The sequence below is a fragment of the Miscanthus floridulus genome, chromosome 8 (genome assembly GCF_019320115.1).
Source record: "Miscanthus floridulus cultivar M001 chromosome 8, ASM1932011v1, whole genome shotgun sequence".
Lineage (NCBI taxonomy): Eukaryota > Viridiplantae > Streptophyta > Magnoliopsida > Poales > Poaceae > Miscanthus > Miscanthus floridulus.
In genome coordinates this window covers 106,552,157-106,622,744 of record NC_089587.1, presented here as the reverse complement: position 1 = coordinate 106,622,744, position 70,588 = coordinate 106,552,157, and the positions used below count along the sequence as shown (strand labels likewise).

The window sequence follows — 70,588 nt, the reverse complement described above, 5'->3', positions numbered from 1 at the left end:
GCCAGTCGGGGAACCCGGGCCCCGACGGGAGGCCCGCGGCGAGGACGGCGCGGAGGTCGGGCGGGAACGCGAACCCGAGCTCGGCCTCGGCGCGCGCCAGCTCCAGCTCCGTGAGGCCCGGGAGCACGGCGGCCACCCCGGGGCAGGCCCGGAGGTGCTCCAGCACCGCGGCGGCCAGCGGAGCGAAGGAGTGCAGCCCGTGCTGCCGCGGGGAGGCCGCCGACGCCGAGGAGGAAGGACGCGCCGCGGCGCGCGTGGACAGGCGGCGCAGCCCCGCCGCGTGCGCCGCCGGGGTGAGGCTGAGGCCGGCCATCCGTCGGTCCACGTCCACCATTGCAGCAGCCGCCGCTGCCCAACGCCGCCGCCGCCAAGCTTCCTCCTGCCTTGGACAGAGGAGGAGGCGCGGAGATGAGCCGAGGTGGTCTGCTTGGGTAACGACGACAGCCGGAGGAGGAGCGAGTGAATGCGCTGCTGTAGCTAGAGGCCGGTTGGGAAACGGGGAGGCGGGATTATATAGTGGGGAGGCGGCCATTGCCCGTCGGCGTCCGGAAGGGGGCGGGCGGGCCCCGCGGCAGAGATCTCTGGCTGGGTCACCGAGTAGGGCTGGGGAGGTGGGGAGCAACGGCAACACGAGGGAGGTGTACTGGTAACTGGTGTGTGGCGGTCCATTCGTCGTCGCCCTTGAGTTGGCGTCTCTCGCTTCATCTTTTGTTCTCTCCGCCCTCGCACGCAGGTCGTATCGAAGGATGTGTGAGCAAAATTTGTCTGCGGACGGGTCACTTTCCGCGTACTTGCTCTCATCCTGAATCGGATCCAATGTGTACGAATGTAACTTACACTGATTTTATTTTCATTTTTTTTTATAAATCGGAATAAGATATGAATAATATAGGATACCAAAACGAATATGAATTTGTCTCGGTTAAAAACACGAATAAATGTGTATCGAATGTAGGTTGAGCCGGATTTGAACAATGTCAATCACAAATATTTCTTCAAATATTGAGTAAAGGCAACATTCATGTATATATCGCATGTTTTAAATTCTTAAAGACACTTATTAAAATACCAAAAAACTGTAAATTCACTATAACACATTTTAGTCAATAGGCTCAAATTGTGGTTAAATTTAAAAATCTCTGGCAAAGAAAAAAATACATTAACTAGACATGTGTATTTCCCGAATTTACTTTAAGTAATATTTTACAACATGTTTGGTACGCATCACGAGGCCATGCGGAATCATCCTATCCTGGTATGGAAGCTAGCCCAGGCGTTTGGATATGCCTACCGAGACGGACCATGAGGTTCCACCAAAAATCACCGGATGAATCCATGCTAGACCATTCCATGCTGCATGACTTGGGTCTCTCTCCAAACCAAACACGCCGTGTGAAGCTCATACTTCTTTAGGGGAAAAATCAGCTTGTTGGTTTCAGGCAGGGTTTATCAGTCATGGTACAATATTTTTCTCTCATAACAAATTAGCATCAGTCGGACTTATCAGCCTAGAAATCAACCAACGAACATGCTGAAAAACTATACTTCGTTTATTCCCTTTAGACTGAAATTGTTTTAGCTTGCTGTCCATTCCAAAAGATATCTGATAGAACTATCCAAATTTAATAACCTGACTTACCAATCCGGATTATCCGTCCGATTGGTTATCCGATGCATATATATATCCATATTCGATATCTGAGAAAAATGTTTATAGGCATAAAAAAGTTTAGAATTGCTATCTCATCCTAACGGTCAAGAAAGATCCATACCGTTTACGCCCTCCCAAACAAATTTGCATGTGGTTCCGTTGAAGTTCGTTCTTCGTTGAGCATATTTGCATGTGGTTGGCGCGCCTACGGCAGAGGAGAGCCTCGTGCAGATAGAACAGAACCGCTTGAATGTGCCTGGGCGGCTGCAAGATGCAACATGCAACATCATTGTTATTCTAATTTATTCATGCTTAGCCGTTGTTGAGTTGCCTGCGATGGTCTTCTCTCTTCTGCAGCACAACTTGAACAGTTCAGGAAATTGGCAGGAAAATCGTTTTGCATCGACGAGAAGACGACGCCTTTTCTTCAGTCAGTGGCTCAGTGCACACTGTACGGCCATGTGTGCAGTGGCCAATTTTCAAAGGAGATCTAAGCCATGTTTGTTCGAGCTTGTTTGGGTGATAAGCCATGGCTGAAAATATTGTTGGCTGATAAGCTATGGTTGAAAATATTGTTGGCTGATTTGGTGTGAGAGAAAAATATTGTTCGTTGACTGAAAAAATACGGCTTATAAGTCAAACAAGTCCAATCGAACATGGCGCTAATGTCGGCGGAAAAAAGATGAGGTCTGGTATTAATTAATTTTAGACCTGTGGAGCCTTTAAAACTTGACCGACGTTAAATATAGTGGCCCCGTTCGGTTTGCTGAATCTTAGCTGAAAGCACTGTTTCGACTGAAATGTTGTGAAAGAAAAATACTGTTCTAACTAAAAAAAACTGAACAAACTGAATATAGGGTAAACCGAACGAAACAGTATAGGACGGGAGTGGCCTACAACGCTCGCCAAAGAAACGCATGAATCCTAACTAAGGTGATGGAAAGCTAGCATGAGTTCTGTCGGTGTTTCGGGACCGGGGGTCCCTCAACCAACGAGTGAATTTGTGCTGCGTGCCCCTAATCCCGGATGGTGATGCAAAGAGACACAAGGTTTATACTGGTTCGGGCAATCGAGGCCCTACGTCCAGTCTGAGAGATCGATCTTGTATTCCTTGCACCGGAGTGCTCGTAGTAGGGGGTTACAAGCTAGGTGAGAGAGGGGGTTAGCCCCAGGTCTCGGCGAGGGTGGTGCGGGCTGTTTGAGACGTTGTTCTCAAACAGCGTAGAAGTGTGTAGTTCTATCGGTGTGTTCGTCTTTTCTGCCCGTTCCCCCCTAGAAATGGCCCCAATCCCTCACTTTTATACTCTAAGGGAGAAACTGGGACGTACACATATTGCTACCTAACGCTTTATTAATAGAGGTGGCGTGTTCGAGCCCTGTAGCCGGCCACTGTTCGTGGCATGGTCGATGGAGTGCCCCCGTCCTTGTCATGCAGAAGTGATGCGCCTGTCGTACTTGGTTTTGGGCATAGTGAGGCTCCCGTACAGCTTGACGCAGGGCATGGCGGACGACGTGCTGGTCATCGCGTGACGGCGTCGTGGGGGGCCGTGGCTCTGCAGATGCCGAGGCCGAGCCATCGCGGGGGGGGGGGGGGGGGGGGGCGACGGGCATGGATCCTCAGGCTGCCGAGCCCCTGAGGCTGACTGCCGGGGCTCTGAAGAGAATTATTGGTCCTGGGTACTGGTTCCGAGGCCACAGTAGCCCAGACGTGGCTCCCCATGCTGCGTTGTTCTCGGAGCAGGAGTTGGCAGCACAGTGAGGCATGGGCGTCACCCACGCGCATAGTGGTTGGCACAGTGGCGGGTAACCCCTGCCCAGTCCTGCCTCCTGTCCCGTCAGTCGTTCTGCTGTACTGTGCCGAGCATGCGGCTGATGTCAGGGGCAGCAGTTGGCTGAGTTAATGCGACACGACGTTTTGTCAGAGGGACGGGAGGAGGAAGAGGCAGCGGAGTGCTCCCGTGCCCGCCTCGCGCGAGACGGAGGATCGGTGGCCCAGCCGAGGCCTGTGACGAGAGAAGGGGTCGGCCGAGGCCTTCGGTGGGGGGTCGCCCGAGGCCAGCGGCAAGGGGGCCTCGGGCGAGTCGGAGAATTGCAGACCTCGGCGAGGAGGCCTCGGGCGAATCGGAGATTTTTGGCTGAGACCCCGTTTGTCTTGCTAGTTTTTGTTTAGGGTCTGAGCCATTTTCTTTGGTTTCTGCTTAGGGTACCCCTTTTTACGGTATCCGACAGTAGCCCCCGAGCCGAGGGGGGAGTGGAGGCACTCCCCCTGAGGTTCTGACGAGAATCGGCCCTTGATAGTTCCTGTCGGGATGGTGTTTTCGTACTCGAGGTTTCGGTGGGTGCGCGCGAGCGCACCCGTCGGGTGTAGCCCCCGAGGCCCTGGAGGAGTGATTTCACTTCTCCAGGGGCTTTTTTCTCTTTCGAGTGAGGAGTTTACATTGTGTTTGCCGGGCCCGTGGGTGCGAGTTCGGATCGCAGGGCCTCGACGACGCTGCGGGAAGAGCCCCTTAGCCTCCGCCTGGACCGAGAGGGCCGTCAGGGGTCCACCCGGCTTTTTGTACGACCCTCGCGCTTCCTTTTCGCTCGGAAGGAGGTTTTGTATTGCCGAGCCCCCTCGTGTGCGAGCCCAAGTCGCTGGGCCTCGGCAATGTTTTGCAGGAAGAGTCCCTTAGCCTCTGCGCGGAGCAAGAGGGCCGTCAGGGATTCTCCTGACTTTTTGTTCGACCCTCGCGCTTCCTTTTCGCTCGGAAGGAGGGGTGGAAGATGCCACGCTACCCTCGGTGGGCGCGAGCGACGGCATTTCCGGTGAGCTGTTATCGGGTAAGTCCGAGTGGAGGCCCGTACCCCGTTCGCTGGGAGTCGGCTAGCGGTCCGGAGACGCGCTCCAAGAGTACCGGAGGGTTTCTCTAGTGGGTGCCGAGGCCGTTCGCTGGGCCTCGGTGGCTCGGTGCCTCCCTACGGTGGGATCCCATTCAGAGACCTCTCTGCCGGTCTCGGACACGACACAGGGCGTCCCAAGCGTTTCGCTTGCTTGGGCCTCGGCCTCGTATAGGCTCGCCCGTAGTCGTCCCTGACTCTTGAATTGGGCATATTGGCCCTTGAAAACTTTGAGTTGAGCATAAAGCGTCAAGGAAGGTATCCCTCGCTCCACCTCCCTAGTTTTTTTTCGCATCGATTCGGTATACATTAGTCATTTTTCAACCTAAGAAACTCATTACTTAGGGTTTCATGCAATTTTTTATTTGTATTATCAACCGTTGGATGATGCCAAGGCGTGGAAAAGCTAGCAAACCTAGATAACCACAGCGCATGTGTTATGTTATGGGTTCATTATTGTGCATCAAATGGGAACCCTAGGTTTAGGGTTTAATGTTAATTGCTTTTGGATCTTAAAATGAAATTAGCATTTAATTGTATTTGGTTCTTATTGACATTAATTTATTGTTTTGATTTTTGTTTGTTAAATAACAACCGTTTGTTAGATGCAAGAAATGTATCGGTAGGAGTTTTGGCAAAAACGGGGTCATCCTTGAGAATTATACCCCGATGCGTCTAGCAAAATGCACCCGTCCCTCCTGACCTCCATGTCCATAACTGACTAACTGTGACTATGATTTCCCCGGTCGACGTAATTCAATCGAGACATCCAGACACAGCGGCGCGTTGCTTCTACGCATGCATGTGTTTTAATGTAAGTAATGTTTCCACTATCTTTTTTCATCATTTGTGTAAGTAGCCTACTAATATTTTGTTGGAATATTGTTGTGTAGGACCATAAGAGGTGCTTTTTCTTTTAGTGGATCGACGATGCAGACAAGTTGACCCTAGGTACCTCTTTTAGAGATTGATGTAGAGGGAGACATCCACGTGAGCACTTCAAGCGATGGGTTTCCACCCCATAACCCCCTGCCAATGACGGCTAAGGAGAAGCACCTAGCTGCGTTAGACGACTTGAGGAACCTCCTCTGTGCGAATGCGGAGATCGAGCTATGATAAACCCTGAGAATACTGTAACAACTCAAAAATCCACACACCAAAAATCACATCTACAAAATTTTTGTTTTGACCCCATGCAATGTTGAGTGCCATGTGTAGGAGCCAACCCTAGATACTGCATGTAAATAAACCTAAGTAGTCATTTTCATAACCATATCATGACCCATGTCATATATGAGTGCTTAAATCCCCAACACGTAAAAACCTTGCATGCATAGTAATTATTGTAACATGTGATTTGGACTTTCATTGCTTTATGTGATACGTGACTAACTCCTTTATTAATTAATAAACCTTCAAACAATTAATACTCAACTCAAAGGATAAAATAACGAAAGGAGGAGGCAGCAGCTCAGCCTAGCCTGCCTCGACCGGCCCAGCTAGCCCAGCCAAGCCTCGCCTGCCCTTTCATGCGCGTAGCCCACGAAGTTGGCCTGGCGTCGCCGCCCGCACGCGCATAGCCGCTAACGAGTCGGGCCCCGCTCGACAGCCATCACGCGCCGCACGCAGCGCACAACACGCCAAGCGCCTGACGACCCGACCCCGCTTGTCAGCACAGTAGCGTCTTCTTCCCCTCGCCCACGCATTCCTCCCCGCGACCGGGGGCCGACCGCGGAGCAGACGTGGGCCCGGGGTCACGCACGTCGCATGACCCTGTTTCCCCTTGCGCCGCGCCTACGCTACCGCACGTGGACCGTCGGATGCGCCTCACGGATCACCACCGCCCGATCGTCGTCCACCATTGGAGCCCTTGGAGCTCGGCTATAAAAAGCCAACATCTATGAGCCCTAACCCTCAGCCCGTTCGCCGCCGCCGCTGGTGTCACAGCACCACCAACGTCAAGCCGAGAGAGAGGGAGGAGGGAGAAGCAAGGTGGAGAAGGAAGCCGTTGCGGGGAGGACCTCGTCGGAGCCAGGAGCGCCGCCCCGATCAGCTACAGCGATGTTGACCACATTCCGAGCAGCTCCGCCGAGCACCGACCACGACCGCGTCGACCACATCCCGAGCAGCCTCACCGAGCATCGACCACGACCGCGTCGACCCATCCCGAGCAGCCTCGCTGAGCACTGACCACCACCCACACCCAACCACGTCCCGAGCAGCTCCGCCGAGCACCGACCACGACCGCGTCGACCACATCCGAGCAGCTCTCGCCAAGCTCCGACCACGACCACGTCGTGCACGTGAACCAAACCCTGGGAAAGAGTAAGTGGACCAAGTCCTTCATAGACCGGCTCTGTGGTCTATGGACCAATGCAGGCGGGTTCACCATGAACCGCGCCTCACCTGCGCTGCAGACCACGGCCCGTTAATGGCCCACTAAGGCGACATGGCCGCACCAGTGCGGGCCACGTGGCGGGCCAAAGCCTAGCCCATATCCAGGCCCAACCAGCCCAGTCGAGGCCCAGCCTATATTGACCGTTGACCGGTCAACATTGACCGATTGATCGGACCCAGATGTCAGTGACCCAAAAGCCCCTGGTCCCACCTGTCAGTAGCTAATGACGTAGATGACGTCATGCTGGCGTCATGATGACGTCAGCGGAACCCCACCTGTCAGTACAGAACCGAGACGATGACGTCATGTTGACGTCACACTAACGTCAGCATGCCATGTGGATCAGTCACAGCGTGACACGTGTCAGCCCTGAATTAACCAGCCTTTACTATTTTTAGAAATGGATTTAAACTTCGGGAATTCATAACTAATTCATACGAACTCAAAAAAATACAAGACTAGGACCAAAATTTATCTAAAATCGAGCTCTATGCAATGAACCCATGTTTGAGTGCATTTGGCTCTTTTGAATCATCATTGCTTTTTGTGCTATTCTATAGGCGTCGCTGACGCGACTATAATGCGATCGTTTGCAGACTCGGAGGACAACCAGACGGACGAGGACCGAGAGTACCATAAGGAGTACGAAGACGACTTCACTGAAGGTGCCACATCCCACCCAACCTCGTAGCACCTATTACGCATGGCTAATATAGAGCTGCTATTGCTTTACTTTATTGTTGTAATCACACTATGATAGGACTTGCATGGTAATATGCTTTCTTGATGGCCTTTACCTTGACGCAACCTTACCCCTGCTCACCCTGCTATTAGGCTAGACCCACGCTTGCTGCTATATTTCATTGCTTATTACTCTCTACTACGCTTGTACTACATTGATGCGTGGTGGAAACTGGTGTATCTGGACTATGGGGAGAGTGCTACGTGTGTGACTTGGGTGCGTGGAGGGTAAGGGTTGTGTCGACCAAGTTGGAGTATACAATGAGCCTGGGGCAAGTCTTGCCATGTGGTGCTACCTGGGCACCCCTGGAATGGATACCTGTGGTGGGTAAATGGTATATGAGGTGGCCCTGGGTGTGAACCTGTGATGGGAGGAGCCCAGGGTAGGTGTGTGTGTGGCACGGTAAATGGAAACCCTGATGAAGACATTCTGGCTTGGTCATCCCTAAGGACTTACTAGTACTCAGATTCACCGGGAAGCCTTACGTACCACTCGCCCTATATGGTGCGGGACGGCCGGACTACTTGGTAGGATATTGCCACTACTACTAGGTTGATAGCGGACAGTGTAAGGAGGTACGGGGCGCGGAGGATTTCCCCCACACCCTTCTGAGACTTTATGGAGACCTTGTGGACCCGGCTCATGACTCACAGTTTCAGCCACCCCAGACTAGACTTGGGGTGTACTAGGGCTGAATGGTAGAGTGGCATTATCCTAGGCTAGCAAGCGGCCAGAATCAGCCCAGTTGACGATGGTCAGCGAAGAAGGTAGATATTGTGGTTATGTAAAACCTCTGTAGAGTGTATGGTTAATCGATCGATACATGTGACGACTTGTCGGCTATGGACCTTTCCTGGGTTTCGCTTAAACTAGATAGTGAGATGAGTTCTTCTCTTCTTCCCCTGTGAGAGAGTGTCGGTCGTAGCTAGGGGCTACGGGCCTTGAGACAGTGCCGAGAGGGAGTTGGCCTATAGACTGAGCGATGGTATGGTATGGTGATGATGTGGAGATGGTGGTATGTCGATCCCAGGATCGAAACCTGGCTCTGGATGGAAATGGGGTGGAATGTGTGTGGGAATGGTGTTAAAACTTGACCAACTATTCTTATGTACTTGATATGATAAAACATAGGAAACCCCAGCCTTATAGGTTCCTTTTTTATTATATCTCACTTGCATCCAATTTTCGCAAAGCAATGCTCATAGGGTGGGAGTGGCCAGTACAAATCGTACTGATAAATTTTGGCACACAGGTTCTGCTGAGGATTATAGCTCTGAGGAGTTTGATGGTTGAGGGTTCGTTCCTACGCTCGAGTTTGGCGATCTTATCTTCAAGCTGTTCTGAATGAATGCTACTTTTGATTCCGCCAATGCGGCGATGTAATAATTTATGTAATTCCGCACTTTATGTACTCTGGTATTATCATTGTATGGATGTGGTATTCGATTGGAATTTGGGTAATATGATCTACAACGGTCATAATACACTTTGACTCTGTGGATTTCCCTTCGTAGAAATCTGGTCGTTTCAAATACATTGGAGTTTGTGTGTCCGAACAAACACGAAGTAAGTGGAAAAGTGTATATGTTTAAATGTTTGTCTCTATAGGTGCGCGTGTACTAATGTATTCCCTTGTAGCGTTATGGATTTGCGAAGTGTTCGTTTCAATGAGTGGCTCTACGGTCTTAAGAATCAATGACCGGAGCCACCAAAGACAAAGAAAAAGAAAAAAGAAAGGTTAATTTACAAAGCACCTCCAGTCAAGTGCGAATATGGTGTTAAATCCAACTACGGTCTAGTCCCTTCGGAGCTTGGAATAGGTCATTATTGGGGCCATATAGTTGATTATGATGAGGTTGATTATTTTTGTGGTAAACATGAAATTGTATTTTGTTTCTTTTGCTAAGACATATATGATATTATTTTTCGTTTGAACAGAGCACTAGGAAATGTAGGTGGGAATGTTATGATGGTCAAGTTAAGTTCTTGGATGAACTGAATGGAAGGCAAGTAATTGCATAGAAGAGGGGATATGGACCTAACTACGGCCAACCTATTCGTTAAACATCACAAAACACAAGATGCGTGAGTTTACTAGACAACGCGGTATTCGTAACCCGATCGATGTTGGGCTTGACAAATGAGGATTAGAGAGACGAAGGACGTTAGAGGAGGAGAGGGCGAGGAAGGAGGCAAGGGGGGAGACAAGAGTACAGATGCAGGTCTTGAACGAGCATGTTGTTGTTTTATGTGCCAGTAAGTGCTTGAAAGTCTTTTTCGTTCCCTGGTTTTAAATGTACGCCATGAGCATGTCTAGCTCGTTCATGAACTCAATGTACGCCCACTGTAACCTCACGTGCGGAACCCTAACCTAGTCCCAAAGGTACGTCCACGTCGGCTACCGACATGGAGGCCGACCTAGGAACCACTCACGACGAGTCAAAACCTCGGGATGGCCAACTGGTAGACAAGCCCACATCCACAACTCAAGAAGGTACACACATCCACCAAGTGACGATGTGGATGAAGTCTGACGACACCCCTCGCATAACTATCGGTAAAGAAAACCCAAGACTACAGAGCCTCAGCTGTACTAACCCGCCTGGTCCTAGTCACTGAGACAGTGGACCCACATCCACAACGCGATGTCACCCATGGCGTCGGGGAAGAGAACGCAGGCAAACATGTGTAGGATTCACACCGTGTAGTAGTACCCAACTGTCTGCTCATCTGCCTCCTCGTGGCACTGTGTGAACTCTTGCTGGAGCTAGGAGATTAGAACTCTAGAAGTGTGAGCCCCTTGCTCGCCAACCTCACGCCTAAGGAAGACCTTACTCGTGCTCTCCAGCCTTCTGACCTACACTGTCCGATGACTGCGTTGCCATGAATCGTCAGGCCTAGCATCTTTTGATAGTCCTGGAGCATGACTGTCATCTCCTCAAATGGTAGGTGGAAGCTGTGAGTCTCCAGCCACCACCTATATTTTAGACAAAGCAAGATTACATGTCAAAAAGGCAAGCGCATGAACAAATGGCCATGAATAGAGGCAATGATTGAAGATAACACCTGTCAACCAACGCAATTATGGCCGCAAAGTTGAACTTAGGCAACCCACGATGAACCTAAAAAGAGATGTCGTCCAGACCATCTCTTTGCAGGAAAGGTGTGTACCTATCGTCGTACTGCATGTCCAAGAACCCATTGTGGGTTCTAGGACAAAGGAGCGGAAGGTCCTAAATGGAATAAAACATAGACTCCTGTTACTTCACGAACACATGTAGCGCTCACAAAAATTTGAATAAAACATATAGATTATTACCTGCCCACCGCTATGAGATGTCCTTGGTGGGTTGCCTCGTACGTCAGGGTCGAGCAGGTGGAATTTTGCCATCCTACAAAAAAAGTCAATAAATTACAAATTCAATATACAATGAAACATGAACTTAGAAATGTACAAGTAGTTGACACAATTACATGCATAAATTGAGACATGCATAATTAATAAAATGAATACGACAAATATAAAATAATGAAAACAATCCAATAGTCGCACCTCACTAATCTGTCAATGGCAACTGCGTGAATTATGGCCAAGTCTACCACACTTGCCGCACTCATACTGCTCGGGGTCAGTAAGAAACTGGGGTTCCTCTCCCACAGCTCGTTCTTCTAGGGTATCTGATCCATAACCATCCTATGCCTCGTCCTCTTCCTTGATCCACACTTGTTGCAATGGTAAGCTGGATCCAGTAATGTACTTTGGTCCATCATATGGAGGCCACTCTCCAGGGTCCCGAAAAGGCACAAAGCGGGGGCTCCATGTGTGCACAAGCGTGTCGACACTGAACCCGTGAGGTATCCTGCTCTCGATATTATAGTTGTGGTGCCTAGCTGCTGCCACCAAATAGGGAACATAGAAAGTGGTACTGCCTTGGTTTACCACAAGTGCATGTGAAATTTTGGAGGATAACCACATGCATCCTCGACTCTCGAACCTCACCGTCGGATGTTGTACCGCCCCTATGCTCAACCTAATAAGTCCCTGTGGCGTGATCAAAGCATGTAACCTCATGTGTGCTAGCCCTTTCATTTGCCTTCTCTAGGTGTGCCTTTGGTTTCGGAGCCCATATCTCTCTATCACTCCGCAACTTCAATGCATGGGCGTGTCTATCGTTGAACCAGGCAACAAGCTTGTAGAAGGTGAATTGAACGACTGCATTCATGGGCATACCACGTATCACCAATAGCAACATATTGAATGACTCCACCATGTTGCTGCACTAAAAGTCGTACCTCCGTCCACCGGCATGTAACCTGTAAGCCATTGCCTACCTTCAGCATTTGATGAGGTTCTGACCTGCTCCAATTTTTTTCTAAAAGTACTTGTCCTCAAACTGTCGAGCATCCTCCTAGAACAGATCAAAATTATCCTTCACACCATCATTTCGGAGTAGATTCTCGGCAATGAGCCGAGTACACCAACAAAGGTGCAAAGGTGCATACCCCTCTATCTGCTCTCGCACAGCATTAAGTATGCCCTAGTGCCTATCAGATATGACGCCAACCTCCCTACCAGGCCCAACCACATGTATCCAGAGTAGCCTCAAGAACCATCCCCATCTGTCATTGTTCTCCTTCTCAACTAAAGCAAATGCCAAAGGAACCAACTTGTTGTTTACATCACAGGATATGGCTATAAGAAGTGTGTCATGGTATTTATGAATCAAGAATGTACCATCAATAGAGAAGACGGGACAACAGTGTCTAAAGGCCTCGACACACTGAGGGAAGCACCAGAAAGCACGGAAGAATATCTGCCTCCCATCCTTCTATGCATTTGGTTTTAGGATATACTCATAATGTATGCCTAGATTCACCACTTTGATTGCATTGAAAAGTGCTGGCAGCTGCTCATACCCATCCTCCAAGTCCCCATATATCATCTTCTACGCTCGCTGCTTAGCCCTCCAAGCTTTACCATAAGTTATCACATAACCTCCATACAACGCCTCAACGGTCCTGATAATTGTCCTAACCTTCATGTTGGGTTCTCCCTGTAATATTCTCATCAACCGCTTGACAATGAAGATAGATATCAACTGTCGATGCTTCAGTGTTACCACATGGTCAGCACAATTATGTGGCCTGACAACTTTTGTGATCTTCCACTTTCGGTGACCTTTTGCTTCCTTGCACAAACCCTCCATGGGCAGCGTTCCTTGTCATACACAACTATGTAATGGTGCTCCGCATATGAATGCAAGACCTTGTAAGGTCTCTTTCGTATCATTGCAAACGCCTGCAATCACTTCTTCAATGCAGGGAGGGTCCTTAAATACCCTCCCATTCTCAACTACCATGTTAGGACCAGCCTCAGGAGCTTCTAGGAGCTCATCATCACGTCCTTCTGCACACGCCTGATCGGAATGAGCAAGATCACTGAACTCATGAACTCTTGGATCACGGCGGCCGAGAAAGATACGCCTCAGCATCTCAACATCACTCTCTGTCAGCTCTCCAACAGGGCGATCATCATCAGAATCAAGAGCCCTTGCCATCTCATATGGCTCCGAATTATTCATAATTTCAACACTATTGGAGCCACGGAATCCATCTTCATAGTGCACTTGCGCAGCAACAGGGGGCACATCCATATTATCAGGAATGTCTTCTACAACATAAGTAGAGAAATGAGGAAAGAATGGAAGAAATGGATGTAAGGAACGGGGTAAGCTCCCAATAACCATGTGGATAAGACACTTACTCAGATAATTCTGTATCAAAGGGATCTCATGAGGAGGATCTGCCACAACATCATGAGTATGACAAGCATCTCCAATTAGCATATTGGGGGCAGATTGAGCATTGAGAACCGTAGGTGCAACCTCTACATCTATATCAGGTTCCGAGACAGGAGGGTCAAAGTGTGTCTGCTGATCTATTGGTGGAGAAAACCCACAAGGGATGAGAACAACTAACACCCGACGCACAACCATATCCAAACTTTTGAACTGACACTTCATAGCCGATCTAACATAGTTATCCCACTAGTCTGCACACTCAATTGTGATCATCTTCCTAAGGATGTTGGGAGAACCTAGGTGAAGTACTCCCTCCACTGCGATACCATCATCATCATCAGCTCTATGGCAATGTAGCTCCTCCTGAGCCCTTGCAACCAACTCACTAAACGATGGCTTCTCATTGAATAACACGTGTACGCTTTGCATCTCAACAAACTCAACATATCCATAGCAATCTCTTTCCACGGTGCCTCCATGATATATGCTCACTAGATTATTCATCTAGTAGTTCAAACAAAAATTAAAATACAGTCTGTTTAGTTCCAAGTAGCTGTTATATAGTACCTCTATAATAAATACTAACCAACTACACCTTAAATAACTATGTCTATGTACCTAACTATATTTATCTCACTAACAAAATCAACTAGCTATCTAATAATTATATCTATGTACCTATGTCACTAGCTATCTAACTATATTTATCTAACTATACCTATCTCACTAACTAAATCAACTACCTACATCATGTCATTTACTAGAAACTATCAAATAATCTAAGTAGCACTACAATTCAAGCTAACTAAGTACCTACATTGCATATTCAAAAATTTTACCTGTCCAAGTCAAGGCAACGATGCGACGCGGACGTGGAGGACGGGATCGACGGCGAGGTCGCGGCACGCTGGGATCCGGGCCGTGTCGCGGCCGGGGTCACCAGAGGGATCGCCTATGCGCGCGGCGGACCTCGCGAGCCGGGACGGACGAGACGGCGCGGGGTTGGAGGGGCGGTGCGCGGCGGGCGCGGGACGACCGGCGCTCCTCGCGACGAAGCGGCACGGCCGCATGTGTGGGCGCGGTGGCGCGGGCGAGGGCACGCGTGGACGCGGTGGCGCGGGTGGGCGACGGCGGCGGGGCGGCAGCGGTGGTTCGGGGAGCGTTAGAGAGAGAGAGGAAGAGAGAAATGAAGGGTGGGCCCATACGTAATACAGAGCTTGGCGCCAGAGACCACGGCGCCGAGCTGACTGCCAAGTCAGCGCCACGTCTGCGTCGAGGCCAAGACCTCGGCGCCAGCAACGATGGCGTCGAGCTAAGGATTCAGATTTTGAAATCGTACATGTGTATTTGTGAAAAAAATTCAAAAAAAATGGCTGATAAATAAAAAATTCGGCCGCGGGGGTGCTTGGGGCTGCGCTGGCGGGCGTTTCACCTCGGATTCGAAACACGGCGAGCGCGGGCAGGCAGGCACCGCACTGGGGAGATGCACGGGGACCCTCTCCAGTCTGCCCCTCCCTCCCGAGCGCGCGCGCAGCGGCCAACGAGTATGTAGGAGGCGGCTTGTTTACGGCTTCCCATGGATCGATTATTGTACACTACTCGAGGTCGTCGAGGGTGCTGTCGTCCTGAACGCCGATGGTTCGTACGTCCCAACAAACGGAGAGTGGCTATCCCGATGTATTCCATCGCTAGCTCTACGTCTAGCGTGCGTGGCGTGTGCGCCGCCGACAAAGAAAACCACTGCCACCTGCCAAACCATGCTTTGGCCGTATCTTGTAGCATTGCTCCAACTAATCCCAATCATAGTTGCGTTTCGATCACATGGATGGCTGGATGATGGATTACTACTACTTCGAAGGCGTGATCAGTAGCTCGTCGCTCCAAAACAAGAAGGAACGATGTGTAACATGGACGACCATCACACCGGCTGGCCTCCAAACCCCGTGCGGCGCTGAGCTGGGGACCTGGGAGCGCCGGAGGGCGCTGCGGCCGACCACGAGGACGCCAGAAACCGCGCGCTCGTCCCCAAGCCCAGCACGTGGGGATCGATCATCATCATCATCAAACCACGCTAAAACTGCTGCGAGCTCGTGCGCCGCGGTACGAAAACGGACCAGAGCCCATAGCCATGCAGTCATGCACCGATGCGCGCACCACCTCGGCCTCGGAGAGCGATGGGCGTGCCTTTCCGCTCAGGTCGTGCCCGTCCTCGCGAAAGAAGAAGCTTTGGTCGTCACACGGACGTACGGTGGATTTGCCAAGGGATCCGATCTGTATGGTTCAGCTATCGACGGCCCCGTGTACTGTAGGACCATGTGATAAAGTCCTAAGAGTTAGGTTTTCGGTGTCCACCTTGGAATAAATACTCAGTGGTGCTAAGCGTCCGGATATTTGGACGGACACCCGCGCTGCACTCTGTTTTCCGAGCGCGCCGCACTCCACACCCACGCTTACGCTAGCATGCCTCTGCCCGCACACCCGCACCGCCTGACTGCGCTTGGGGACCACTCGCGCCCCGTCCTGTTTCCCACGCATATCCCATATGCAACACCCGATCTACTTTTCAAACATCTACATGCAACATATGTCTGAAGACAAATGAAACACTTAAAACATGTTTCTGAAACACTTACAAAACACTTAAAAACCATTGCAAACATACGCAACAACCAGATAAAACAATTGCAACATATGTGTAAAAACATATGCAACATCTAGATAAATGCACTTGCAACATATGTCTAAAACACAGATAAAATGTTGAAAACAAACGCTTGCAACATATGTGTACAACCATTGCAACATATGAAACATCTCGATCTACTTTTGCAACATCCGTTTAAAATACTTGCAACATAACTCTGAAACATTTGAAACGCTTAAAACATATACTTGCAACATGCATTTTTTAACATTCTTCTTGCGTACGACACATAACGGAGCGGGGAACGGCCGGTTCCGGCCAGCCAACGGGCGAGGATGGTGGCGCGGCCTGGTAGCGGCCAACTGCGCCTGCGCTTGGCCTGGGCCTGGCCAGCGGCGGCCCCCTCTCCTAGTCGCTGGACACACGCTGCGTTGGGTGCCTACGCGGTTGTTGCTAGGTTGGCCTGGCTAGTCAGCGGCACCGGCGAGCGACCAAACCCCGGCGGCAGCATGGAGGCTCGCCCGCTCGTTGGAGGTGGCCGTGGCAAGCGGGCAGCACAGGTGCAGCGGTGGAGAACACAGCGAGGCGGAGTGGGAAAGTCGTCGAAACGTCCAGTTTTTGTAGAAGCCGTAGAAGTCGTCCAGCAGCCAGCAGGCTTGTCCGCAGGCCCAGGTAGCAAGCATCCAGGCGGACGGACGCTTTGACTGCAGCATTAGCGATAATTATTCTTTCAGCAGCGGCTAAAAGTGTTCTCGGTATGATTTTTGAAAGAAAAAAAAAGTGATCTTGGTGTACGGTGTGTTCGTGTGTATATAGGGTGAGTTTACTTATGTGTAGTGTAGTGCCTGCGTATCTATCTCTTTTTTCTAACAAAAAATGGATCAACAACGCAGGTTCCAGTAACCGTGGCACCGCGAATTCGCGAGCTCTTATATATCTGGTCTGGATTCGACATTGGAGTGTGTCTGATCGGCGTTGCATTGGTCACTACAGCAATGAATGAGCCATGTGCGTGCATGGGTTTGCGGCAAACGTTTCTTGGTGTGACATGCCAGGGTCCATGGACTCCAAGTCGCACCCCAACCTCTAGCACGAGCGAGCGGTATTCTTTCACCAGAGAAATGCGACGGGACATGAGCCAGATTTTGTCTTCGGAAAGGTAGCGTGCAAGTTCTTTGTTTATACTACCTCTGTACGCGCAAAAAAAGAAAAAATAATAATGTATTTTTAGTTAAAGTGTTTGAAGTCTGACCAAATATATTTGTAAAATGTTAATATTGACAACACCAAATGAGTATTATGAAAGTGCGTATATCTTATGAAAAATCTAATAATATTACTTTGACATTATAAATATTGATGTTCTTATATATAGTTAGTTAAATTTAATTAGAAGATACTTAAGTTGATACTATATTAGAATTATATTTTTTTTGGATGGAGAGGTTATAACAGAACCCTGTTTCGATCCGTCGTACAATCATCGTGATGCATCATGCGTGCATGATACTGCCAATAACACGATGATTCGCACATCCTTGCGAACGGCAAGGATTAGGTCCGGTGCATATTTACCTCGTATAGGCATGGCTTTAGTTGTTATTTGAGGAACTCATAGAGTTGAACAACTATGTCGTCTCCAATAGGATCTCTAATATACTTTTTGGTGCTTGAGAAAAAAAAAACTAACAGAGCTAAAACTCTACTATCTACTTTATGAAGGTCCCTAAATTGTTCCTTACCTCCATCTTACAAGAGTGTATGGGGAGCTCTCTACTTTTTTCACGGAATATTTTCCCACAACCGCAACAACTCACTCTGGCGCCTCAGCACGTCTTCTTTTTTTGTCCCCACTATTTCTTGGGTTGTTGTCCTCTTCCCCTCCTCATGCGCGACTCCCCCAATGAAGATGTGCCCCTCGTCCAGGCGTGGCTCCCCTCCCCGGCACCCGTTCCTAGTTCATCGGCGCTCGTCCTGTCCCAACGAGGCCTAGCAGCTCCTCTCATCCTGCCGAGGCACTTGACCCGCCGCAACCCCCTTCCCTGTGTCATCGATTGGACCTCCCCGTGCTCTGTCCGATGCTCCTCCGCCTCTCCCACGCCTCCATAGCTCAATCGATTGGAACGATGGTGGCTATGGCCGAATCACAAGTGAGTTCCATATATCAGTGTCCACTAGAACGAATTTGAGGGCCCTATTTGAAGTTTCCTGTTAAGTACATGCAAAAAAAAAATTTGATCCTTAAAAGTAGAGAAAGCCTAATTTGAGGGTTGCTGTTGGAGATGCTCATATTTTCTCCCCAAATCAAAACTAGGGTCTTTAATTTGAGGGTTCTTGTCGGAGATGCTCATATTTTCTCCTCAAATCAAAAGTAGGGTCTTTAATTTGAGGGCTCCTACTGGAAATTCTCATATTTTCTATACTAGATGATCAAATCGTAGCATGGTCAAAAGTCTTACTAGCATTAATAGCTAGCATTTTTCTATTGTGACATTTTATTTTATTTTCTTTTTTACTTAAATTAATTTTTACAGATAGTTTTGTTTCTGTCTGGTTGTATCAGCCCTTTATCTATGCGCGCCAATTGCATCTGACACAAATCTATAGCTATCGTCGATTGTTTTCTTGGCTTAAAGGTATTGTCGTCTTGCTCTCTTCTTTTTTTCTCCTACTCCTATACAATGGCTGGGTGCAATTTCTGTCGATGGCAAATCAATCTAACATTTAGTTTCCTTTTGGTGAGCTTCATTCCTCATCAAAACCACTATCTAACTCTCTCACAAATTGTTCAATTCTTTAGCCCTCTTATAAATCTAAATTTTAAATCACCTTGTACAATCTATTGTGGATTCATGTTATCTTTTTTTGCCCTAAAACACCATTTAGATACTCTTTAATCTCTATTAAGTCATGATTAATTGACCAATTACTCCTGTTTGTTTAATCCTTTGCATTGCGCCTCTTGGATCTTTAATAAGTTATATCACCTCTTCTTCCATTCTTCTTGTGACATTATGGATCTTTATTTTGGCTTTCAATTTCAAGACTACCCAAGCGGCCACCATGATGCCGAATAGGAGCCACAATCAAGGAAGCCAAGCCAGGCCGCTCAGTCACCACTCACCACATGCCGTCTCCCACGTAGTCACGACCATCGAACGGGTTCATTGGACCTCCCCCCTCTTCTTTGGGAGCAGCGCGAGCATCTGGCGGCTCCCTCTAGTGACAGCGAGGGCCGTGGGAGTGGGAGGAGGGGACAGTGGCAGCTAGGGTTGTAGTCGCCGGCACGGGGAGCTACAAGGTGCCTTTTGTCGACTATGTTGTTAGTTGTTACAAAATGTGTATATAGTGTATATCATTATTCCTTGGATCTTCTTTTCTGGTATCTTCCTCGATCCTTTTTTAACCACTCTGGTATCCTTTTCTTTGTTTCACCGTTTTGCTGCGCATGCAGCACGCTCGCCCTTGCTCTTGTTCTTTCACCATGGTAATTGTTTACTTGAAAATTAGCAGCACCGTTTGCATAAAGGATAGTGTGCAAGAGTAAGAAACTCCCGTTGTGGCGGACAGTACGAAGTGGGACGCTGGACACGATGTTGAAGCCACAAGAGTAGCTGTAATATACTTTGAAGGAACGGCTGTAAGCTTTGAAGGCGTTCGGCTGTAAGTTTGTTTCAGCTTATTTTCTCTCATAGAATACTGTTCAACCATCCGAAATAATCTAAAATTCACTATTCCACCTACCAGCCGAACAGCCTCTTTGTCGAGCATCGGCACGGTAAAAAGGGACAGATTAAAAGATTACTACTACGCTGCTTTTACTTTTAATCCCAAGTTGCGGCGTAAACCAAGCTGGGTTAATTTAGGTGTCGTTTGGATTCGGATTCGACGGAGATTCTATGAATTCAGCGTCCACTATTGTCTAGGCTCATCTAGATTCTGAGATCTTTAAAATTCGTGTGTTGGAATTTTTTTTTTTTGTATCAGTCACTCCGTAAAAAATAAAAAAGACAGTAATAATAAAATCTAAAACAATCCAAACGGGCCAGTCTAACGCTAGTGAAAGCTGCGCCTCCGCACCGCACCTCTGCTTTACCGCACCGCACCTCCCGAGTTCAAAATTCATAGAACCTCTCCCAGGTTCGACCAATGCTCACAGCGAAGTACTGTACCTGTACTACTGGGAACCCCAGCCAGCGTGCTGCGTGCATGTCACCGTCCCCCCCTGCTTCCATCAAAGTTGGCAGCTTTAGTCTTTTGGCAACCATTTCAAATCAACGGTCGCGACACGACGACGAGCAGCCACGGCCGGCGCAGGAGGACGCCAGGACCACCGGCACGCCGGACACACGCGTGAGAGGCTGAGAGGAGAGCGCGCGGGGGCTCGGTCACGCGTCGCTGTTCCGCCACAGGCCGTGGCTCCGCTTTCCGCGACGCCGCGCGGCACAGGGCACAGGGCACAGGGCACAGGGCAGCGCGCACGCCGCCGCATTGAATCGAGGGGGCGCGCCGGCCGCAGACCCGCAGTCCGTATTCCCCAACGCCGCCCAAACCTGTCGCTCTCAGCGCTCACAGGACATGGAGGCTAGCGCAGTGCGCAGGGCGAGCGCAGTGGGAACGCGCTGCGCCCTAGCGCCCTGCACGCGCGCAGCCGCCAGCCGCCAGCCGCCGCACAGGCACATGCGGCGGCGGCGGCGGCAGCGGCAGTGAAGGAGCAGGGCGGGCGCCGGGCAGGGATACGACCGCGTGGCGTGGCTCCCGAGGCCGGCCGGCCGGCCGCGCGCGTGTGCGTTCGCTCGCTTTGCCTCCGCGGCCCGCACGGCATTGGAACAAGGCTGCTCTTTTCCGAAGTGCATGCATGACTGCACGAGCATTACCCCACCAACAATTTCACTCATGGCTTCAAAAGCGAAGGGTTGAAAAGAAGACGGTAAAATCATGAGATGAGCACAAATCGTGACGGGTGAAATGGTGAATAGACTCTGAACAGAATACGTCCGGGGTACGTGCAAGAGCGGAGACTTGTACTAGATCTCACACAAAATTATACTGGTACGGCAGCACGATACCTGGAAGGCTGGAATCTGACCGTTTGCTACTGGAAATGAGTCGGCAGATGAGATCTAGATTGGCGGGAGACATCGGCATCCACCTTGGCACCCAAAGAATGGACAAAAAGTACAGTTTGCTGATCAAAAGATTGAAAAAACAAAACCACTACTTCTGCGAGTAGCCGAGTACGGTCCCGGCACACGGGTTTCTTCCTCGTCCCATAGAACGCGAATATCTGGTGTAAATTTCCTGCTAATTACTGTGACATTGCTGTATTTTTACCTCTTTTTTCCGGTACCGTTGGCTCTGAATCACGAAGATACTCCTACGACGAGGATACATGACATTTCTTGCAACGTCAATCAATGTAGGTAGCCGTTAGTAGTACTCCTACTACTCACTTCCAAGCATTTAATTACATCCTCGCATGGACATGATCGTGGGGTTAACTTTTCGTACAGTTTTTTACTACTTGATTAAAGTACAAGTATTCTTTTTCTTGTATAGTGAAAAAGTAAAGAAAAAGAGCAACTTTTCTCTAATCTAAGAAAAGAAAATGGCAGCCACCGGTCCGGTGGCAAGTGCCTCCCAGCGGCGGCTGGGCTGATGTGACCATGCTGCCACGGCTGCGGTGACGGCGGCGGGAGGTAGGTCAGTCCGTCAGTCAGTCAGGGGCGCGCCCCCACCGACTGCGCGAGCCGCTCGACCTTGACGGCGATCTCCGGCGGCACCCGCACGGCGGGGCGCGGCCGCTCCTTGCAACGGCGGAGGTCCAGCCCCAGCGCGTCCGACACGTCCTCGGAGCTCCACCCGGCCCGCCGGAGCGAGTCGGAGCACCGGTCGGCCTTGAGCAGGAGCGCGTCGAGCACCGCGTCTGAGTCCACCGCGGCGGGGGCGGCCTCCTCGCCGTCGAACACACCCCCGGAGGCCGCCACCTCGACCATCTCCGTCACCTCCGTGTCCCTCCACCCGCCCTTCCTCAGCACGTGGCCCAGCCGGTCAAGGTAGCTGTCCACCCAGTGCGGGTTCCTGGACCGCCTGGCCGGCGGCGGCGGCGACGCGCACCCGGAGGACCGCGACGACGCGGTGGACGCCTCCGACGAGGACGAGTCGCGGCGGCGGCGGTCGGACGCCGCGTCGCTCCAGAAGTCGATCCAGCGCGGCGCCTTGCCGCCGCACGCCGCGTCGAGGCTGCGGCGCGTGCACGGCGTTGTCGCGGCAGCCTCGCCGGCGTGCTGCTGCTGCGGCGCCACCGGTGTCGGCGCCGCCCGCGGGTCCAGCGGCTGGAAGCAGGCGTCGCGGGTGAAGAAGTGGAGGACGTCGAGGCCGACGCAGAGGACGCGGTCGTCAGTGACGAAGAACACCGGGTTGCCCGCGAGGCAGGGGCGGCAGGGCAGGAAGCAGCGGTCGAAGAGCGGCACGAGCAGCGGCGCGCGTCGGATGGCGGAGCGCGCGAGCCGCAGCGCGCGGTCCGGGTCGGCGGGGCGCGCGCCCCAGCACCGGGGCCACAGCGCTCCGCGAGCGATCTGCAGCGACGCCGCCGCGATGGGGAGGTCGAACGCTGAGCGGAGCCCGGAGCGGGAGCGCCAGTCGGGGAACCCGGGCCCCGACGGGAGGCCCGCGGCGAGGACGGCGCGGAGGTCGGGCGGGAACGCGAACCCGAGCTCGGCCTCGGCGCGCGCCAGCTCCAGCTCCGTGAGGCCCGGGAGCACGGCGGCCACCCCGGGGCAGGCCCGGAGGTGCTCCAGCACCGCGGCGGCCAGCGGAGCGAAGGAGTGCAGCCCGTGCTGCCGCGGGGAGGCCGCCGACGCCGAGGAGGAAGGACGCGCCGCGGCGCGCGTGGACAGGCGGCGCAGCCCCGCCGCGTGCGCCGCCGGGGTGAGGCTGAGGCCGGCCATCCGTCGGTCCACGTCCACCATTGCAGCAGCCGCCGCTGCCCAACGCCGCCGCCGCCAAGCTTCCTCCTGCCTTGGACAGAGGAGGAGGCGCGGAGATGAGCCGAGGTGGTCTGCTTGGGTAACGACGACAGCCGGAGGAGGAGCGAGTGAATGCGCTGCTGTAGCTAGAGGCCGGTTGGGAAACGGGGAGGCGGGATTATATAGTGGGGAGGCGGCCATTGCCCGTCGGCGTCCGGAAGGGGGCGGGCGGGCCCCGCGGCAGAGATCTCTGGCTGGGTCACCGAGTAGGGCTGGGGAGGTGGGGAGCAACGGCAACACGAGGGAGGTGTACTGGTAACTGGTGTGTGGCGGTCCATTCGTCGTCGCCCTTGAGTTGGCGTCTCTCGCTTCATCTTTTGTTCTCTCCGCCCTCGCACGCAGGTCGTATCGAAGGATGTGTGAGCAAAATTTGTCTGCGGACGGGTCACTTTCCGCGTACTTGCTCTCATCCTGAATCGGATCCAATGTGTACGAATGTAACTTACACTGATTTTATTTTCATTTTTTTTTATAAATCGGAATAAGATATGAATAATATAGGATACCAAAACGAATATGAATTTGTCTCGGTTAAAAACACGAATAAATGTGTATCGAATGTAGGTTGAGCCGGATTTGAACAATGTCAATCACAAATATTTCTTCAAATATTGAGTAAAGGCAACATTCATGTATATATCGCATGTTTTAAATTCTTAAAGACACTTATTAAAATACCAAAAAACTGTAAATTCACTATAACACATTTTAGTCAATAGGCTCAAATTGTGGTTAAATTTAAAAATCTCTGGCAAAGAAAAAAATACATTAACTAGACATGTGTATTTCCCGAATTTACTTTAAGTAATATTTTACAACATGTTTGGTACGCATCACGAGGCCATGCGGAATCATCCTATCCTGGTATGGAAGCTAGCCCAGGCGTTTGGATATGCCTACCGAGACGGACCATGAGGTTCCACCAAAAATCACCGGATGAATCCATGCTAGACCATTCCATGCTGCATGACTTGGGTCTCTCTCCAAACCAAACACGCCGTGTGAAGCTCATACTTCTTTAGGGGAAAAATCAGCTTGTTGGTTTCAGGCAGGGTTTATCAGTCATGGTACAATATTTTTCTCTCATAACAAATTAGCATCAGTCGGACTTATCAGCCTAGAAATCAACCAACGAACATGCTGAAAAACTATACTTCGTTTATTCCCTTTAGACTGAAATTGTTTTAGCTTGCTGTCCATTCCAAAAGATATCTGATAGAACTATCCAAATTTAATAACCTGACTTACCAATCCGGATTATCCGTCCGATTGGTTATCCGATGCATATATATATCCATATTCGATATCTGAGAAAAATGTTTATAGGCATAAAAAAGTTTAGAATTGCTATCTCATCCTAACGGTCAAGAAAGATCCATACCGTTTACGCCCTCCCAAACAAATTTGCATGTGGTTCCGTTGAAGTTCGTTCTTCGTTGAGCATATTTGCATGTGGTTGGCGCGCCTACGGCAGAGGAGAGCCTCGTGCAGATAGAACAGAACCGCTTGAATGTGCCTGGGCGGCTGCAAGATGCAACATGCAACATCATTGTTATTCTAATTTATTCATGCTTAGCCGTTGTTGAGTTGCCTGCGATGGTCTTCTCTCTTCTGCAGCACAACTTGAACAGTTCAGGAAATTGGCAGGAAAATCGTTTTGCATCGACGAGAAGACGACGCCTTTTCTTCAGTCAGTGGCTCAGTGCACACTGTACGGCCATGTGTGCAGTGGCCAATTTTCAAAGGAGATCTAAGCCATGTTTGTTCGAGCTTGTTTGGGTGATAAGCCATGGCTGAAAATATTGTTGGCTGATAAGCTATGGTTGAAAATATTGTTGGCTGATTTGGTGTGAGAGAAAAATATTGTTCGTTGACTGAAAAAATACGGCTTATAAGTCAAACAAGTCCAATCGAACATGGCGCTAATGTCGGCGGAAAAAAGATGAGGTCTGGTATTAATTAATTTTAGACCTGTGGAGCCTTTAAAACTTGACCGACGTTAAATATAGTGGCCCCGTTCGGTTTGCTGAATCTTAGCTGAAAGCACTGTTTCGACTGAAATGTTGTGAAAGAAAAATACTGTTCTAACTAAAAAAAACTGAACAAACTGAATATAGGGTAAACCGAACGAAACAGTATAGGACGGGAGTGGCCTACAACGCTCGCCAAAGAAACGCATGAATCCTAACTAAGGTGATGGAAAGCTAGCATGAGTTCTGTCGGTGTTTCGGGACCGGGGGTCCCTCAACCAACGAGTGAATTTGTGCTGCGTGCCCCTAATCCCGGATGGTGATGCAAAGAGACACAAGGTTTATACTGGTTCGGGCAATCGAGGCCCTACGTCCAGTCTGAGAGATCGATCTTGTATTCCTTGCACCGGAGTGCTCGTAGTAGGGGGTTACAAGCTAGGTGAGAGAGGGGGTTAGCCCCAGGTCTCGGCGAGGGTGGTGCGGGCTGTTTGAGACGTTGTTCTCAAACAGCGTAGAAGTGTGTAGTTCTATCGGTGTGTTCGTCTTTTCTGCCCGTTCCCCCCTAGAAATGGCCCCAATCCCTCACTTTTATACTCTAAGGGAGAAACTGGGACGTACACATATTGCTACCTAACGCTTTATTAATAGAGGTGGCGTGTTCGAGCCCTGTAGCCGGCCACTGTTCGTGGCATGGTCGATGGAGTGCCCCCGTCCTTGTCATGCAGAAGTGATGCGCCTGTCGTACTTGGTTTTGGGCATAGTGAGGCTCCCGTACAGCTTGACGCAGGGCATGGCGGACGACGTGCTGGTCATCGCGTGACGGCGTCGTGGGGGGCCGTGGCTCTGCAGATGCCGAGGCCGAGCCATCGCGGGGGGGGGGGGGGGGGGGGGCGACGGGCATGGATCCTCAGGCTGCCGAGCCCCTGAGGCTGACTGCCGGGGCTCTGAAGAGAATTATTGGTCCTGGGTACTGGTTCCGAGGCCACAGTAGCCCAGACGTGGCTCCCCATGCTGCGTTGTTCTCGGAGCAGGAGTTGGCAGCACAGTGAGGCATGGGCGTCACCCACGCGCATAGTGGTTGGCACAGTGGCGGGTAACCCCTGCCCAGTCCTGCCTCCTGTCCCGTCAGTCGTTCTGCTGTACTGTGCCGAGCATGCGGCTGATGTCAGGGGCAGCAGTTGGCTGAGTTAATGCGACACGACGTTTTGTCAGAGGGACGGGAGGAGGAAGAGGCAGCGGAGTGCTCCCGTGCCCGCCTCGCGCGAGACGGAGGATCGGTGGCCCAGCCGAGGCCTGTGACGAGAGAAGGGGTCGGCCGAGGCCTTCGGTGGGGGGTCGCCCGAGGCCAGCGGCAAGGGGGCCTCGGGCGAGTCGGAGAATTGCAGACCTCGGCGAGGAGGCCTCGGGCGAATCGGAGATTTTTGGCTGAGACCCCGTTTGTCTTGCTAGTTTTTGTTTAGGGTCTGAGCCATTTTCTTTGGTTTCTGCTTAGGGTACCCCTTTTTACGGTATCCGACAGTAGCCCCCGAGCCGAGGGGGAGTGGAGGCACTCCCCCTGAGGTTCTGACGAGAATCGGCCCTTGATAGTTCCTGTCGGGATGGTGTTTTCGTACTCGAGGTTTCGGTGGGTGCGCGCGAGCGCACCCGTCGGGTGTAGCCCCCGAGGCCCTGGAGGAGTGATTTCACTTCTCCAGGGGCTTTTTTCTCTTTCGAGTGAGGAGTTTACATTGTGTTTGCCGGGCCCGTGGGTGCGAGTTCGGATCGCAGGGCCTCGACGACGCTGCGGGAAGAGCCCCTTAGCCTCCGCCTGGACCGAGAGGGCCGTCAGGGGTCCACCCGGCTTTTTGTACGACCCTCGCGCTTCCTTTTCGCTCGGAAGGAGGTTTTGTATTGCCGAGCCCCCTCGTGTGCGAGCCCAAGTCGCTGGGCCTCGGCAATGTTTTGCAGGAAGAGTCCCTTAGCCTCTGCGCGGAGCAAGAGGGCCGTCAGGGATTCTCCTGACTTTTTGTTCGACCCTCGCGCTTCCTTTTCGCTCGGAAGGAGGGGTGGAAGATGCCACGCTACCCTCGGTGGGCGCGAGCGACGGCATTTCCGGTGAGCTGTTATCGGGTAAGTCCGAGTGGAGGCCCGTACCCCGTTCGCTGGGAGTCGGCTAGCGGTCCGGAGACGCGCTCCAAGAGTACCGGAGGGTTTCTCTAGTGGGTGCCGAGGCCGTTCGCTGGGCCTCGGTGGCTCGGTGCCTCCCTACGGTGGGATCCCATTCAGAGACCTCTCTGCCGGTCTCGGACACGACACAGGGCGTCCCAAGCGTTTCGCTTGCTTGGGCCTCGGCCTCGTATAGGCTCGCCCGTAGTCGTCCCTGACTCTTTTGCCCTGGGGCGGCTGTCGAAACCCCTGGGGGCCCAGCCTTCGAACCCCTGGACCGTAACGGGCTTGGTTCGCTTGTCTTTATCTCGGGTGCAGGAAGAGCTCCCGAGCCTCCGCACGGAGCGAGAGGGCGGTCAGGGGTCTTCCCGGCTTTTTTGTCCGTCTCCCTCACGTCCTTTTCGTTCGGACGGGGGCTGTTTGCCGAGCCCATTCGTGTGCGAGCCTGAGCCGCTGGGTCTCGGCAAAGTTGCAGGAGGAGCCCCCGAGTCTCTCGCACGGAGCGAGAGAGCGGTCAGAGGTCCCCCTGGCTTTTGGTTCGCCCCTTGCGCGTGAGGGTCTGTCGGCCGAGGCCCCCTCGGGTGCGATCCTAGGTCGCGGGGTCTCGGCGTCTTTTGCGGAAGGAGCTCCCTATCCTCTGCACGGAGCGAGAGGACCGTCAGGAGTTCTTCCGGCTTTTTGAACGACCCTCGCGCTTCCTTTTCGCTCGGAAGGAGGGTTTGTATTGCCGAGCCCCCTCGTGTGCGAGCCCAAGTCGCTGGGCCTCGGCAATGTTTTGCAGGAAGAGTCCCTTAGCCTCTGCGCGGAGCAAGAGGGCCGTCAGGGATTCTCCTGACTTTTTGTTCGACCCTCGCGCTTCCTTTTCGCTCGGAAGGAGGGGTGGAAGATGCCACGCTACCCTCGGTGGGCGCGAGCGACGGCATTTCCGGTGAGCTGTTATCGGGTAAGTCCGAGTGGAGGCCCGTACCCCGTTCGCTGGGGGTCGGCTAGCGGTCCGGAGACGCGCTCCAAGAGTACCGGAGGGTTTCTCTAGTGGGTGCCGAGGCCGTTCGCTGGGCCTCGGTGGCTCGGTGCCTCCCTACGGTGGGATCCCATTCAGAGACCTCCCCGCCGGTCTCGGACACGACACAGGGCGTCCCAAGCGTTTCGCTTGCTTGGGCCTCGGCCTCGTATAGGCTCGCCCGTAGTCGTCCCTGACTCTTTTGCCCTGGGGCGGCTGTCGAAACCCCTGGGGGCCCAGCCTTCGAACCCCTGGACCGCAACGGGCTTGGTTCGCTTGTCTTTATCTCGGGTGCAGGAAGAGCCCCCGAGCCTCCGCACGGAGCGAGAGGGCGGTCAGGGGTCTTCCCGGCTTTTTTGTCCGTCTCCCTCACGTCCTTTTCGCTTCGGACGGGGGCTGTTTGCCGAGCCCACTCGTGTGCGAGCCTGAGCCGCTGGGTCTCGGCAAAGTTGCAGGAGGAGCCCCCGAGTCTCTCGCACGGAGCGAGAGAGCGGTCAGAGGTCCCCCTGGCTTTTGGTTCGCCCCTCGCGCGTGAGGGTCTGTCGGCCGAGGCCCCCTCGGGTGCGATCCTAGGTCGCGGGGTCTCGGCGTCTTTTGCGGAAGGAGCTCCCTATCCTCTGCACGGAGCGAGAGGACCGTCAGGAGTTCTTCCGGCTTTTTGAACGACCCTCGCGCTTCCTTTTCGCTCGGAAGGAGGGTTTGTATTGCCGAGCCCCCTCGTGTGCGAGCCCAAGTCGCTGGGCCTCGGCAATGTTTAGCAGGAAGAGTCCCTTAGCCTCTGCGCGGAGCAAGAGGGCCGTCAGGGATTCTCCTGACTTTTTGTTCGACCCTCGCGCTTCCTTTTCGCTCGGAAGGAGGGGTGGAAGATGCCACGCTACCCTCGGTGGGCGCGAGCGACGGCATTTCCGGTGAGCTGTTATCGGGTAAGTCCGAGTGGAGGCCCGTACCCCGTTCGCTGGGGGTCGGCTAGCGGTCCGGAGACGCGCTCCAAGAGTACCGGAGGGTTTCTCTAGTGGGTGCCGAGGCCAGTTCGCTGGGCCTCGGTGGCTCGGTGCCTCCCTACGGTGGGATCCCATTCAGAGACCTCCCCTGCCGGTCTCGGACACGACACAGGGCGTCCCAAGCGTTTCGCTTGCTTGGGCCTCGGCCTCGTATAGGCTCGCCCGTAGTCGTCCCTGACTCTTTTGCCCTGGGGCGGCTGTCGAAACCCCTGGGGGCCCAGCCTTCGAACCCCTGGACCGTAGTACGGGCTCGGTGCCCAGTTCCTTTGCCTGAAAGGAATCGGGTGGAGGTTACCTCTCTCCCTGCGGTTAGCAACGGCAGGCGCGCCTTTTGAGGCAGCTTTTTCGAGGAGGTGAAACGGCGCCTGCTGCTGCTGCGGTTGGGCGCGACGTGGCGTCAGTCGACGGGACGTAACTGCATGCGCAATTAATGAGGAGGGAGTGGGCGGTAAGACCGGATCTGGATAACCGCGCCGGATTTTCTGGGGGAAACTTCCCCGATTTCGTCGCCCGGCGGTTTCGACTCGTCCCTGCATAAATACGCAAATAGCCTCGCCCTCTCCCTCCTTACCTTTTCCGCGTTCGCTTTTGCTGCCTCCGTGCCGTTGCTGAGAGCATAGAGCGCCGGGGAAGAGAACGGCGAGGGCGAGAGATCGAAAGAGAGAGGGAGAGAGATTACCGCCGTAGCAGCGTCCTCCGCCGCGCAATGGCTGGTGGTCCCGTCATCCTCCCGGCGGATCCCTGGGAGCGGTCCGACGTCACCGAGGAGAAGCTGCAGTCGCTCGTGGAGGCCGGTCTTCTTCGCCCGATCACCGACCCTGACGAGCCGGAGTGGATTGCTCCGGGGGACGAGTCGGAGCCGAGGCCACGCGACGGTTACGTGGTGAGCTTCGTCGTCTTCCATGAGCGAGGCTTCGGGTCGCCGGCGGATAGCTTCATGCGGGCACTCCCGCACTACTATGGCGTGGAGCTGCACAATTTCAGCCCCAACTCCATCGCGCAGGCGGCCATCTTCGTCGCCGTCTGTGAGGGGTACCTGGGGATCGCTCCCCACTGGGAGTTGTGGCTCCATTTGTTCCGAGCGACGTTCACCTCCAAGCCGGGGGGGACGAGGGGGGCTCGGAAGGCGCAGAGGGCCGGCGGCTGCACCCTTCACGTGCGCCAAGACCGGCAGTCCCTCTACATCCCGGCCCAGCTGTCAACGTCCAACCGTCGTTGGTATGACGGCTGGTTCTACCTCCGCAACGACGGCGGAGGACTTCCCCCTTATACCGGGCGGGTTGTAGAGAGTCAACCGGAAAAATGGGGATACGGCGTCGTCAAGGCCGATCAGCCTAGGCTGGAACCGCTCTTGAGGGCCTTGGGGAAGCTGCGTGACCACTGGCCTTTCGGCGGCCGTGGTTGTGGCGGCTTTTCACCGCCGGAGGGTGTTGCCTCTGATGGCCCGGCGGCGGCGGCTGTTCGAGATGACCCCGGGTGATTCGATCGCCGGTGTCAAGATGTCCGCCTTCGCTCTTACCGACGACGAGACCCTGCGTCGGGTGAGAGAGGCGGTAGACGGGAAGCCGAGGCTCGATGACTTGACGCCGTTCCCGATGCGCCCGTCGCGGGGGTATGTCTCGCTGGTAAGTTGGATGTTGTCGAGGCTTTCGCGGCCTTCTTGTTTTTCGCCTTTTTGGTCTGTTGTCTTACTTCGTCGTTCTCACAGGGGATAAGAGACGTGCGAGGCTCCCCGCCGCCCGTTCCCGAGGACGCCCGGCGGCGATCCGTGAACAGGGCGCGTGCCGAGGAGGAGAAGAAGAAGAAAGATGCCCAGGAGGCGAAGCGCACGAAGAAGATCCTCGCGCGCGAAAAGCTGGACGCCCGTCGCCGGCGCCAGAGGCTCGACGGTCTCCCTTTGGAGCCGTCTCCCTCGTCGTCGGTGTCGGATTCTTCGAGCGACGGCGGCGGGCGCGAGGTGGGGACGGCCTGCCTGGAACACCTCCCCGACATCAGGGAGATGGTTCCCGGGGCGCCGGCAAGGAGCCTGACGCCCCTAGGAGGAGGAGGAGGTGTCCCGGGGCCAGTGGCGGCCCGTCCCGGGGCCGAGGCCGACACACCCGAGGTGCGGGTGTCGGAGGAGCGTGCCGTCAGCCCGATGGGTTCGACGGTGGAGGTGGAGCGGGTGACGGTGGGGGCGACCCCATTATCTCCGCGAAGGGTCGAGGAGGTGCCGGGGTCCGACGGAGGCCAGCTGGCACTGGTGGACACTGAGGCCGCGCTGCTGCCACCACCGCCGCCGTTGCAGAGGAGGCTGGCGGTGTCGAAGCGGCTGCATCCCCGTTCGCGGTAAGCGTCTTCCGTAGTACTTCTTGTTCGCCCCTTGGTTGCATGCTGACCTTGGGAGTGTCTTTTCTTCCAGCCAGACGCTTCTGGTGGAAGATCCTCCCTTGGCGCCCCGTAAGGCGCTCAAGGTGAACGTTAGCTCCTCCGCCCATCAGGCAGCGGAGGCGCAGGCTGGCGTGCGACGCGGCGCGGCGTCGGGCGAGGCCGTTTCGGAGGAGGCGGCTGCCCAGGAAAAGGAGGCTGGGGCGTCTGCTATTGCCGAGGCCATTGAGGGCGAGGCCGGAGCCCCCGAGACCTCCGACGTCAGGGCGGTGGACGCCGGGGCCATCGAGGTAGAGATGGTGGAGGCCAGAGCCCCCGGGTCCGTCGAGACCGAGGCGATGGAGGTGGAGATGGGGCAAATTTTGGCGCCGCCCCTGGTTCAGACGATCTCATCTGATGATTCCTCCCGAGGGAAGGAGGCGGCGGACGTCGAGGTGGCCAGTACCGCGGAGCAACCAGTCCCAGATCCCACCGAGGGGAGTTCGGCTCTTGTCCGGCTACAGCCCGAGCCTCGCGGGTGGAACTTCCCGTGTGTTTTCTAGCGGAACCGGGCTGACCCCGAGGGGGAGCCCGTGTTCGCCCTTGAAGATACCGCAGAGGGGGGGCATTGGGGTACCCTCGAGCAGTACCGCCAACTGGCAGTGCGGTCGCTGCAGACAGCGATGACTATTATGGGTCAGGACTTGCCCGGTGTCACGCGGGTAAGTACTTTCCCCTCTCGTGCCGCGTTGTTTTCTCTCCGAGCCCCCATCGCAGTGTTTGACGTGTGTTTTTTGTTTTGCCTCCTTAGGAGCTCGAGACCCGATCCCTTGGGAAGTCGGTGTTCCTGCGAAATGAGAGGGATATCTGGGACCAGCTCCGGCGCCAAAAGGGCCTGCTTGCCGATGCCCAGGGGCTATTGTCGGCACGGAGTGCGGAAGTGGAGGACCTCCGCCTTCGTTGTGCTGATATTCAGGCGGAGTTGGCCGCGGCTAAGGAGCAGTCCGCCCCTCTGGTGGCCAAGATCAAGGAACTGGAGGAGGAGCGAGACTCCTTCAGGCTTTGGGCCCAAGAAGCGACGGCCTCTGCTAAGGTCACAGCCGGGCAGCTGGGTGCGGAGCAGAGCGAGCATCAGGCGACGAAAGTCGCCCTTGGCAGAGGCTACCAAGGCGGCCGAGGCCTCTCGGGTCGAGGTCTCAGCCTGGAAGAGCAAGGCCGAGGGTAAGTTCCGCTGAACCATGTTCCTCGCTCCATTTGCTCTTTTTGTCCTGGTTCGCGCTTGACTCCTGACCCCTTGTTGCGGACGTAGATCTGGAGAAAGAAGCCTCCCAGGCGGCTGAGGCCTCCGTCGCGGCGCAAGCGGCGCTGGATGTCGAGGTCCGGGAGCACGAGGCGCTGCGCAGCGCTGTCCGGATCCGCCTGCGAGGCTCTGGACGTCGAGGAGGTCCAATCAGCTAGCTCCCTTGGGAGCCGCCTGATTGCGTTGAGCGGCTACGTCCGCGAGAGACTCCGAGGGGCGTTGCACACGGGTGTCAAGCGCGCCCTGGCCGTCGTCTCCTCGCACTACGCCATCAACCTCGAGGCCTGTCAGCGACGGCTATGTGTTGCCAGAAGATGACGAGGAGGCTGATGCAGAGGTCGTGAGGCTGTTGGAGGCGGCCGAGGCGCCTGGCACTGCGTTGGCCAAGCTGTTCGAAGAAGAGGTGGTCCCTCCCGCGCCAGCCGCCGATCCTTGAGCTTTGACCTGGGCCAAAAGGGGCCATGTAACCGGATTGAGTTAGTTGCCGAATCGTGACGTTTTTTTGTGGCCGTCGAGGCCCTTAAAGTATTTGCGTATGTGTGTTTCTTAACCGTTTTCCATTCTATTTCTAAGTCTGTGCCCTCTGTCTCGATCGCGAAGAAATCCCTCGGAACCTAAGCCGTCCTTCGGCGAAGGGTGGTGAGGGAGCTGCCGTAGCCCAGAGGCGTAGGCCGTTCTCACGACTCGGCCGGCCCTTTGGCCTCCAGACAAGCTTTTGGTCTCTGGGTTTCTTGCGAAGGTCCCGTCGGAGCGCGAGAGAGTTTGGCGTGGAAATTTTCGGAAAACGGTTGAGAAATGGTGTCCGGGACTTAGGGGGGTTCCCCCTTTTTAGCCCCCGAGGGAGGCTCGACTTTGCAGAGGCAGAGCCGAGTCTCCCTTATTGTGTTATAGTGACGTCGAGCCCCTATCGATAGACAACCTCTCTGCAAAGAACTTCCTCGGAGCCTAAGCTGTCCTTTGGGCGAAACGGTGGTGAGGGAGCTGCCGTAGCCCAGAGGCATAGGCCGTTCTCACGGCTCGGCCGGCCTTTTCGCCTTTGAGACGATCTTTCGGTCCTTAGGTTCTATACAATCGATTTGTCTATAAGGGGGTTCCTCGAAAGATTATAACAACTAAAGAACGCTTCTTTATTGTATTTCGAGAAACAATGTAAACAACGTTTGGAAATTTAAGGGTAGAAACGACGTAGCTGTTCTATGTTCCAAGCGTTGGTGAAGATTTCGCCCTTCTCGTTGGCTAACTTGTAGGTCCCGGGCTTCAGCACTTGAGCGACGATATACGGCCCTTCCCAGGGTGGGGTCAGCTTGTGGCGGCCCTTGTTGCTCTGCCTCAGTCTCAGCACCAGGTCGCCCACCTTTCAGGTCCCGGCTTTGGACGCGCCGGGCTTGGTAGCGTCGTAGGGCTTGCTTGGTACCTGGCTGAGTGTAGCAGCGCGACGTCTCGGGCTTCCTCCAGTTGGTCGAGGGCGTCTTCGCGGGCAGTGCGGTTGCTTTGTTCGTTGTACGCCTGTAGCCTCGGGGAGCCGTATTCTAAGTCAGTGGGGAGGATGGCCTCGGCTCCATAGACCAGGAAGAACGGTGTGAATCCCGTGGCTCGGCTTGGGGTATTTCTTAGGCTCCAGATGACTGACGGGAGTTCGGCAAGCCATTTCTTGCCAAACTTCTTCAACTGGTTGAATATTCTTGGCTTAAGGCCTTGTAGGATCATGCCGTTGGCACGTTCTACTTGGCCATTCGTCCTTGGGTGCCCTACGGCCGACCAGGCCACCCGGATGTGGTGGTCGTCGCAGAACGTTAGGAACTTGCGACCGGTGAATTGTGTCCCATTGTCAGTGATGATGGTGTTAGGAACCCCGAACCTGTGGATGATATCCGTAAAGAACAGCACCGCTTGCTCGGATTTGATCTGAGCGATCGGACGAGCCTCGATCCATTTGGAGAATTTGTCGATAGCTACCAGCAGATGGGTATAGCCCCCGGGTGCCTTCTGCAGAGGCCCAACCATGTCCAGTCCCCCACACAGCGAATGGCCATGTGATGGGGATGGTTTGGAGGGCTTGGGCCGGGAGGTGCGTCTGTCGAGCATAGTACTGGCATCCCTCGCAGGTGCGTACTAGCTTTGTGGCGTCGGCCACCGCTGTTGGCCAATAGAAACCTTGGCGGAAGGCGTTACCCACGAGCGTCCGAGGCGCCGCGTGGTGCCCGCAGACTCCCGCGTGTAAGTCCCGAAGTAAGGATTGGCCAGCCTCGGTGGTGATGCATCGTTGGAGAATACCAGATGGGCTGCGCCTATATAACTCGCCGTCGCAGAGGACGTAAGTCTTGGCGCGTCGCGCAAGCCGTCGGGCTTCGGTTCTGTCAGCAGGAAGCTCTCCTCGGACGAGGCGATCAAGGAGAGGGACTCGCCAGTCCGTTCCTTGGTCGGCCTTGGGAGGCTCTGCGTCAATCGCCATGGCCTCGGGCTCGGCTGACGGGGTCTCGGCGGCAGAGGGGGCCTCGGGCCCTGCGGTGGGCTCGGCCGATGGGTCCTCTTCCGTCGCCGAGGCGTAGTCGACGGATGGCTTGTGGATGTCTCTGGCGAAGACGTTCGGAGGGGCCGGGGTTCGTGCCGACGCCATCTTTGCCAGTTCGTCCGCGGCCTCGTTGAACTTTCGTGCAACGTGGTTGAGTTCGAGACCGTCGAACTTGTTCTCCAGACGACGTACCATCGCGCAGTATGCCTGCATTTTGGGGTCATGGCAGCTTGACTCTTTCATCACCTGATCGACGACGAGTTGCGAATCACCACGTACGTCGAGACGTCGTACTCCAAGTTCGATGGCGATTTGCAGGCCGTTGACGAGGGCCTCGTATTCGGCGACGTTGTTGGAGGCGGCGAAGTGAAGCCGGATCATGTAGCGCATGTGTATTCCGAGAGGCGAGACTAGGAGCAGGCCCGCGCCGGCCCCAGTCTTCATCAGAGACCCGTCGAAGTACATGGTCCAGCATTCTGATGGGATTTGAACGGGTGGCAGCTGTGTGTCGGTCCACTCGGCTACAAAGTCGGCCAGGACCTGCGATTTGATCGCTTTCCGAGGCGCGAAAGACAAGGTCTCCCCCATGAGTTCGACAGCCCATTTGGCTATTCTACCCGAGGCCTCCCGGTTTTGGATTATCTCTCCCAGGGGAAAAGACGACACCACAGTCACCGGGTGGGACTCGAAGTAGTGACGCAGCTTGCGTCGGGCCAAGACTATGGCGTAAACCAACTTCTGGATGTGGGGGTAACGTGTCTTAGTCTCGGAGAGCACTTCGCTGATGAAGTAGACAGGTCGCTGGACGGGCAGAGCGTGTCCCTTCTCCTGCCTCTCGACGACTACGGCCGTGCTGACCACTTGGGTCGTCGCGGCGACGTAGAGTAAGAGGTGTTCACCCTCGGTGGGCGGAACCAGGACGGGGGGGTTGGCGAGCAGCGCTTTAAGCCTGGCGAGGGCTTCTTCGGCCTCGGCGGTCCAAGAAAAGCGCTCGGACTTTCTCAAGAGGCGCTACAGGGGCAGGCCTTTTTCGCCGAGGCGCGAGATGAAACGGCTCAGGGCCGCAAGGCATCCCATGACCCTCTGCACGCCTTTGAGGTCTCGGATCGGGCCCATGTTGGTCACGGCCGAGACCTTCTCCGGGTTGGCCTCGATCCCACGTTCCGAGACTATGAATCCCAAGAGCATGCCTCGGGGAACCCCGAAGACACACTTCTCGGGGTTGAGCTTGATGCCCTTCTTTCTGAGACATGTGAAGGCAACCTCCAGGTCGCCGACGAGATCGCCGGCCTTACTGGACTTGACCACGATGTCATCCACGTAGGCCTCAACGGTTCGTCCGATATGTTCGCCAAAGACTTGGATCATGCACCGTTGGTAAGTAGCCCCTGCGTTTCTGAGGCCGAACGGCATGGTTATGTAGCAGTACATGCCGAATGGGGTGATGAAAGAAGTCGCGAGCTGGTCGGACTCTTTCATCTTGATTTGGTGGTAACCGGAATACGCATCAAGGAAGGAGAGGGTTTCGCATCCTGCAGTGGAGTCGACGATTTGGTCAATTCGTGGTAGTGGGAACGGGACTTTTGGGCATGCTTTATTTAGACCAGTGTAGTCCACGCACATCCTCCACTTGCCACTTTTCTTCCTGACTAGTACAGGGTTAGCCAACCACTCTGGATGGGATACTTCCTTGATGAACCCGGCTGCCACGAGCTTCTGTACTTCTTCGCCGATGGCCCTGCGCTTCTCCTCGTCAAACCGACGCAGGCGCTGCTTTGCCGGCCTGGAGCCTGGCCGGATATCTAAGGCGTGCTCGGCGACCTCCCTTGGTATGCCTGGCATGTCCGAGGGACTCCATGCGAACATGTCGACGTTCGCACGGAGAAAGTCGACGAGCACGGCCTCCTATTTGCTGTCGAGGGTGGCGCTGATCTTCAGTCCCCGACCGTCGGGGACGGTGGGATCGACTGGGACGAACTTGACGGCCTCCGCGGGTTCGAAGGTCCCTGGTGCGCCGCTTGGCGTCGGGAACCTTGCTACCAAGCTGGTCGAGATCGGCGATGAGGGTCTCGGCCTCCACGATGGCCTCGGCGTACTCGATGCACTCGACGTCGCAGTCGTATGCATGTTCGTACGTGGACTCGACGGTGATGACGCCGTTGGGGCCTGGCATCTTGAGCTTGAGGTAGGTGTAGTTGGGGATCGCCATGAACTTGGCGTAGCACGGGCGCCCCAAGATGGCGTGGTAAGCCCCCTTGAATTCAACTACCTCGAAGGTGAGGACCTCCTTACGGTAGTTGGATTGAGTGCCAAAGCAGACGGGCAAGTCAATGCGTCCGAGGGGTCGTGTGCGCTTCCCTGGCACGACGCCGTGGAAGGGCGCGGAACCACCTCGAAGCCGTGATTGGTCGAGCTCCAGGAGCTCCAGAGTGTTGGCGTAGAGGATGTTGAGGCCGCTGCCTCCGTCCATGAGTACTTTGGTGAGCCGGGTGTTGCCGACGATCGGGTCGACGACAAGCGGGTACTGCCCGGGGTTTGGAACGTAATCGGGGTGGTCATCCCGGTCAAAGGTGATTGCTTCCCGAGACCAATCGAGGTACCGGGGGGTGGCTACCCTAACCGAGAAGACCTCCCGGCGTTCCCTCTTTCGCTGGCGCGCCGTGAGGCATGCCGAGGGTCCGCTAAAGATCATGAAGGCGTTGCGTACCTCGGGAAACCCATCATCTTTATCACCGTTCCTTTCGCCGGCGCCCCTTTTCCTGGCCTCATCGTCGTCGGGGAGCCCAAGCCTGGCGTAGTAACGCCGGAGCATGGTGCACTCCTCGAGGGCATGCTTCACCGGGCCTTGATGGTAAGGACAGGGCTTCTTTAGCATGTCGTCAAATAGCCCGAGGCCGCGGGGGCCTCGGGGATTCCTGCGATCTGTTGTGGCGACGTGAACGGCCTCGAGGACCTCCTGCTTCCCCGGGCGACCCTTCTTCTTTCTCTTAGGGACGCGGGTGGGCGAGGCCTCGGGGGCCTCGTCCTTCTGCTTCCCCTTGGCGTTGTTGTTGTTGGGGAAGATGGCCCCCACCACCTCTTCGCCCGAGGCGAAGTTGGTGGCGATGTCGAGGAGCGCGGCGGCAGAGCGCGGGATGTTGCGTCCTAACTCTCGGACCAAGTCCCGACAAGTGGTGCCGGAGAGGAAAGCCTGGACGATCTCCGAGTCACCGACGCTGGGTAGCTCGGTGCACTGTTTGGAGAAGCGCCGGATGAAGTCTCGGAGAGACTCGTCCGGCTTCTGGCGGCAGCTCTTAAGATCCCAGGAATTCCCAGGGCGCACGTAAGTGCCCTGGAAGTTCCCGACGAAGATCCTAACCAAGTCGCGCCAGTCGTGGATTTGCGAGGGGGGGAGATGCTCAAGCCAGGCTCGCGCCGAGTCCGTCAAGAGCAAAGGGAGATTGCGGATGATGAGCAGATCATCGTCCGCGCCACCCAGTTGGCAGGCCAGGCGATAATCGGCGAGCCAAAGTTCCGGGTTGGTCTCGCTGCTGTACTTTGCGAGGTTGGCCGGCTGTCGGAACCGGGCGGGGAAAGGAGCAACGCGGATGGCCCTGCTGAAGACACGAGGTCCTGGCGGCTCAGGGGAAGGACTGCGGTCCTCTCCACTGTCGTAGCGACCGCCTCGGTGTGGGTGGTAGCCTCGGGCGGCTCCGTCGTCGTGGCGCCGTCGCCTGCCAACTACTTCGTGGTTGCCCTGTGCCTCGCGTTGGTCCCTAAGTCGGTCGCGCACCGAGGGGGCCCTGTCGACCGTCGGTGCGCGAGCGGCCTCGGGACGGACCGAGGCATCCTGACCCCCTCGAGGTTGCGCTGTGGGTTGCTCCGAAGTGCCTCCGCGTCGGCGGGAGGCGGAACTCTCGGCCTGCTGCACTGCTGCGGTCTCGAGGAGGTCGCGGAGCTCTCCGCGGACCCGTCGCCCTTCGGTGGTGGAGGGCTCGGGCATTGCTCGGACCAGCATCGCAGCAGCTACGACATTCTGGCTAGCGCGGTTAAAGATCGGGGGTGGCTCTCCCCCCTCGTTGTCGTTGATGCGGTGATGGACATCGCGGGCCCTCCCTCGGGCTCCTCCGCCCTCACCGCGCCCTCGCTGCTCCTGCTCGAGAGTGTCCCGGAGCTGTTGCAGAAGGAGTCGGTCCTGTTCGACCTTGGCCTGAAGCTCGCGGAGCTGCTCCAGGTCTGGGCGACGATGCCCCCCGCGAACGGGATTCTCGTTCCGTGCTGCCGGGGCTACGAGACGCGGAGGTGTGGCATCGCCCGCCCCCGCCCGGGGCGGTGAATGGTTGCCTGTCCTTTCTTCCTCTTCGCCCGCCGTTGGCATCCCGAGCCCGACGTGGAAGCACTCACGGGATGGATCATAAGTCCCTTCGTCGTCGGAGTCGGAATAGCCGAGGCAGTAGTCGCTTGCGGCCAAGAACTGGCGCAAAGCCCCAGGGTTGTGGAGTTCGGAGAAATCCACCCCGGGCCACGCCTCGTCCTCGTCCGAGGGGTCGGAGTGGGTGCTCAGGTCGAGAGCGAAGCGCTGGCGGCGTTCCGAGGGGTGCTCGTGAGTGGCAGCGTAAGCGTAGGCATAAGAGGTGGCGGCATTTCTCAACCCAAAGGGGTAAGGGGACGGGGCCGTCTCCAGATTCTGCCCCGCCGGGGTCGGCTCTTCAGGGAGTGGCGGAGCGGGGCTAGACGACTGGGCATCGCCGTAAGCCCCCGGCGATTTTCCTTTGTCCAGGCTCAGGTCAGACGGGTCCCCAGCCAGGGACCCCGTACCAACAGCTGGTCGTAGGATATCGGCGGGGAGTGGCGTGCCGCCCCGGGCTCGCGTAGCGTCGGGGTGGCCTTGCTCGCGCCGTGCCTGGCGAGCGTGGCAAGAGCGGCCGCCCGGGCGCCGCCTGCGCCTGGGCTGCCGGGGCGAGACTTCGTCGTCGGACGGTGGGGTTCGAGGAGTGAGGAGCACCATGTCGTACTCATGCCCTAGAGACATGAACTCTAGGCTGCCGAACCAAACTATGGTGCCGAGACGCCATGGTCGAATGTGGTCTGCCATCCGGAACTTGCTAGGATGACGAAGCTGACACGCAGAGGCCCCTACCTGGCGCGCCAACTGTCGGTGTTTCGGGACCGGGGGTCCCTCAACCAACGAGTGAATTTGTGCTGCGTGCCCCTAATCCCGGATGGTGATGCAAAGAGACACAAGGTTTATACTGGTTCGGGCAATCGAGGCCCTACGTCCAGTCTGAGAGATCGATCTTGTATTCCTTGCACCGGAGTGCTCGTAGTAGGGGGTTACAAGCTAGGTGAGAGAGGGGGTTAGCCCCAGGTCTCGGCGAGGGTGGTGCGGGCTGTTTGAGACGTTGTTCTCAAACAGCGTAGAAGTGTGTAGTTCTATCGGTGTGTTCGTCTTTTCTGCCCGTTCCCCCCTAGAAATGGCCCCAATCCCTCCCTTTTATACTCTAAGGGAGAAACTGGGACGTACACATATTGCTACCTAACGCTTTATTAATAGAGGTGGCGTGTTCGAGCCCTGTAGCCGGCCACTGTTCATGGCATGGTCGATGGAGTGCCCCCGTCCTTGTCATGCAGAAGTGATGCGCCTGTCGTACTTGGTTTTGGGCATAGTGAGGCTCCCGTACAGCTTGATGCTGGGCATGGCGGACGACGTGCTGGTCATCGCGTGACGGCGTCGTGGGGGGCCGTGGCTCTGCAGATGCCGAGGCCGAGCCATCGCGGGGGGGGGGGGGCCGACGGGCATGGATCCTCAGGCTGCCGAGCCCCTGAGGCTGACTGCCGGGGCTCTGAAGGGAATTATTGGTCCTGGGTACTGGTTCCGAGGCCACAATAGCCCAGACGTGGCTCCCCATGCTGCGTTGTTCTCGGAGCAGGAGTTGGCAGCACAGTGAGGCATGGGCGTCACCCACGCGCATAGTGGTTGGCACAGTGGCGGGTAACCCCTGCCCAGTCCTGCCTCCTGTCCCGTCAGTCATTCTGCTGTACTGTGCCGAGCATGCGGCTGATGTCAGGGGCAGCAGTTGGCTGAGTTAATGCGACACGACGTTTTGTCAGAGGGACGGGAGGAGGAAGAGGCAGCGGAGTGCTCCCGTGCCCGCCTCGCGCGAGACGGAGGATCGGTGGCTCAGCCGAGGCCTGTGACGAGAGAAGGGGTCGGCCGAGGCCTTCGGTGGGGGGTCGCCCGAGGCCAGCGGCGAGGGGGCCTCGGGCGAGTCGGAGAATTGCAGACCTCGGCGAGGAGGCCTCGGGCGAATCGGAGATTTTTGGCTGAGACCCCGTTTGTCTTGCTAGTTTTTGTTTAGGGTCTGAGCCGTTTTCTTTGGTTTTTGCTTAGGGTACCCCTTTTTACGGTATCCGACAAGTTCTCTTCATGACGGCTGTACGTTTTATTAGTATTTACACAAGTGATGCTCCTCTCTTGTTTATTATTAAGTAGTATAAAGAGTCTCTTTTATGGCTGCTGTTTTATTTGTACACATTCCTCTTGTTTATAACGGGCACAGTTTGCTACTGTAGTTAACAGTCTCCATGAAAAAAACTATTCGGCCTGTTCGTTGGTTGGTTTCTGGGCTGGTTTGGGCTGGCTGGTGCTGGTTTTATGTGAGAGGAAAACACTGTTGGTTGGCTGGTTTGAGCTGGTTGAAACCAACAAGCGAATAGGGTGATTGCTTTAGAAATAAATCTTGACAAGCATTTATCTAAATTCATTCCTAAAACAATAATCTTTTTGATAGAGGGAATGATAATTTATAACGTGATATCCTTCGCTATCTGCGATTACTGGGTCTGGGCTCGACTGAATATACTCCCTCTCTGTCCCGTTGAGAGAGTCGTTTTAAGGTGGTCTAGTCGCTAAAATTTGAGAAGTACGTTAGAAGAATGTTGTATGGAGTGTTCGGATACTAATAAAAAAATAAATTATATAATCCGTCGGTACTACACGAGATGAATATTTTAATGCTAATTGATTCGTCATTAGCACATGTTTATTGTAGCATCACATTGTCAAATCATGGACTAATTAGGCTTAAAAGATTCGTCTCGCAAATTAGTCGCAAACTATGCAATTAGTTTCGTAATTAGTCTATATTTAATACTCCATACATATATGCAAATATTTGATAGTACAACAACTAAAATTTAGGAGAAGCAATTAAACACCACTTTAGACTGAGAGCGAGTACCAAGGAGCACAGTGGCCTGCATGTCCCTACATCTACCACCACCTAAAACTGCTGCTTTCTACCATCCAAGTATACTCTAGGGCCTGGTTTAGACTGGGGTTAGGAATCAGTATTTGGCATTATAGCATTTTCGTTTGTATTTGATAATTATTGTTTAATCATGGTCTAACTAGGCTTAAAAGATTCGTCTTGTAATTTACAATCAAACTGTGTAATTAGTTATTTTTTTATTTATATTTAATACTCTATACATGTGTCCAAAGATTTGATGTGACGGAGAGAGAGCGAAAAAACTTAGCAATTAAACAAGGCCTACCACGCCATCTCTCTACTGCCATTGGAGGAGTGGATGAGGATGACATGAGGTGAGTGGGGCGACGTGCCAGCGACTCTGTTTGCGGGACAACGAAGGCAATGCAAGTGCTTGTGTTCAGTGTTTTTTTTTTTTTGAAGGGGTTTGTGTTCAGTGCTGACGACACTCTTTTCAAACGTGCCATTGGCCTCGTTCGGATGGTACGGTTTCGGAGGAATTTGAATGGTTTGATAAATTTTAGAGGAATTTATAAAAAAAATACTATTTTAGATGAAAAAAAGAAACGAATCAAGTTGGATTTACGCGAACGCGAACGGGATCTTATCTCTGTCAGTGGCTTTCGCTCCTGGTAGAGTAGCAGAGATGGATTCATGTCAAACTCAAACACCAGTGGGAAGAACCTACCTCTACATGAACCGTTCGGCCTGGACAAGACGGGCACCTTCCCGGACTAGCTTTATCGGTCAAGATGTATCACTCGATCATCAACTCGCTGAGGCTCGGCCCGTGTTTAGTTCCAAAATAACTTCCCAAAAAGTGCTACATTATCCATCACATCGAATCTTGCGATACGTGCATAAAGCATTAAATGTAGATGAAAAAAACTAATTACACAGTTTGGTGGGAAATTACGAGACGAACGTTTTAAACCTAATTAGTTCATAATTGAACACTAATTGCTAAATAAAAACGAAAGTGCTACCGTAACCTAATTCCAAAATTCCCCCCACTAAACACGCGGTTAGGTACGCGATGGATGGATGGCTGATGGCTGATGGCTGATGGGCACGGTGCACTCCTGCCTCGAGAAAACTTGCAGCTGGGCAGGGCTGAGGATGAGACAAGGAGAAGCTGCTCCTGTGGCAGCTGTGTTATCTCGCCAGCCAGAGCTAGCTTTCACTGCTGCATTTCTCTCCCTGTGATGGCTCGAGCTGAGAGGTCACCGTCCGTCGCCGCGCGCTGTCTGACTTCCGATGCCTAGGGGGAGTTAGTTTGTCACGTTTTCTGCTCGTGTGTTATTGCTCCGTTGCTTGCGGCCGCAGCTGCCTAATTGATGAATTGCACAGTGCTTACTTGGACCTCGTTTTCAAATGGAGACTCTCTTCTTCGATATTCAGCATGTTCGTTTGTTGGTTCAGCCAGCCCAAATCAGTCAGCCAACAATGTTTTCCTCTCACAACAAACCAGCACCAACCAGCCCAAACCAGCTCAGAAACCAACCAACGAACAGACAAAAATTGTGAGCTATGATATCTACCAATAATTCCTCAAGACAGCATGCCACCACTACTAGAATAATGCCTTTTATATATAGAGAGAGAGGCGAAAAAACCCTCTTCAAAGACGACTTGCTGGCAGCGATGGAACCGGAAATTATACGTACGAGGGCAACTACAAAGATTTAACTTGTAAAAATCGAGCGCAACTCAACTGGTTAGGTTCCTCATGATGATCGTCTGGGTTAATTCAATGACTTGACACATACGGGTGCTCGCATTTTCTTATATATGTATCCTACGATTTAAAGCGCTATTCTTTCAGCGTGGCAAGTGACATGTCCATTGACAGCAAGGCTCTATGATAATTTCGTAAATCTCGAGATCTAACATCCCAGTCTTTCGGATATATTTATAGGGATGCCTTTATTATCTAGTGTCTTTTAGATGTGCTTATATAGGTGATTTTTATTATATAGCTGTGTTTTGTATGATTTTATTATCTAAAAGATATTAATAGGTAACAAAAATTATTATATTCCCTCTCTTAATATACATAAAAATTATAAAGTTATAGATATAAAAAATTGGTGTGATATATGTTTGGGGGGAGGGGGGCCATGGCCCCTGCCAAGTCCCATTGGCTCCGCCACTGGTTGTTGCTCGTCTACCGACCCTGGCAAGAGGTCTCTAATAATCAACAATAACAGAGGTGGGTGTGCATACACGCGTCTCTGCAATTAAAAAAAAAACAACTCTATCCTCTGATCCCATCTCCGAGTCCGTCTCCATGAGTCCCAAGCATAAATAGTTTTTCCCCTTCTGTTTCCCTGTTCAATTGTTTTCCAGAGGCCTCTTCCTAGAGTTGCGATTTTCTTTTAGTGAGTTTGGAGTGGTTTTGGGGGACGCTGTAGTGGTGATGGTTCCTTCCCTCAGTGGTCTCTGTAATTGTTTGTATTGTTTTTTCCCTTTTACTCATCTAATAAAAATCCTGCAAAACTCTTACCGCCTTTCTAAAAAAAAAAAGTGCCCAGGGTAGAGACCACCACTACTATATTTTTATTGCAGGTGCCTTCCCTACGGCGTCAAGGATCATCACCTCCCACTCAGGGCGGAGCCAAGAGGAGGGGCAGCAGGGGCCATGGCCCCCTGATAGTACAAACTCTTTTATATGATATATATAGTTTAATAGTCTATGTTTATATAAAAAAGTGTATGATAAATAAATCTTGTCCTATTGATATCTTCTACACAACAAAATCACAAAAAATAATTAGAATAAAATATTCTGAGAAATTATCTAGATTTGTTTGCCTACCAAATTAGGACATGTTTATTGGAGTTTTTGTTTTTTTCTAAAATACTTATTTTTATTATATTTTATATTTTACGGAACCTATTTAGCTAGCAATAACAATTTGGTGATCATTTCTTTTTATTGTGAATAGTAGCACAAACACAGACGATCACATACATGCAAAAGCACACTCACTCCTATGAACAAATACTCAGCCTACTCCACTATGAGCTCTGTCGAAATACTAACCTGAAAGATTTTTCAAGATTCGTGACTCATCATACATGCGCCCCACTGTCGAGTCGCCTGCCACGAGTATGAGCGCTTCCTAAATACTAAGCCAGTAGATTTTAAGATTCACAGGTCATCACACACGTCCCACTATCGATAGACACGGTAGTATACCACGGGAAGAATAGCAAGCATGATTAAATCGCCAACCGCAGGCTCTCCACTGTGCATAATTCCTGTCTCCACCACCGCTACCGCTCAACCTTCATTGGACCTAGGCTAGATGGAGAGAGATAGAAGCGGAAGAATAAGGGCGTGATTGGTAGGTCGAATCGGGTCGTTTCTGCACCGTTTTGATGTCTGACCTCATTCATGCGGCGTGTTTGGTTGCCCTTCTCGCATCTTTCGCCTGTATCCTTTCATTCATCTGCCCTCCTCCATCCTGCACGACTTCGTCTTCTCAATTTCCACTTCCCTCTCCATACAGGATGGCTTGATTCAAGCATGACGCAGGGGCCCATGTGTCATACACTCAAAACTCCCATCCATGCATACAACCAAACAAGATCTCATCTCATACTAGACCAACAACAAAGACAACCAAACACGACTGAGTGCACGGTTTGAGCATGTATCTCACTATTCTGGACCGACTCTTCATTCCGGCCCCCCCTCACCAAAGCAACTAATCACGCCCTAAAGGAACCAACCCAAGACCCCACCTATCTAGATGACGTGTAGAAATGTCGATGGCCGATCATTGTCATAGGAGACCGGTGGAGACCGACAGACCGTGGCAGCCATATCGAGAGAGGAGTGTGGCAAGATCCACCCGCAACCACCAGATACCGCTCCCTCCTGGATGGATCTAGCCATGGCCACTGGATCCCGCATCCTGTGAGCGCTGAATCCCGCGTCCTCCTCGATGGATCCGGCTTTTGAGTTTTATTTTAGAGGTTGATAGGAAACCACCTAAGTGAATTAAGATTTCCATAGGGACGATTTAATGCTCATCTCTATAAATGAAATTCAAGAAATAAAAAAAGAACCAGCTGAGCCCGCGTGGAGGTCGCCACAGAGCTCCAGCCTGTTCGCTTGTCATGTTTGGCTTATAAGCCATGACTTATCAACCAACGAATAGTATTTTTCTCACACTAAATCAATCAACAGTACTTTTAACCATGATTTATCAGCCAAACAAGCTCAAACGAACAGGGCGCTCATTGTTGCCCTCGACTAGGCAGCCGCCGCCTGGCTTCCAGTCAGTGGCGTGGCTAAGAGTTGGTCAGCAAGGGCTATGTGCCACTCTAAAATTTTAGGCAGTAAATTATTTTAAGTAACCTTTAGAGTTTATTGGTCATTTAAAAAATGTTTATAAGACTTTTAAAAGTGTTAGTTTTAGTAAATTATGTATTTGTACGATGACATGTTATATTATATTTTAACAAAAAAATTATTTTAAATTGGATCACCCTAGCTTAAAATCATGGCTACGCCACTGATCCCAACGAGCGTGGGAGACGGCTGCCGTATCGCACACGCTCTTGCCTCCACACAAGTTGTATTTCCAACGACTGTGTGTTGCAACATTTGGTTATCCATTGATTCAGTTTACAACAAGATCCATGCAAGTGAAAAGTTGAATATCCTCCCTCAAAAAGAAAACTTAAATATCCACCAAGAAAGTGGTCAGCTTCTGTGGACACGTGTCGAACATTTATGGCTCCGTTCGGCTAACTGAATTTTGGCTCAAACTGGCTGAAAAATATTATTCTAGCTGAATTATTGTGAGAGAAAAACACTGTTCCGGCTGAAAAAAGAAACCGAACAAGCCGGATATGAGGTAAGCCGGCAGTGTTCGGCTGACTGAATTTAGGCTGAAACTGGCTAAAAACATTATTCTAGCTGAATTATTATGAGAGAAAAACACTGTTCTGGCTAAAAAAAGAAGCTGAACAAGCCGGATATGGGGTAAGCCGGCAGTGTTCGGCTGCACTTTAAGCCGACTTGTTCGGCTTATTTTTCCAGCCGGAGCAGTGTTTTTCTCTCACAATATTTCAGCATGAACAGTAAAATAATCCAGCTTAGCCGAACACTCTAGTTACATCTTTAGAGATGATGCATGGGCCGCTACAGATAAGTGGAGTTGCAACACGCAGCCCACGTACTGCACCCCCATAGAAGGCGTCATTCGCCTTTTTTGTTTGGGCTTGTTTGGCTTATAAGTCGTACTTTTTTAGCTAACGAATAATATTTTTTTCTCACACTAAATCAGCCAACAGTACTTTCAGCCATGGCTTATCAGCCAAACAAACCAAAACGAGCAGGGTGATTGTCCTTCCATCAAGTAATACTGTATAAGAAAGAATTTTAGGTCCAATGTATAGGGGAAATTAGAGGATTGGTTTCGCTTAATGATTGGAGGCGGCCGGGCGTGCAACAATCTAGCCATCTCTAACCTAGTTTACCAGCATGCATGCTTGAACCTGCTCTAGGCTACTGCTGGACATGAGTAGCTGTCGCGCTCTCGACGGAAGTTGGTGCTCGCCAATCAACTTGATGAGTGTGCGGCTGCATGCTTCCAATTCCAACTGTAATAGTGCTGCTGTGACGTTTGGGTCTCTTGGAGTTCGATCGGCAGTCCGGCACACGAGATTCCCAGTCCCAGTCGGGCGTACATGTCGATCGAGGCCGAGGTTCAGGGCCTGTTTGGTTTCTATGGACTAAACTAAAATATGGACTAAAATGTTTATTTTTAGTCCCTAAAATGCTAAATACATGGACTAAAATTTGGACTAAAAGGTTTAGTTCTCTAATCTATGAGGGGGTGACTAAACTGGACTAAAGTGTTCTGGAGACAATCCTGCCCCTCTTTACTCACTATCCCACCCGTGGCCAGCAGCTATAATATCTTCGTCTTAACAGGAGTAATATTGTCTTTATACAACTACATTAATAAACTTTAGTGCCTGGAACCAAACAGAGTCCGGACTAAACTTTAGTCCAAAGACTAAACTTTAATCCACGGACTAAAGGAACCAAACAGACCCTTCGTTGGGTGTTGGATCCCTACAACATCCAGGAGAGAATCGCGTTGTCCTCTCCTCTCTCCGACGTGAGTGCAACAAGACGACATGATATGCTCTGCTCGCAGGTCACAACTGATCTGAAAGTAGCAGCGGCAGGGGCTTTATATTAAAGGTGCTGCCGTGGTTCTTGTGAAAGCTCAGTTAACTACTCTACGCCTACTAGCTCCGAACGACCAGCGGATGAATGGCGACCATCCTTTTTCTCGGTCCCGTCCGTGCGTGCGTGCGGGTGAGACACTGCGCCAGCCAGCAGCCAACCGAAAGCGCCCGTGACCGTGATTCCACGCGCGCCGGCACCATAGCCTACTGCTAGTACTAGCGGCGAGCAATTGATGAGATCTATCCGTTGCCGTTTTGTGTGGGACAGCAAATCGGCAGTCACCAACCACACTGCTCTGTGCTCTCCTTCGTTCGAGCCTAGTACTCTGCGTGCTGCTTCAGCTCAGTGCCGTTGGAGTACAAAAGGCGCCCATCTTTAATGTAATCTAATCTCTGTTTGGGGACAAAATGTCGAGGCATGAATTAGGTCCAGTTTAGTTTGCAAAAAATTTTGCAAAATTTTTCACATTCCCCGTCACATCGAATCTTTGGACGCATGCATGAAGCATTAAATATAAATAAAAAATAAAACTAATTACACAGTTTAGACGAAATCCACGAGACGAATCTTTTAAGCCTAATTAGACTATGATTGGACACTATTTGCCAAATAACAGCGAAAATGATACCGTGCCCATTTTGCCAAAAATTTTGGAACTAAACTGGGCCTAGTTCTCCACTATTACTAGCAGCTACTCTAGCTCCGATTTCTTTTGCGCGTCCGTGCGTGCTGTTGCTGCGCTGAGCGAGCGGCGACCGTGAGCCTTTTCTGCAGCACGGTTGCCAGACACCTGGCTAAAGCCATGTCGGCCGATCGATGACAATGACACAGCAGCTATCCTCTTCTTTTAGAGGCTACTCTAGGTAGAGCAGTGGAGCTCGTGCGGGTGTAGTACGTGGCCCTGGCGTTGTTGCGTACAGTACTGCCTAGCTGTTTCTTCACCTATGACATGTACGCCTTGTTTAGATGCCATCCAAATTCCAAGTTTTTTCACTCTCTTTCCATCACATCAATTTTTAGCCGCTTGCATGGAGTATTAAATGTAGATAAAAAAAATAACTAATTACATAGTTTAGTTAGAAATCACGAGATGAATCTTTTAAGCCTAGTTGGTCCACGATTGGACAATATTTGCCAAATAAAACGAAAGTAATACTATTTATCGGGTTGAAATTTTTTCAGGTAGAGTGAGGCCGTAGAGTTGCCGGCCTAGCAGTCTAGTAGCTCTAGCAACACGATCGAGCGAGTGCAGATAAAGCAGAGGACCTGGGAGAATATGCAGCAGCTTTTATTTCTCGCGCCTGCTTAGGCGGTTGGATTTTTGGCTTTGGTTTTTGGCCCTAAAAGTCAAAAGTCCAACTAAAGAGGTTATTTTTAGATGCTGTTTTTTCAGAAGCAGCTGTTTTTCTGTAGTATATTTTTGAAAGCTGGTTTGATCCTGCTTTTGACTTTTGGCTTTCTGCTTTTCAAAATTGATGGAATAAAAAGCTCTTCCATAGTTGTTTCAAGAGAGATAAAGATGGAAGGTATATTTTATACTTGTTTAACCAAACAGCTTTCAGCTTTTCTATAGCTCACAGCTTACAGCAGTTTTTTCCCACAGCCACAGCTCAACCAAACAGGGCCTTAATATGGGGTCATGCAATGCTAATCATGTGGTCTTCATTTGTGAGGTACTACTGCTACCTCTCTGGCTCTCTGCATATGCCTAATTAGCAACCAGCAGCACTACTACTGTATTTATTACTATGATTCTTCGTCTAAAAAAAGCGATATCTGCACAACCAGGGAGATCGGCATGGGGGGAGAAATTAAAGGGAGCTGGCCAGGGGAGGGAAGGAAGGAGGAGTGAGTTGTGTGGGGATAATCAAAGCACAATGGATCATAAAAGCTGCAGCTATGAATTATTCTAATTAACTACAGAAAAACATAGATATAAAGTTACAGCAAAAACTTTGTACTAAATAATACTATATTATATGTTCACTGTGTAGATCTACTTATGTGGAAGCTAACAAAATTAGATTTTTTATTTTATGATTTTTTTTATTTAATATGATTTTTCAAAGATTCAATGAAAATAAATAACAAAGAAAAAGACAAAACCGTTGTCACTGTAGCAAAACCACCGTCCAAAACCGCTGGAGGGTTATTTGACCGGTTTTGAAAAGTTCAGAGATAAAAAATTCGGTTTTATAGTTTAGGGGTGAAGTAGTCCACCCTAAATAGTTGCGGGGTACTCCAATGGTCTAAAATACCTCCTAATTTTGCATTAACTTGTCTACATCATCTATTATTTAACACCTTTCCTATGTATCAGGTGCCCGTAATTCTTCTTTTGTGCAGGCGACATGTGGTTCCTTGATCTTTCTATGTATCAGGCGCCTGAAATTCTTCTTCTGTGCAGGAGAGAGGTTTATATTTCAAGTGCTGATACATAGGAAATACAAGAAAGTTTTAGTTATATACATATATTTTTTAACGAATCAGGAGAGGTTGCCCCAGGTCTTCGTCTGGTGGCTGCGCGTGCGGAAGTCGGTAACCAAGATTGCTCGGGCTGGTTTCGACTCCTTGGTCTTCTTGATGAGCTGGTCCATTTGGAAAGAACGCAACGCCAGGGCATTCGGTGCTACGCCGACCCTGCTGATGAACCTACTGTCTACAATCTTGGATGAAGCGAGGGATTGGGTAAGAGCAGGGTACAGGTCGCTGAGCACGCTGCTGATGCTCATGTAGTAAGTAGTGTATGCAGCTTCTTCATGTCGCTAAGCTTGTTTTGTAATTTTGTAATTGCCATGTTCACTTGGCTGATAAGCCATGGCTGAAAGTACTGTTGCCTGATTTGTTGCGAGAGAAAAATATTGTTCGTTGGCTGAAAAAATACGGCTTATAAGTCAAACGAACATGACGAATATCGTCTGGTGCTTATTTGGTTCTTGGCGACTCTTGGTAATTCTCATTACCATCAGTGCCCTGCTCCTGTAATCTAAATTCTACTCCCTCTTAATGAAATACGTGCACAACGCACGGTCTCAAATATATTTATATAACAAAGAGTAACGGCCATACAAAAGAAGAAAGAAACAAGGTAGCAAAGAAAATTAAGAAGATTACCCAAGAGCTTCTAGCCATTGACTAACGAGCGGGTAATATTTCTGACGCAAGAGCTTCTAGCCATTGACTAGTGAGCGGAAAATATTTTTGTTTTGCCTGATGGATAACCAGTATGAATTCTATTTTAAAAGTCCACGGACATTGTTGTAAAGGTTGCTGAATTCCTCGGAAAATGAAGTCATGCATTTCTAGATGTTCAAATACTCCAACACATAAGCCCTATGATCTCCATGAAGAAAGGGACCTAAACCTGTGGTTTAAAACTTGTAAAAATAACTTCTAAGTCTTGAGTATGCCCAAGCTCTAAAAAAAAAATGTTCTCGGGCAAAGCTACAAGTAAGGAAGAGAGGTGCAGCTAGGTTATTAGCTATGGGCCCTAAGTTTACACATGGATTTCTTTTTCTTTTTTTTTTGAAAGGAAAGCTCTGCTTCCCTTGTTATGTCAAAACCAAAACCAGTGAATACCTGGTTTGGTACTCCTACTGGAAGCAAAGGGAAATCGAAAAGGATGTGAATTCTTCTTGTTTGTATATCTATCTCAGCCCTTGCTTTTTCTAAAATTTATTTTGACATAGATGGAAAAAAGATAGGATTGAGGCGCATCTCTCCTATTGATCGGCTAAGACAAAGCAGTTCAAAGCAAAGGTTTTGTTATTGAATGCACTACTTTTACATATATATGAAGATGAGTTTTGTCAAATCTTGTGGTGACTTCCCAAGGTAAAAAAGTGAAGTAAGGATCTCCCATATACATGAAACTAAAATGAACCCTCCTCGGCTAAGAAGAAGGCTGTGAATAAGAAGCGGTAAGAGCTGTTAGGATGCATAGCGGGGATGGAGGAAAGACGAAAGCAAATGTCAGTCAAACGGGTAATAATATAATGGTTATTTCTCTCAAAATTACTAGCTCGTACAGGAGCATGGGTGGGTTAATGAACTAGTATATATTATAGTATCATCGCCCGTAAATTAAAACTAGTTCTAAGTAGACTTCTCTTCTAGAAACCTCTTCACATGAATGAACTGATCAAGTATTCTTCCATCACCTCTACGGGCCTGCTGAAATTAAAAGGCAAAGCGAAGTACTCTTTATTTAGTCTCTTCAGGGCGTGTTTATAATAATAACTAAACAAACGAACAACCCTAGGTTTAGGTACAGTACACTTGGTCCAGCTAAAAAGAAACTAAAGCTAATAGCCCTAGGTATGCAGCTGCTAGCCATCCTAGGCGCAGGCATACACTTTGTGGAAGAGATCAAAAGAAGATGCCATGATCGCTTGCTTTTTAGATGGCTACGGTCGATGTATGAGCATGCACGATCGATTAGGAAAGAGGCCTTGCATCGATCGGTCGGCACCCGTGCGTGATCGAATCGAACATGATTGACCAGAGATACCTTCTGCCAGGTAGAGCAAAAGGCTGCGTACGTGCGTGTGTATATGCTGTTGAGATAGAGATGCAAATTCCTGCAGTGCCGTTGTGTGTCGCGATCGATCCAATCCAATTGCTGTCTGTGACCATCTCGATCGGCCGGTACTCTGTGCTTGCTTCAAACTAATTAAGAGCAGGCCTGGAATATAATCACACGTACGGGAAAGGGCTTAATAATAAATCTTCAGACTGAGTATTGAAGTATTGATCTCGTCTACGTCTATCATATTATTGCTGGTCCCTGAACACACTGCTAGTATATTGCATGGCTACGTACATGACAAGTCCGTTGCCGACTCTAGAATCTGGACGGTGTGTCCACAAATCTACTTCTTTTTGCGTAAATATTCTGATGGGGAATCAACATATGTATAAATATAAGAACTAAAGAAGAGTGAATAAGGAGACCAACAAACTAACTCCATGGCTGTTTTTGTTGCCATTTCTCTTGTTGCATCCTCATCCTCCAAATCGGTAACCACTGATCAGCAACTTATATGTCTGTTGCGACAGTCCTGTTTCTGTTTGGGTTGGCTGTACAATACTATATATCGTACATATACTTAACTACTTCTCCCTCAATCTTATCCCTAACTATCTGTCCTTGACGGACCACATATGTAAATAAAGAACATATCACTACTACACAACGTGGCTTTAGTCCCGGTTGGGAAAGGCCTTTTGTCCCGGTTTCCCAACCGGGACCAGCATTCCGGGATTAAAGGTGGGGATCTTTAGTCCCGGTTTGCCACAACCGGGACTAAAGATCCTCCCAGCTTAAAAAAAATAATGCCTTCCACCGCTGCGCCCCGTGAGATTCGAACCCAAGACCTCATGCACTGCCTCGCGCGAAGCTTACCACCCCACCTACACAACACATCTGACAATGGATGTGATGCTTTCCTTTTGAACTAACCCATCGGGGGACCTTTAGTCCCGGTTGGTGTTACCAACCGGGACTAAAGGGTCCTTTAGTCGGGGTTGGTGTTACCAACCGGGACTAAAGGGTCTACCTTTAGTCTGGGTTGGTATTACCAACCGGGACTAAAGGTTGGATGACTTTTTAGTCCCGGTTGGTGGCTCCAACCGGGAGTAAAGAAACATTTAGTCCCGGTTGGTATTACCAACCGGGACTAAAGATCCTTCAGTCCCGGGGGCAAAAAATACCGAGGCTAATGCTAAATTGGGACATCGTTCTAAAGTCTGTTCTCTAGTAGTGTATATATGTACAAGCAGGTACGCATATGTACAATGTTAAATTGTTAATGTTGAAAGAATGAATTGCCACTTGCCAGCCACAATAACATGCTCAGGATGCATGTATGGGGGACACGGTGTGAATAGTTCGTTCCTTTCCGAGCTGTTTTTAATAAACCGGCTACTGATCTGTCGTTGTTTTGATGTTCCCGGAGGACATGAAGTGTAGATGACAGTCCCAAATGATTTATATTCCCCTCATGTCCTAAGCTACGGTCATAACATGGTGTGGTCCAGTCGAGATTAACATGTATTTTTAACCACCTCTTTTCAGGACCTTTTTTTACTGTACCACCTTACCTGAGTACAAGCAACGCAAACTCTTGTTGATTTTCTTTATTATTATATTACGATAAGAAATGCAAAGTTGGCACATACCTAACGTGGGCTAATTTAGTTGGCTAAAGGCCCAACAAGGAAAGCCGAGGCCAAACAGTAATTGGGAGCAATGTGTAGTTGGATCCAATTATCCAAAACATGATGAAATTTCAAACTGTTCTTATCTCCCGGCTATAATTCATTCTTCTTTGCCTTGTTTTCATTCGGTTTTAACAGTATCGATTCATTTTTATGTGCGCGGCAAGATCTTGACTACATGTGAGCCGTCGTCTTAGTTTTATGTGGCCAACTACATGTTTGGTGATGTTTCCATTATAAATACTCTATTTTCACCAAATCTTGGAAACCAATACGAATAATCTTTACGGCAGAGCGCTTCGTGATTGGTAAAAATGTGGATGACAGTTCAAACAATAATTTGTTGGATAACATGTAATCATTCATAGGTTTTCCACTCAAATAGAGCTGAACATAAGAGAGTTAGATTCAGATCTTGATAACATGGGTAAGTAATGGCGTATGCATGTCACGCAGAGCAAGAATCAGGAGGGTGCCGACTGCCGAGGCCAAATTGCATGTCACATTCCTCCTTCACCACGTACCCTCTCTCTATTTCTTTTTGATCTTTCTTTTTCTAGCTTCCTCTCTAACATCAATATTACCCTCAACATCTCCACTATGTTGCAGCAGTGATGCTTGACCCTTCTCCTGTTGGGCCTGTTGAATATACCCCTAAATTCAAGCATCACATTTTCAGCGTCAACTGTTACGTGATAGGGCCGTGCATTGCGAGTCATAATTTTTGTTATGGAAAGTTTCTATACACATTTAGACATCGGTTATAATGTTTTGAGATTATTTTTCCATTTTCCTAGAGATAAATCTAATTTCTATAAGTTTCCATAAGCTTTAAATATTTTATCTGGGGCCTTGTGTCCTAATCTATATATCTAGGATTTCTCTCGGAGTTTTTAAAAGCTTAAAGACGTTTTTTTTGTGGTTTAAAAATCTTATTGGGTGTTCACTAGAATTTAATTAAAAAATATGAAACTGCCTTAAAAATTATTTTAACTGTGGCAGTAGATAATTTAAATGGTTTGGGTAGTTGAGGAATGCCGTTTGTTTGTTTTTAGAGTTCTTAAAAAAATTGGAATTATAATAATAGTGAGGGAGGCCGAAAGGAAAATTTTCCGATGTCGGCCTGTTTTCACTTCAAGCCCAACCTTCGATCTAGTCCTGAACTACCAGGACTACTTTGGGCCCAACTGTAACAGGCCGCTACAAGGTGGAATCAGCGGTCCAATTCCCAACGGGCGGGCTCTCGAACAAAGGCCCAAAGGCAAGGTGGCCACTCCATTTCCCTGACATGTGGTGCCCACACAACCTACCTGCTTCTCGCCGGCGCCCGTCCGTGTCAATGGAGCCGACGCCGACCGAGCGGCCGAACAGAACGAAATCCGGGCTGCTGGCGTGTTGGGGTCGTTGTCTCGTTCCAAACTCGCCTGACCAGGTCGTCCAACGACTCCGCCCGCACTACCCTTCGCGGCCGGCCCCCGCGATCTCTCCACCACTCCCCCGCCGCCGCCGGCGAGGCGGCCTCGAGGAGGGCCAGCGATGAAGGGCTCCTCCCACTCGCAGGCGGGCCGGCGGCGGCGCTGGGGGTGGCTGCTGCCGCTCCTCGTAGGCGCCGCCTTCCTCGCCGAGATCGCGTTCCTCGGCCGCCTCGACATGGCGAAGAACGCCGAGGCGGTCGAGAGCTGGACCACCTCCTTTTACCGCCGCTCCGGCCATTGGGGCGACGCCGTGGGCGGGGGCGCGACCCCGAGGGCAGGCGGCGACGGCGACGGCGAGGACGAAGAGATCCGGCGGTGCGAGCAGCGGCTCGAGAGGGAGGACGCCGTGCCCTACGACCGCGACTTCGACAGGGATCCCGTGCTTGTCGGTGGAGCAGCCAAGGTCTAGTGCATGCCTTTTCCCTCGTGCTCTTAGTTTCAGTTAGGGAAGTTAGTTTGTTAACGAATGGGCTCCACTGATCTGCTGCTCAGGTGGATCGAAGTTGCTTCATAAGTTCGGGTGAAATCTCTGTCGTGTGAAACCTAGACCATCTAACCTTAGCATTCGTCTAATGAAGTATTCGATCCTCGGTGAAGCATGACGGATTTTATGCTTGGTGTTTTTTTTTAAGTTTAGATCTTCATTCATTACGAGTTTATGAAGTACTAAGTTGTCTGAATAACAATATAACAAATCAATGAATGATGCAAGGGCTTCTTCAGAATTTCTGTGGCTTACTTGTATGTGCATAATCTGAGAGAGTACCACTAGTTCCTATATGATTACCGAACCGTAAGTATCATGTATCCATGTAGCTTGTGGTTTAATAACTGGGTTAAAGAGAGAAATTGAGCCTGATACAAATAAGATCACCCAAAATGAAATGCTTCGGTTTGGTTTCTCCTCTCTGTCCTGCCCCATAGTGGTCATGCTTGGCATAAGAGCTGATAGCCTTGTCTCGGCCTAGCTGCTCAACTGGTTGGATTTTATTTCCAGTCATGTTTATATGCCTAAAGCCCTAAACCTTTGAACTAGATTAGTGCTCTGTTCCTTGAATGAAAATAGGAAGTTGTGGAAATGCTAGTTCATGTCATCTCTGCATGCTTGTATTGTGTCAAATGGTTAATTCGAATAGATTGTTCAGATAAATGTAGTAAGTTTGAATAACATATGGTTTAGGAAACTGTCATTTGGCACTTATTCTTCGTCAATCCCTCTCTTTTTGGAGGGAGGAAATTGTATTGCTCCTAGATTAGAACGGTTCTTGTGTCCTGTTGATGTAGAAAGGAAACTGGAGGCAGTGTTCATGTGTTACTCAAGGAGTGTGTTCTAAATACATAAACAATTCCCAAAAGCAACTGCTCAGTGCGCTCCTTTCAATTTTATCCTCAGTTGCAATTTTGTTGTTCTGAAAGCTTGGGAAGTCTTTTGTTTTAAAAGCAGTGGTGGAACGTGCCTAAAATACAGAGTGGGGCCACCTATAGAAATTATAGATCACCTCTGGAAATCATAGTTCTATAAATTATTAAATTTACAGAGTAGTGGATTTATATTAGGCAAAATACTAGTTTGAGCCTAGCATGCTAGCTTGTTAATTATGCATATTATGCCAGAATGAAAAGGGGGGCACTGCCCAAGCTGGCTGACTCAAATCTCCACCCCTTGTTAAGGAAGATTTTTGTGTTTTTTGTCCCACTGCTTGTTTTAATTTATTATTGTTTGATATTGCTGATGATGAGTAGAACTAACTTGCCATAAAACTGATGTTCGAGTTTATGATTTGTATAGTAAGAAGGGTACAAGGCGTCTTGTCTAAAAAATGATATTGGAAATTTCATTTCTGTTGGGCTGTACACACTTTAAGCATAATAGGTCCATATGTTGGTGTTTGCGCAATTAGTGATGTGCTGCTATTATGGAGATTGTTCTGCATATCCGTAACATTAATGGCCCATCCATGTCTTACTCCACATCTGTCTATATATGAAACTTATGTATTTCTTTTTCTCACTCAGGATTGGAATAAATGCTACGTAGGATGTGAATTTGGTTTTTCTGCGAGTAAGACACCTGATGCTACTTTTGGAATTGCACCAGATCCTTCTGTAGATGGTATCCTCAGATCAATGGAATCATCTCAATATTATTCAGAGAATAATATTGATGTGGCTCGAGGGTGGGTAAGAACCAAGTTATTCTGATCGGTGATTTCCTACGTTTTCTTTGCCCATTTGAATTGACATTCTGAATTTGGTACACATAACTTAAACTGCACTCTTCATTTAATACTGATGGGCCATAAAATTACCTATTTCTGTATATTGGTTATTTTTACACTGGAACTAGTTGTTCTTCTGATATCTATGCTAAGAAGTGCAAGGCTAATGGACCAATGCCAATGCAGTTTGCAGTTTCTTCTTATTGTTTATTTATGGAACTGTAAGAATGTATGGAGTATTATTCAATTGCCAAAACCTGTTTCTTGCTGATGCTTAACCACTATGTTATTTCAATTAAAGAGGAAAAATGGGGTGTCAGTCAAAGAAAGCATCCATGACAAGCCCATCTGCTTGAAATACTTTTGATCTTGAATTAAGTAACGTCATTGATTGCTATCGTCATACTAAACCATGTTTTTATCATTCATTCCTTGGTATTCAACTTTGGCCTTTTGTCCTCAAAAGCATGATTTATTAATTTTGAGAATCCATGTTCTAATAGTCTGGCAATTTCCTTGCTTTCTATAACAGGAGAGGGTATAAGATTGTGATGACAACCAGCCTTTCTTCAGATGTACCAGTTGGCTACTTTTCATGGGCTGAATATGATATCATGGCACCTGTGCCTCCAAAGACTGAAGAAGCTCTTGCTGCAGCCTTTATTTCTAACTGTGGTAGCACGGAACTTTCGTTTGCAAGCCCTTGAGATGCTTGAAAATTTGGATGTCAAAATAGATTCATATGGTAGTTGTCATCGTAACCGTGATGGCAAAGGTACACTTCCTCTGCTACATATGGTTAGATTCAGGTTCATGATTTAATAGATGCTTTGTCTATGATAAGTAATCTTTTTTATTCTTGAGGCATAGTTTCTTCTGTGGGGTTGCATTTTTGTTATATTACGTAGAACTAAATTTAATGCACTTCATATCTCTTGCTCGGGTGCAGTGGACAAAGTGGACACTTTGAAGCGCCTACAGATTCAGCTTGGCATTTGAGAATTCTAATGAGGAGGATTACGTAACAGAAAAGTTTTTTCAGTCACTGGTAGCAGGTGACTTTTTATACTCCTTAACCATCCACCCACACGATTTGCCCTTGCCTTTGTAAACTCTCTTCCCCCATGGCATGCCAAGCATGAGGTTATGTTCGTTGTTTGGTTCATCTCCCTAGGATGAACCCTAGGCTTCCTTTCCTTTTTAGATTGTTTCATAATTGATTAGTTGATGTAGAAACTTATTCAATTTTATATTTTTGACTTGGGAAAAGCAAACTGCGATGTTTATTTTCATCAACTGAAATATATTCTGAAACAGTTATTCCCGATAACCTTCCAGTTCTAAAGATTGATTCGCATTCTATATTTTGTGAAGCCTAAAGTTGTAACTGGAATTCAATGGTTTAATATTTCATTTGCTCTTCACTACAGGTTCTATTCCAGTTGTTGTTGGTGCTCCAAATATTCAAGAGTTTTCTCCGGGAGAAGGTGCAATATTACATATTAAGGAGCTTGATGATGTTGCTTCAGTTGCTAAGACAATGAAAAATATTGCTTCAAATCCTGATGCTTTCAATCAATCTTTGAGGTAATTGCCCTGCAAATCATTTTAAAGTCAGTGATATCTGGAAGATTTATCGATTTAACATGATCAGGAATGAGTCTGATGTCATGTGTAGCTGTTTGAGTTTTGTTCCACTTGTAAGGACTGTACTGTGTTATGTGATCAACTTTATCCGTGGTGAACCGGCGATGCTTGACCAATTGTTTTTTTTTTCAATATCAAGATCAGATTACCATAAACAATTTCTTTGTAAAGATGCGCTTTCCTGAGGAACTGAATCACCATGCAATTAGAGAATTTTCCCACAATGAATCCATTTCTCCTTGTAGAGAGGCTATAGTGTGGCTGTTATGGGGCATCAGTTAGGGGCCCAGGGGCCCATATGATCAATTAGAGGGATTTGATCAGTTAGAGATAGGATTAGATTTGGGTCAATTAGAAATAGGATTGGATGTGATTTGATTGGGCCTTCCTTAGGTGGCCAGGATCCTCTCTATATAAAGGGGAGGTGATATATCAAGGAAGGGGAAGAAAGAAGAACAAACAATCCAATTCTCCCAAATACTCTAGTCTCCCTCCAAGCCAGCTTTGCCCGGCTATATCTTCCTGCCAATGGTTATCCCCAAATGAACTAAGGTTCATAACAGTGGCTCTGTCACTTTGGTAGTGAATCTCACCATGTAATTCTTTTATCCGAGGTTGACCTTGACCATTGACACTGCCAAAGCATGACAGCTACCAGCTACAAACTAAAATCATGGGGAAACTTCTTTAATTAACCAGGTCACAATTTTATGCTTTGTCAATTAGTTATTTTAACAGATCATAAAAATTGTGTCAATAGTTATTTTCACTATTTCAAAAAAAGTTATTTTTAGAAAACACTAAATGCACCTAGCAGCACATAAATGCAGAAAATGAATTCACATAAATGCAGAAAATTTTATGGCGATTTACTCTCTGTTAGGTGCATTTATGTACATTAGATTGGAGGTGAACATAAATGCACCTAGCAGAGAGTAAATCATACGTATACAACCTAGAACACAGTTTCTGTGAAGCTAAAACTTCCTTATTTTGGTGAAGAATAGAGTGCGAAAAGGAATGATAAATTCATGAGTGATACTTATAATTGCCGTGGCATGTCATTCAGGTCCATAAACTTTGAAATTGCAGATTAGGGTCCATAAATAAACCTGTTAAATAAATGTGTCATCGAGGTCCAGTATGCCTTTTCAAAGTTCATGGACCTTGATAGCACTCCACAAAAAGTTTAAGGTAACGTATGTATGTTTTACTCTAAAGTCATTTTGTTTACCAGTCCAAATAAGACTTAAGTCCCTGTTCACAGTTTCTTTGAATATTGATAATTCTGTACAAAGCATCTGAAGTTTTGATCCTGAATATCTGTACTAAATTAAGAGTGAATAAAACTTCTTGAGTAACATGTGGGTTTGATCCTAGCTATATTGATAAAGGCTTATTATAGCATCAAGCATATGGGTTTGTCAAAGATCATCAAGTAGCCATTATTATAGCAGCCGTCATGGTTTTGTACTAACAGTAAACACATCTCATTCTTTTGTTTGCATCTTAGGTGGAAGTATGATGGTCCATCTGATTCTTTCAAAGCTCTTATTGACATGGCAGCGGTTCATTCATCTTGTCGTCTTTGCATACATATTGCTACCAAGATCCATTTAAAGGAGGAAATGACTCCAAAGTTTACAAATCGTCCTTGTAGCTGTTCCAGCAAAAAGGGAACAGTTTACCACTTATTTGTCCGAGAGAGGGGGCGGTTTAAGTCAGAGAGCATTTATATGAGGTATGGAAGTTTAACTGTTGTTCTCACCCTTTACTTTTGAGATATGAAAGCTACAAAATCTTTAATCGAAAGATCTAGAAAGGTTAGATTGGTGAGGCTATACTATAACAACATAGATTAGAAGAGCAAATAAAACTCTAGGTCTTACTGTCGAAACTTCATATGGGTTGTAGTCTCATCTCTTTTGCTTGTTTTTCTCATAATTGAGTGAGCTATCCTGCTAGTTGTGTTGCTGAATGCCTCAATGACTGACAAGTTGTGTTGAGTGACAATATCTTTCATTGCATGTTGCTCCCTGTACATGTTTAAACATGTTTGCAATCTATGCTGTGCAGATCGGGCCAGTTAACTCTGGGAGCCTTGGAATCTGCAGTGCTCAGTAAATTTAGGTCCTTCAACCACATTCCTGTATGGAAGGATGAAAGGCCGCCGAGTATTAGAGGTGGGGATGACCTGAAAGTATACAGAATTTACCCAGTCGGTCTAACGCAACGTCAGGCTTTGTACGGTTTCAGATTTAGAGACGATTCTGAACTCGAGCAATATATCAAAGACCATCCCTGTGCAAAGCTTGAAGTAATTTTTGTGTAACTGCGCTCTAGGCATACGTTTCCCCCCTGATTCTTACTGAACTCCGTGTAGGAGTTTCAGTTGTACTGTAATGTAGGGTGTTTTGTGTAGCAAAGAAACTCATGCTAGTACAGATCATCGACCGGTTGTAAATTTTCCATGACAGTGAACAGCAGTTCCTTCCTTCAGGAACAAGAACAACCGCAAAGGAATTGACACGTTTCTGCGAAGAATTCATGCCAAGGCCCGCAAGGTTCTGTTCATCGCTGTTCTAAATTCTATTCGGCCTTCTAAGCAAATTGATGGTGCTACTCTGCTACCACTACCAGGGGACGATGTCGATGCCTCAACCTCAGCTAGTCAGCCGGTCAGGTACCTGGACTTCCTGCATCCTGAAAAGCTGATGGAAATCGCCTGCCATGCCATCCGTGAGCTGCTCTCGGGACCTCGCCAGCTTACACACCCAGTGAGTTGGCATGGGCATGTCCTGTCCTGTTGATGTCTTAGCTTTTAGCTGGACACCTGGATCTGGAGCCCAGCGGCGACCCTTCTTTCACAGGTCAGGTCGGCGTCAGTCACATTGAGCTCTCCAACCGCACAGGACGCACACGTGACACGACGCAAAGGAGCGCGAGGCTCTCCACGTGTCGACCCCGGCCTGCTGCTCAAGATCTCCTAGATTGACAAAACATAAAGATTCCGGGGCCGGTCGGTTGGCCGTCCTGGCCCTGGCCCAGCCAGGCAGCACCGCCGGCATGATTGGCTTCCTCGTGATTTCAGCTCTGCAGCAGCACAGCCGCTTTCTCGCGGTCAGCGTCCCTCCACAGTGTACGCACACAACGGAACAAGAACAACCAGGTCCAGATCCCGAATGAAAAATGATGCCAATTAAAAACGGAACACTCAGATTTTCCAGACATACTAGTTAGTGTCATATGTCTGTCACTTAGGGCACTCTCAGTGCCAGAAACCACCATAGTTTCCATAGCTTCGAGACCCCACCACAACAAACCATCCTTTCCCATGCAAGGTCTATACGAGTAGTTTCTATGGAGAAAGAAAATTAATAGGCAACACAAACAAAGGAGATCAAGTGTGGCAATTCAACCATATATGCTGCACCCACATTCAGAAAGCAATACAAGATACGTTCAGAAACCATGTGGGCAGGCCGCAGCGCTACCTCACGGCTGCTTCACAGCTAAGTCAATATGCTGAAGAGAAACATGGTAATTACAAAGAAAAGAGAAATATGGCATCTAGAGATCACGTTTGATTCCTAGGTTAACTTGTTGTAAGTCTGCACAAAGCAAAAATGTTCAGATGCAGCATCGTCAAAATGTTCAGATGCCGACCAGATGAGTCCCTCTACCGTTTCAGAACTGTTTGCAGTCACAGTTCCAAGTAAATAAGCAGTACAAATTTGACTGCATCAATCTCATACCTTAATCATCTATTTGGCATTGGGATCTTGAGCACGACTGGATTCATCGTCTGAGGTTGGGGATGGATTTTGGATCACCGGGGTTGAGGGAGGACATCAATTAGAGCAGCAAGGTCATCAATTAGAGCAGCCTGTTCGCTTGGTCGTGTTTGGCTTATAATCTATGGCTTATCAGCTAACGAACAGTATTTTTCTCTCACACCAAATCAGTCAACAGTACTTTCAGCCATGGCTCAACCAAACAAGCCCAAACAAACAGAGCAATGGGATTTAGGGGCAGACCTCAACTGGAGCCGGCGACCAGGCTTGGGGATGAATCCAGCTCGATGGGAGTCAAATTGCTTGGATCAAACCGCAACTAGGGCCGACGGCTAGGCTTTTCGGCGGGAGATTGATTGGCGCCATTTTTCGTCGTCGTGAGAACTCGCGGTAGCGCGTGCGGTAGGGAAGTCACCGGAGCCCTTGCACGGCTGCGCACGGGAAGGCGGGCGTCGAGGCCACTGCCGGAGCTCCGCCGGGCGGCCACGAGCTCCGCAAGCAGCGGCGGCGCTGGACGGCCGCGCGCAACCCGGTCGAACGCGTCGAGGTGGGGCGGACACGACGAGTCGGGACAGGGCCGCCGCGGCGAGGTCCGCCGCACTGAGGATTTTGGTGCTGCGGGCGCTCAACATCATCACGGAGCAGCGGATCTGTTGAGAATAGTATGGAAACCAGCGACGAGCTCCCAACGCCGTGTCCGTCGTTTCTTGCTGTATTGATGCGCGTGAAGACGTCGTTTCAACTTTAAACTCGTTTTCTTGTTCTCTCTCTCTCTCCAATAAATAGTGTGCCATGTTTATAGATGGCCAACGGCCCGACACGGCACGGGCCCGTGCTAGGCACGGCCCGATAGGGCACAACACGGAAGGGCCCATCGGGTCACCGGGCCGTGCCGCACCAGTCCATCGTGTCTGGCCGACAGTCCAGGCATGGCCTGTCGGGCCAATTTCCGTGTCGAGCCGGCCCGATGAGCCCGATCTTTTTAGCAGGTCGGGCCGGCCCGAGGCCCACCAAAAGCGACAGAAGAGGAGGGGGAGGCGAGGAGTGGAGGTGGCGGCGGCCGCCGACGAGCTTCCCCTCGGGTCGCTTGATGCCAGATCCAGCGAAGTAGCTGGTGGAGGAGGCGAGTCTGGCGAGGTAGCGGCCGAATCTGGCAAAGTAGCTGGCGGAGTTGGCGCCACAGAGGGGATGGAGGCCGCCCCGCTCGAAGCCGTGCGGGGGGGGCGCGGAGGAGGCGGCCAGAGCCAGACGCGCGGGGGGTCGTGGAGGCGGCGGGCGCCGCCGCACTCGACGTCGTCGCGTGGTGGAGATGGAGCTCTAGAGGCGGCGGCATGGGGATGGGGGTGGCAGAGTGGAGTGGAGGTGGAGGCGGCGGCATGGCCGGGGATGAAGCACGCGGTGCCGGCTGCCACGCTCCCACACCTGGCCGGCGAACGAAGAGAGGGAGCAAGGGAGAAGAGCGATGCCACGAGTGGGAAGCGGGGAGGGAGGGGAGCTGGGCACGTCGCGGATTGTAGAGGTGAGAGGAGGAGTGAGCACTGCGGCGTGGGGAGGCTAGGAGGGGGATGCACGGGGGGGATGGGAAGGGTGTTAGGGACTTAGGGTTTAGGGGGGGTGGGGGCGGCCGGCGGGCCGGCTACGAGAGAAGGCCGGCACTAACGACCGGGGCTCTTAGTAGGCCGGCTTGCCGGGCCTGTCACCGGGCCGTGCGCTGTGGAGTGGGCCATGCCGTGCCGTGGAATATGCCTCCTATCTCATAATCACTTAGATAAACTAGGTTAGCACTTAGGGTTTCATCAATTCACCAAAACCAAACTAGAGCTTTCAACCGGTGTGTTCTACGCGACGAGGTGAACAAAACTAGACCTCCACTTGCATATGTTTCGAAAAAAATTCATTTTAGTAGCAACTTATGTGTACTAACTTATGACATATTACTAATGTGTACTAATTTATGATATATAACTTATAATATATAGCTTATAACATACAACTTATGTGAAAAACTTAGAAGCTCAAGAGTTATGGAACACAACTTATTTACAAAAAGTTATTAAACAGAAAGGAACGAATTAACTTATAACTTATACCAAAACTTGCAAACACAAAAGTTATTAACACAAAAAGGAACGAATTAACTTATAACTTATACCAAAACTTAGAAAGCACAAAAGTTATGAAACACAACTTATGTACAAAAGTTATGAAACACAACTTGTGTACATAAGTTATTATAATAAGTTATTCAGTACAACTTGTGTACATAAGTTATTATAATAAGTTATTCAGTACAACTTGTGTACTATAAGTTAAGTTATATGTTATAAGTTATACGTTATAAGTTAGTATACATAAGTTGTTACTGGAATAAAATTGTTCGAAACATATGCAAGTGAGGTCTAGTTTTGTTCACCTCGTCGCGTAGAACACACCGGTGCAGGCGGAATTAAAAATGGATGCGCCGTTCGGAAAGTTATAGCTTTTTGAAATAATTTTTTTTGTATTTTCCTAGGGTGACGTCACATGCAGAGAAAGGGATGAGGGAGCGGGGTGGGTGTCTGTGCTCTCCGGTGCATACTGTACTCTACCAAAAAGGGAAATTTTGTTGTGTCGGAATATTGATCGCTACTTTGAATGGACCGATCGTTCGCGGATTAGCGGTGTCGAGGCGGAGGCGGTGTGCCGGTGAAGTATGCTTGCTGCTGCGGCGCGCCAGGACGTGTGCCAAGTACGCCAGTGTCGGGAACACTACTACAAAATAAGCCAACACTACCGACCCTATTACTACCGGAATTTTAAAACCGACGCTGATAAACACATCACTGCCGGTTGATAAGGAAAAATCCTATCACTGTTGGATTCTCTTAAGAACCGATAGTGATATATATTATCATTATCGGTTGGTGATATATTCCGACAGTTGAGAGCTCTAGTTTGGTTTTGGTTAATTGATGAAACCCTAAGTGCTAACCTAGTTTATCAAAGTGATCATGAGATAGGTAGCACTATTCCAAGTGATGAAGCAATAACGAAGATCATGACAATGGTGATGGCATGGTTATGATCAAAGGCTTGAACTTGGAAAAGAAGAAAGACAAAGACAAAAGGCTCAAGGCAAAGGTATAAAATGTAGGAGCCATTTTGTTTTAGTGATCAAGACACTTAGTGAGTGTGATCACATTTAGGATAAATAGCCGTACTATTAAGAGGAATAAAACTCGTATCAAAATGCGGTTATCAAAGTGCCACTAGATGCTCTAATTCATTGCATATGCATTTATGATCTAGTGGAGTACTAACACCCTTGAAAATATTTGTGAAAATATGCTAACACATGTGCACAAGGTGATACACTTGGTGGTTGGCATATTTGAGCAAGGGTGAAGAAGATAGAGATGATACAGGGTCAGTCTCGCTGTTTTTCTACTGACCGGACGCTGGTCTCAGGGGGACCGACGCGTCTGGTCAGGCGTGGCAGTGATGACCCAGCGTTGGTCATGTGACCGGACACTGGGCCTCTGACTGACCGGACGCTAGAAGGATGCGTCCGGTTAGAGCTGATGTGGCTGCACTAATGTTAGGGTAACTGACCGGATGCTGGATGTGTCCGGTCAAGTACCACCGGAGCGTCCGATCTAGTTTTCAGTCTTTGGGAGCTTACTAGAAATGACCGGACACTGAGGGTTCAGCGTCCGGTCACTTTTGACAGAGCGTCCGGTCATGTCATGACCGTTGAGATCAAACGACTCCTATTGTACGTAGGACGACACGTGGCCACCATCGGGCGACCGGACGCTGAGCCCTGCATCCGGTCAGTAGGACCGGAGCGTCCGATCACCCCGATCAGTACCCAGTGAAGGGGTACAATAGCTCTATTTTGTGGGGGCTTCTATTTAAGCCCCATGGCCAGCTCTAGCTCACTACTCTTGCACATTTTCATTGACATAGCAATCTTGTGAGCTTAGCCAAAGCCCTCTCACTCATCTCCATCATTGATTCATCATCTTTGTGAGATTGTGAGAGAATCCAAGTGCATTGCTTGAGTGATTGCATCTAGAGGCACTTGGTATTCGTGTTGCGCTGCGGATTTCTCTTGTTACTCTTGGTGGTTGCCACCACCTAGACGGCTCGGTGCAGCGGTGGAGGATCGGCACGAGTTGGTGATTGTTCGTGGCCATCTTCGGTGATTGTGAGGGGAGTCGTACCTTCCCCGGCGGAGTGCCAAAAGATAACTCTAGTAAATTGCTCGTGTCATTGAGTTACCTCACTTGTGGGTAGGTTCTTGCGGTGTCCAATCGTGTGGACGAGGTTTGTGAAACACCTCTTAGTCACCGAACCACCAAGTGTTGGTCGACACAATGGGGACGTAGCGTGTTGGCAAGCACGCGAACCTCAGGAGAAAATTAGTTGTCTCTTGTCATTTGCATTTTCCCTGTGATTGGCGTAATCTTCATCTTGTGATTGGTTCATTCCTCTACACGGCGGTATAATCACTCTACTCACTCATTTATATTCTTGCAAACTAGTTGTAGCAAGCTCTTTAGTGTAATTAGAATTGAGAGCTTGCTTTGTTGTTTTAAGTTCATCTAGTGGAGCTCTTTAGAGTAGCAAGTTTGAGAGCTCTTAGTGAGTAGTAACATTGCAAGTTGTATGCCTAGTAATCATTGCAACTAGAATTGTTGGATAGGTGGCTTGCAACCCTTATAAAGCTAGAGCAAGTTTGCATTTCGCTATTTGTCATACTAATCAAATTGCTCTAGTTGATTTGTAGATTTTTAAATAGGCTATTCACCCCCTCTAGCCATATTAGGACCTTTCAGCAGTGATTGTCTATCAGTGTCGGGCCTATACTACCAACCGGCACTGATCCGTATCTCTCGGACCCGAAATTTTTATACAGCCCAGTTAACCCATCACTCACGTCGATCCACCCATACCTCTCTCCTCTCTCTCTCTCTCTCTCTTTGTCGGTAGACTTCACAAATTCCTCCGCCGCGTCCTCAGCCCCACGGTTCGTGCGAGCGCAACTGGCGTGAGCGGTCGGCGACTGGCGCACGCACGAGGAAGCGGCATGACTGGCGTAGGCATGAGGAAGCAGCGCGACCGGCGCGACTGGTGTGGCCCCACGGCTCGAGCAACCGGCGACCAGCGCGAGTACGGCTCGGGCGCGGACCGGCGTAAGCGCGGGTGGGCGAGCGAGAAGCGTCGGCGGCTTCTTCTTCCTCGTGGCTCATGGTACTCTCTCTCCCCCGACAATCTTCCCTTCCTAGTGCTCTTTCTCCTCTCTCACACACTCTGTCACCTTAGATCTATCATGGGGGCAACGACCGGTGGTGTGGCCTCAGATCTTGCATTGGAGCGGTGAGGGATGGCCTCCGATGTGAGACCAAGCTCACCCTTCTAGGCGGAATCTCACTCTCTCCCCCTCCTGGCCTCCCCTCCCCTCATTCTATGTTGTATGAATCAATTTGTGGATGAGTTGATTTGTGATGTGTTGAACCCTTCTGTGTGATGTATGAATCGATTTGATTTGTGGATGAGTTGATTTGTGATGTGTTGAATCCCTCCTCCTTTGTATGTGATGTGTGAATTGTTTCTTGGATGACTTGCCTGACGGCGAGATGGCGGTGGCGGCGGTAGCCTGCGAGCATGCTTGCTGTATTTTTTTGTTTTTAAAGCTTATCACTGCCTAGTGAAGTGCCGGCACTGATAGCCAAGTGACATCATTGCCGACATGCCACTGTCGATTCAAAATCCGGTAGTGAATGGGGTTTTTGAACCGACAGTGATGAGAAGAACTGGGGTAGTGGAACGCAGAAGGGCATAGGCCATGCCTGGACCATCCCTATCCACGGATTGACGCCAGGTGTCTAGCCTGGTGGAGCTTGGGGCTACGAAGTAGAGGTGGAACCGGCTTGGTGTTGGTAACCGCCACGACAATGTCCACGGCCGTGACTGCATTTGCCATCTGAATGTGGAGCGAAGCTATGGTTAACCGTCGATGGCCATGGGGCGGAGGGTTGAGCAACCTAACCAGTGCCTGAACCACCATCACCGGCAGCTGGAGCGGGAGGTCGAGGACCACCGGTGGCGAGAAGAGCGTGCTGCGCGGTGGACTTGGTGTGTTCCTTGTCATACTGCTCCTCCAGGAGCGCACGGAGAGGAAGGTATGCAACGGGTTCTTGGCAGTGATCACAAGGACGGCGTGTCGATACTTGGGGGAGAGACCACAGAGCATGTTGAGGACTTGGGACGTCTCACGCACGGGCTGCCCGATGCAAGGCATCAACGAGCTGCTTTAGCTTGCCAGTGTAGGTCTTGATGTCTTTCAGCTTGCCAGTGTAGGTCTTGA

General features: G+C 50.5%; 4 protein-coding genes and 1 pseudogene across 4 annotated transcripts in view; 3 read left to right on the top strand and 2 right to left on the bottom strand.

Annotated features, from left to right (window-relative positions):
- The window catches only part of LOC136473192 (uncharacterized), a 1,919-nt gene extending 1,292 nt beyond the window's left edge, over window positions 1-627 (bottom strand). Inside the window, exon 1 of the mRNA XM_066470869.1 lies at window positions 1-627. This exon is cut by the window's left edge and continues 1,227 nt beyond it. Coding sequence (XP_066326966.1) covers window positions 1-532 — 532 coding nt within the window. The 5' untranslated portion in view covers window positions 533-627.
- Window positions 628-15,605: 14,978 nt separating this feature from the next.
- Window positions 15,606-19,440, top strand: LOC136469693 (uncharacterized; annotated as a pseudogene).
- Window positions 19,441-21,615: 2,175 nt separating this feature from the next.
- Window positions 21,616-23,377, bottom strand: LOC136473191 (uncharacterized). Its single transcript, XM_066470868.1, has one exon. The coding sequence runs from the start codon at window positions 23,280-23,282 to the stop codon at window positions 21,834-21,836; it is 1,449 nt and encodes a 482-aa protein (XP_066326965.1). The 5' UTR covers window positions 23,283-23,377; the 3' UTR covers window positions 21,616-21,833.
- A 7,331-nt stretch (window positions 23,378-30,708) lies between these two features.
- On the top strand, window positions 30,709-43,403 carry LOC136469692 (uncharacterized). Its single transcript, XM_066467784.1, has 3 exons — window positions 30,709-30,882; window positions 30,966-31,346; window positions 43,302-43,403. Exons 1-3 carry the CDS (start codon window positions 30,724-30,726, stop codon window positions 43,401-43,403), a joined length of 642 nt encoding a protein of 213 aa, XP_066323881.1. The 5' UTR covers window positions 30,709-30,723.
- A 13,094-nt stretch (window positions 43,404-56,497) lies between these two features.
- On the top strand, window positions 56,498-63,022 carry LOC136473188 (glycoprotein 3-alpha-L-fucosyltransferase A-like). Its single transcript, XM_066470867.1, is given in 9 exon segments — window positions 56,498-56,979; window positions 58,593-58,753; window positions 59,328-59,472; window positions 59,474-59,570; window positions 59,745-59,770; window positions 59,772-59,850; window positions 60,226-60,382; window positions 61,956-62,183; window positions 62,519-63,022. Coding segments are annotated over 9 exon segments (1,491 nt in total). The 5' UTR covers window positions 56,498-56,637; the 3' UTR covers window positions 62,775-63,022.
- The last annotated feature ends 7,566 nt before the right edge of the window (window positions 63,023-70,588 follow it).

Coding starts and splice junctions, on each gene's coding strand:
- LOC136469692 (XM_066467784.1), top strand. CDS start 30,724: ATGACCCCGGGTGATTCGATCGCCGGTGTCAAGATGTCCGCCTTCGCT. Junction 30,883..30,965: donor CGCGGGGGTATGTCTCGCTG/GTAAGTTGGATG, acceptor TCGTTCTCACAG/GGGATAAGAGACGTGCGAGG. Junction 31,347..43,301: donor CGGCCCGTCCCGGGGCCGAG/GCCGACACACCC, acceptor CGCTCCTGGTAG/AGTAGCAGAGATGGATTCAT.
- LOC136473191 (XM_066470868.1), bottom strand. CDS start 23,282: ATGGCCGCCTCCCCACTATATAATCCCGCCTCCCCGTTTCCCAACCGG.